This window comes from Palaemon carinicauda, chromosome 6 (genome assembly GCF_036898095.1).
Source record: "Palaemon carinicauda isolate YSFRI2023 chromosome 6, ASM3689809v2, whole genome shotgun sequence".
NCBI classification, from domain to species: Eukaryota; Metazoa; Arthropoda; class Malacostraca; order Decapoda; family Palaemonidae; genus Palaemon; species Palaemon carinicauda.
In genome coordinates, this window is record NC_090730.1 from 22,562,979 (window position 1) to 22,625,165 (window position 62,187).

General features: G+C 37.4%; 3 protein-coding genes across 10 annotated transcripts; all 3 read right to left on the reverse strand.

Annotated features, from left to right (window-relative positions):
• Positions 1-15,065: 15,065 nt before the first annotated feature.
• LOC137642502 (uncharacterized) lies at positions 15,066-26,787 on the reverse strand. Of its 5 annotated transcripts, none has more exons than XM_068375117.1 (6): positions 26,741-26,787; positions 24,955-25,065; positions 20,428-21,147; positions 19,913-20,056; positions 16,186-16,368; positions 15,066-15,764 (listed from the first exon to the last, which is right to left on the reverse strand). In XM_068375117.1, the coding sequence occupies exons 2-6, from the start codon at positions 24,967-24,969 to the stop codon at positions 15,237-15,239; spliced, it is 1,590 nt and encodes a 529-aa protein (XP_068231218.1). In that variant the 5' UTR covers positions 24,970-25,065; positions 26,741-26,787; the 3' UTR covers positions 15,066-15,236. The 5 variants fall into 5 exon arrangements, with proteins under 5 accessions (XP_068231218.1, XP_068231216.1, XP_068231215.1 ...); XM_068375115.1 differs by lacking the exon at positions 26,741-26,787 and adding an exon at positions 26,233-26,486; XM_068375114.1 differs by lacking the exon at positions 26,741-26,787 and adding an exon at positions 26,130-26,486.
• A 2,411-nt stretch (positions 26,788-29,198) lies between these two features.
• On the reverse strand, positions 29,199-57,789 carry LOC137642503 (uncharacterized). Of its 4 annotated transcripts, none has more exons than XM_068375121.1 (6): positions 57,611-57,789; positions 44,093-44,187; positions 41,972-42,691; positions 41,308-41,451; positions 38,135-38,317; positions 29,199-31,042 (listed from the first exon to the last, which is right to left on the reverse strand). In XM_068375121.1, the coding sequence occupies exons 1-6, from the start codon at positions 57,618-57,620 to the stop codon at positions 30,494-30,496; spliced, it is 1,701 nt and encodes a 566-aa protein (XP_068231222.1). In that variant the 5' UTR covers positions 57,621-57,789; the 3' UTR covers positions 29,199-30,493. The 4 variants fall into 4 exon arrangements, with proteins under 4 accessions (XP_068231222.1, XP_068231220.1, XP_068231223.1 ...); XM_068375119.1 differs by having other exon boundaries at positions 57,602-57,789; XM_068375122.1 differs by lacking the exon at positions 57,611-57,789 and adding an exon at positions 50,075-50,096.
• LOC137642315 (piggyBac transposable element-derived protein 4-like) lies at positions 32,550-34,889 on the reverse strand. The gene is made up of 2 exons (XM_068374820.1): positions 34,664-34,889; positions 32,550-34,414 (listed from the first exon to the last, which is right to left on the reverse strand). Exons 1-2 carry the CDS (start codon positions 34,887-34,889, stop codon positions 32,550-32,552), a joined length of 2,091 nt encoding a protein of 696 aa, XP_068230921.1.
• Positions 57,790-62,187: the final 4,398 nt, after the last annotated feature.

Genomic DNA, 62,187 nt, shown 5'->3' on the forward strand with positions numbered 1-62,187 from the left:
CCCATTACTTTTCATACTATATAGACATGACATATAGTTTGGCCTAGAAAACAAGCTTGTTGCATATGCAGATGATGCTACTCTCTGCATCAATTCCATCCCCTGAATGTAGTGCATGGTGCAAATTGTGGGGTATGAAGTTGAATCCTAACAAAACTCAAAGTATGATGGTAAGTAGGTCAAGGACAGTGGCTCCTCAACATCCGAATCTCAGTATTGATAATGTTTCTTTAAATTTTTATGACTCTTTTAAAATTTCAGGTGTGATTCTCGACAGCAAATTTACTTTTGAGAAATACACTAGGTCTGTGTCTTTTTCAATTGCACAAAAAATTGGCTTATTGATAAAGTCTTTTAAGCTTTTCGATGATCAATCTATTCTGAAGAAGTGTTTAATTCTTTCATTCTACTTTGTTTTGAGTATTGTTCTCCTGTTTGGTCTTCAGCTGCTGATTCTCATCTTAATTTGTTGGACAGAAACTTACGGTCTACTAAATTTCTTATTCCTGATCTAGATATTATTCTTTGGCACCGTCGTTGCATAAGATTTTTCATAACTTTGACCATCCTTTACATTCAGATCTCCCTGGACAATTCTCTCCTGTTCGTAATAATAGGCAGGCAGTTAATTCTAATAGCCAGGCCTTTTCCATCTTGAGGCTCAGTACTACACAGTATTCTAGAAGTTTTATTCCAGCTGTTACCAAGTTGTGGAATGATCTTTCTAATCGGGTAGTTGAATCAGTAGAACTTCAAAAGTTCAAAGTTGGAGCAAATGTTTTTATGTTGACCAGGCTGACATGAGTCTTTTTATAGTTTATATGTGACATATCTGTTTTTGACGTTGTTAATAGTTTATATATGACATATCTGTTTTTGACGTTGTTAATAGTTTATATATGACATATCTATTTTGACATTGTTACTGTTTTTAGAATGATTTATTGTTAATTTGTTATCATATATTTATTTCCTAATTTCCTTTCCTCATTGGGCTATTTTTCCCTATTGAAGCCCTTGGGCTTATAGCATCTTGCTTTTCCAACTAGGGTTGTAGCTTGGATAATAATAATAATAATAATAATAATAATAATAATAATAATAATAATAATATATGAAATATGTGTATATATATACAAAGAGAGTTTTTTATATACACTGTATATATATACACACACATATATATATATATATATATATATATATATATATATATATATATATATACATATATATATTTATATATATATATATATATATATATATATATATATATATATATATATATATATATATATATATATATATGTATATGTATATAAAATCATCAAGTCCACTTCAGGACAAAGGCCTTCCACTTACATCTGTTTATATGTGTATACCTGTGTGTGTGTATATATATATATATATATATATGTCTTACTTATAACTGTAATCGAACAGTTTAACATGTTTTTTCAAAAAGGCCCATAAAAGAAACACAGGAAATATGAATAAATCACACTATATTTCGGTCAATAAACATCGACTCTCTTCAGGATGTAAGGTAAAAATGAGGAATACAGTGGAGAATGACGGTTTATATATGAAAGCAAAAGGGTGTGTTCAATTGTTCTATAGTTGTTATAATTGCTGGAAGGATTAGCCAAATTTAATTACATCCAGGAGCGTCTTCTTATTGTTGAGCCGCTTGGAGGAAGTCTTGACCTCTGATGCATGTCTGGTGGTCGGTCTCCGTGGATTATATTCTTAATGATAGGGTTGAGAAGAGTATTGTCCACTGTGTCAGCTTTCCATTGGCCCCCAGATAGGTTCATTGTGTTTGATTGATTTATGATGGCTGATTCCAGGATTTTCCTTCTGTACGGACAGGTACTCTTAAAAAGCAAAGACGACTCACTCCAGTTAATCTGGTGCCCTAAATCCCTATGGTGAACGCAAATCCGAGTTTTCATAGCCATATCTAACAGATCTTTTGTGTTCGGATAATCTTTGAGATAGCGAACGGCCCGTTTGCCCAACGTACACTTTTTCACAATCCCCACATGGTAAGCTTTATAAACGCCGGATTCTATATCTCTTTTATTTTGATAAATATTAATAAGGGCGCTTCCTATGGTCTTTGGATATGAAAAAACAAAGGGGTTCTCAGATTTGATATGATTTGTTATATTTTTAATACCTTCTATATAAGAAGATAATCCACGGAGACAGTCCACCAGACTTGCATCTTAATTTTTTCATTAAACAAAACCGATAATATCATCATCACAAAATCGGATAAAGACGGAAAAATAGTCATTCTTGATAAAGAGACGTATGTCAACAAAGTTCAACAACTCTTGAACGATGACACTACATATGAAAAGCTAACAAAAGATCCCCGTAACTCTATTGCTCCGGAGTTTTTCAAATCCGTAAGAAAAATCGGAAATAATAAAAAAGACATCGAGGTCTTAGAAAAATTCAAAGTCATGAACCCTTCGTTGCCATATTTTTACGGGCTCCCAAAAACTCACAAGGACGGTATTCCCTTACGCCCAATCGTCTCATGTAAAGGGGCATTTATATATAATATATCAAAATGGTTAGCAGACTTGCTGTCTCCCTTTCTGGGGAGCTTTTCTTCAGCTCACATTAAGCATGCAGAGGACTTCATCCAGAAATTCAATAGATTAAATATCCCGGTAAACAATGTAAAACTCTTGAGTCTTGACGTAGAATCCCTATTTACAAAGGTCCCGATCAACGATGTATTAGGTTTCTTGAGGGAAAAATTAATCCTTTATGAAGATCACTTCCCCCTCGGTATTGAAAAAACAATTAAGTTAATTAAACTAAGCGTGTCAAATAACGTTTTCTCTTTCAATGGAAATTTTTACAAACAGAAATTTGGTTGTAGTATGGGCAGCCCGTTATCTCCAATTTTAGCCAACCTCTACATGGAATACTTTGAAACAGAAATTTTAACAACAATTAAACCTACGAACATGGTTTGGCAACGCTATGTTGATGACATTTTCACATATTGGGATGATAGCTGGGGAGATTTCAATATATTTTTCAATAATCTAAATTCCCTAATCCCTAGCATAAAATTTAAAACTGAATGGGAAAAAGATGGAAAATTAGCTTTTTTGGACATACTAATTATAAGGGAATCGACGGGGTATAATTTCACTGTGTATAGAAAACCAACTTTCTCTATTTCCTACATTCATTTCTTTAGTTATCACGACATTTCTGTAAAAATTGGAGTAGCTTGCAATCTATTTCTTAGAGGTTTGAGAATCTGTTCCCCAGCCTATCTAAATAAAGAATTTGAAATCATTCGTAAACAACTCGGCCAGCTATTCTACCCGACGTATGTCATAGAAAAGGCCATCAACAAAGCCAACACGATATATTATAAAGATCATGATGTTACTAACCAAAGAGATTTTAAAAATAAGATAAAACTCCCATATATAGAAGAACCCCTTTGTTTTTTCATATCCAGAGACCATAGGAAGCGCCCTTATTAATGTTTATCAAAATAAAAGAGATATAGAATCCGGCGTTTATAAAGTACCATGTGGGGATTGTGAAAAAGTGTACGTTGGGCAAACCGGCCGTTCCCTATCTCAAAGATTATCCGAACACAAAAGATCTGTTAGATATGGCTATGAAAACTCGGATTTTCGTTCACCTTAGGGATTTAGGGCACCAGATTAACTGGAGTGAGTCGTCTTTGCTTTTTAAGAGTACCTGTCCGTACAGAAGGAAAATCCTGGAATCAGCCATCATAAATCAATCAAACACAATGAACCTATCTGGGGGCCAATGGAAAGCTGACACAGCGGACAATACTCTTCTCAACCCTATCATTAAGAAGATTATCCACGGAGACCGACCACCAGAATGCATCAGAGGTCAAGACTTCCTCCAAGCGGCTCAACAATAAGAAGACGCGCCTGGATGTAATTAAATTTGGCTAATCCTTCCAGCAATTATAACAACTATAGAACAATTGAACACACCCTTTTGCTTTCATATATAAACCATCACTCTCCAGTGTATTCCTCATTTTTCTTTACATTCTGAAGAGGGTCGATGTTTATTGACCTAAATATAGTGTGATTTATTCATATTTCCTGTGTTTCTTTTATGGGCCTTTTTGAAAAAAACATATATATATATATATATATATATATATATATATATATATATATATATATATATATATATATATATATGTATGTATGTATGTATATATATCACTCATTAAGTCCACCGCTGTACAAAGGCCTCAGACATGTTTTTCCACCTACACCTGTTTATGGTCTTTCTATGCTAGGCTAAAACAGCAAATTTTCTTACCTCGTCAATCGATCGTTTTCTCTTCCTTTCACAGCTTCGTTTCTAATCTCTAGGGACCCATTCTGTTATTCTTAAGAGTATATGTTATATATAGTGCCATAGCCTCTTTTCATGGCTTTCAATGTTTTTTTTTTCTGTTTTGATACTTTCTTATATCACTATTGTATAGCATTGTATAGAAATCCTCTGTAATTTTCATCACTCCATCTCTATTGTGGATAATATTTCCATGTTCATCCTTTAAAGACATCTGTTGGCGCCCTGTTCCAAGTCTTCTTTTCATCAATGTGATGCTTCTTCCTTTCTTTAGTGCTTTCTCAAATTTCGTCTGACTGTGTTTTCAAATATCTTGGATTTTTAGTTTATTTACTGTTTTGGATAGTTCTGCTAATTGTTCCATCGCTCTTGAATTTTACCCTCATTTCCAATCTTTTCTTTATTAGTATTTTTAGTCTTTTCAGATAGTTTTTCTTAATCTCGTTTAGGAACTTCTCCACCTATGTCTTGTGCTGATTCTAAGACAAATTTTGTTAAAATACTGTTCATTTCTTTAATTGCTTCTATTTCATCATGTAGCTGAGAGTACCCATTTTGTATGGCTTAACTAAACTCATCAGACTTTTCTCTTATTACAGGAGTGTTTATTTAATTTCTTGAAATTATTTTTCTCTCTCTCTTTCCTTAGATCTAACCATGTTTTGCTTCTCAGTATTTTATGATCGCTTAACTTTAACTTGTTTAACACTTACGTCCATAACTAAATGGACTTTTTCACTAAAGATAAGATCTATTTCATTCTTTTCGTTTCTCCATTTGGGCTTCTCCGTATCCATTTTCCATGTCCCGTTTTATAAAAGGTGTTCGTGATTTTAAGATCATATATATATATATATATATATATATATATATATATATATATATATATATATATATATATATATATATATATATATATATATATATATATATATATATATATATGTATATATATATATATATATATATATATATATATATATATTTATATATATATATATATATATATATATATATATATATATATATATATATATATATATATATATATATATATATATATATATATATATATTAATGTAACAGGTTTCTCGTAAAGTAAAATATATAAAGTCTTTTATAAATTCAAACAAATTTGAGGGAACTCGTTGACGCAGTAACCCCTAGAACCTGTATGTTTTACGTTTTCTTTAACTTCGTCCGGTCACACTTGAAAGAAAATAGATCAGAAACTTTTCTAGGGGGAAGCATTACTAATTAATGTTCATCTACATTAGAATTGTGATTGCATGTTTTAATAAAATTTGCGCCCTTGTAAGTGATACGGATAGTAAAGATTATATATATATATATATATATATATATATATATATATATATATATATATATATATATATATATATATATATATATATATATATATATATATATACAGTGAAATGTACAAAAGTACGGTGATACGTACGACTTACTTTATCAAGACTGGATTTCTTTACTTCTCTTACCCTTAAATTGACCTGATTTGGTGTGTCCAATGTTCTAGTTTGGATATATTTTAATGCACTAAAGCGTCTGAATCTAGATATGTTTCAAGTCATCTCCAAAGGTTCGAAGGTGTCTGATGGCAGCGGAAAAAATTTGTATTTAAGAAATGTTGGCCAAATGACTTGGCCGGGGAGGGGGTTGAAGCTATTCAGTTTCAAAATGCAACTGGGGAGAGGGGCCCCAAGTTGCTCAGTGAAATAAATGTAGGAGGGTGGACAGCAAAGTGGAAGACAGAAGTGGGGAAGGAGGTAAAGTAGAGCTCTAAGAAAAAGTGGAGGCAGATAGGGACCAAAGGTTTGGTGCAAAGTACATTAAGTTATGATGACAGTGCAACTGACATGAATAACCCCCTACAAGGTACCACTATTAGGGTTCACTGTGTAGCCAGATTCACAAAGTAGACGCAATTCCTCTGTTATTTCCAATCTGTTTTGCTCATATCTGGTTGTCGTCTTATTTCTGTAGCTTAGTTGTTCTACAGGCCTGATTGTGACACACTGATGCTTCCACTAGACACTTGATATCTTTTGAAGTCTCAGTTACAAAGTCCAAAGTTGTGGTTTAACTTATCGAGAGACTATTGACTGCTCGTGTCTAGATCTTGTCTTATGTCACAATTTAATATAAACAAGGTAGAAGTATTCCTTTAGTTTAATAGTTAACAAAAATAGCATCGAGGAAGTGTTATTATTATTGTTAAATGTTGGTTTGTTTGTCCTATGAAAACGCACCCAACGTTCGTTTACGCTGGTAAGTGTAGTGTTTGTCCAATGAGAACGCACCCAGGTTTGTTGACATTATCGAAATAGTTGATTTATTGAAAAATATGTTTATTTGAAAGGTTGATATGTTATTATGATTGGGTCATTACAATTATAAAGAGTAATCCATGTGAATTGTGATTATATTGTGAAAACTGTATTAATTTCCCGAGTGGATGGGAGCCGGGACTTCCCCTCTCCCGTTTTCGTCACATATTTGTATTTCTTTTACCTTTGGGGAAGCTTTAAAGAGAATAAAAGTGAGAAATTGATGATTTACTGGTTAAATGGATTTGTCTTGTCTGTATCACAATGTTATCTATTTTTTTTATGTGAAGTTTTCTACAAAAAGGAACCATGGGACCTGCGTGCTCCCCCAAGCCCTTGTTTGAATCTGTAGTAGACAGTAGAGAGGAAATAAAGAGAAAACGGAAAGGTCGTTTCCTTTCTCCCGTAGTTTAATTTTGAGTATTACGAGAAAATTGAGGAGGCTATGCCTCAAACTGAGGGGCTAATGGCCCACACACAACATGGTGCCCAGACCAGGGAATCAGATGAGAGCGAGGCTGAATTTACTGGATTCCCCAACGTAAATCAACTTAGGAGAGCAGTGCTGCAGAGAGAGAAGGCAACAATATGGCTGCGTTGTGCCTCAGAAGATTTGACCAGAGCCATGGCCGGTAATCCGACCTGGCATGAAATTACAAGTCTCGTAAAAGACTACGATAATAAGAAGGCCGACTGGGAAGAAATAATTCAGCGAGACCAGAATTCTATAGAGGATGTTGATGAGCTCCAGAGAAGAATACTTGAAGACCACCATTTTCTGAAAGAGGTAAGAAAAATCCGTACTGAAGCAGCAGCTACCTTAGAGAGGCTGGGCAAGGACAGAAACTTGGTTGCTAATAGGTCCAGTGAAGATATTAATTCAGGCAGTGAAGTCGGTAATGAGGGTTTTAGTGTGCAATTGCCTAAACTCCAGCTAGTGAAATTTGGCGGGAAAATAACAGAGTGGCGGCCATTTTGGGACCAATTTATGGCACTTGTGGACGATCAGCCTATGCCTCTTGTTTCCAAATTTATGTATCTTCAATCTGTTTTAGAGGGTGAGGCTAGGGGTGTACTACAGGGCCTCACCCAAACAACAGCTAATTACAAGATAGCCTGTGAGTTGTTAGAAGAAAGGTATGGCGATCCAGAAAACATTATATCAGCTCACCTTCAAGCCCTAATGCAACTTAGCTCATCTAGGAGCGCAAGGACTGAAATTCACACGTCCTCTTTGCGGAAATTACAGGATGAGTTAGTAGGCCATGTGCGCAGTTTGGAGGCCCTTGGAGTTGGAGGTGAACAGTACGGGCGGATCTTGGTGCCTATGATCCTTGCTCTGTTACCTCATGACATAAGGTTGGACTGGTCGCGTAGTGGACGGAAAAGAGGAGATCTCGACGGATTGCTGAAGTTCTTGCAACGAGAAGTGGAAGGCAGAGAGAGGGCAGAGGCTATCAAGAGACTAAGCCTTGGAAAATCCGAGGAACCCAGTGTAGAACGACGGACTAAAAAGCACACTCCCAGTTCAGCCTCTGCCCTTCAAACTTCATCAGAAGAAAGTGGTTCGAAGACGTTTTGCGCATTCTGTGGAAAGCTGCATCCCAGTGAAAGGTGTTTAGGTATAACTAAGCTCCCCCTTGCAGAAAGAGAAGAAGCCGTGCGTAATCGGCGTTTGTGTTTTAAGTGTTTATCTAAAAGCCATTATGCCAAGGCCTGTTGGGCTAAGTGTTCAAAGTGCAAGACTGGGAATCACAACTCCCTTGTATGTCGGAGATCTGAAACGAAACCCTCCGTAACAGCTAGTGAAAATAACCCTGTAGTAGAGGGAGTGCAAGAGGGGTCAAATTCTGTGACCCATGTGGGGGTAGCACCTTGTGAGGTGAAAAACGAGGTTAATTCAAGGTGTTGTGTATTGCAGACGGCCCAAGTCAGGGTAGTAGGCCATCAGGGTATCACATTTGCTACTGTAATGTTTGATACAGGGTCAGATCGGTCTTACATTTCAAGGGAACTGGTCAAACGGGTCAAGCCTAAGTGGCTGACTTCTGAGTATTTATCATTTTCTGCCTTTGGTGGAGGGAAAGCCTCTAAGGCAGATTTGTGTAGTATTTATGAAATAATGAGTGTAGGGGCAAATGATCACAAATATAGTTTTAAGGTTGCTGAGATTGATGTAATTTGTCCTCCGTTATCTAGGTCCAAAGTGGACCCTAAGTGTTTAGAACCTTTTTCTCACCTTAAGTTGACCGATGAGTATGGATCCCATCGAAATTTACATATTGATATGTTGATAGGCCTTGATTTATATTGGAAGATGATGATCCCCAACCAGGTTATGTATAATGACGGGCTTGTGGCCCAGGAGACAATTTTTGGTTGGATTTTGTCCGGATCCTTTAATAGGTCTGAAGGTAATATTGGTGTAAGTGTACAATTGTTAGCAATTGAGAATGTACAAGAGTGTAGTTTGAGTCAATTTTGGGATCTAGAGTCTGTTGGCATAAAACCCAACGAACTACATTCTGAGGCGATGAACCCTGACCCAGTCTTGGTTCAATTTGAGAATTTGGTAAGTTTTAAAGATGGTCGCTATGAAGTGGGCCTACCATGGAAATCTGAGAATATGAAATTAGATTTGATCAATAATGAACATCATGCTTTGAGAAGATTGGAAGGTCTCTATAATAGGTTAGGTAAAAACCCCTGTCTGCAGGAAAAGTATTTTAAGGTGTTTAATGAGTATGAAAAGGAGGGTATTATTGAAGAAATTCCTTCCCATCAACGGGAAGGTGGGTATCCTATATTTTATTTGCCTCATCGGCCTGTGGTACGGGAAGGGAGCCTAACCACCAAGGTGAGGCCTGTTTTTGATGGATCTGCACGTGGCAGTAATGGAGTGTCTCTGAATGATTGTTTAGAAAGTGGTCCTTCACTCAACCCTGATTTAGTTGAGGTGTTGTTAAGATTTAGAAGGTGGAGGGTGGCCTTAACAGCTGATATTACAAAGGCTTTTCTTCAAATAAAGGTAAGAAGGGAGGACCGTGATGTTCATAGGTTTTTGTTGAAAGAGGGGAACAATGTTAAACATTTCAGATTTATAAGAATGCCCTTTGGTAATAAGAGTAGTCCATTTTTATTAAATGCCACCTTAAAATTTCATTTAAAGAAATACCCTCTCACAGAGGTGGTTTCTGAACTGTATGAGAATCTTTATGTAGATGATTGGCTATCTGGGGCTGATAGTCCCGCAGAAGCAAGTTTAAGATTTGAAGAAGCCTATGGTATCCTGCAGGAGGCTGGTATGTCATTGTCAAAGTGTACTTCTAATTGTAAGACTTTAACTATAACTGAAGGTTCTAGTGAAGAGAGTGTCAAGGTTCTAGGCCTCCACTGGGTATCCTCCCCTGACTGTTTTACCTTTAAGGTTGAGAACCTGGACCCCTTTGGAGATATTGTTTGTACCAAAAGAAATGTGCTAAGCCTCATAGCTCGGTGTTTTGATCCCTTGGGGCTCATATGTCCGTTTGTTATGCATGCAAAAATACTGTTTCAAGAAATCTGGAGATTAGGTTTAGATTGGGATGAGCTATTACCCGAGGCTATGCAAGGCAGAGTTAAATTATGGGTTGTAGGATTTTCTGTGCTTGAGTCATTTAGAGTAGATCGGTACTCGTTTTCTGAGTCACCCTTTAAGGAAATTCCTAATGTTCAATTCCATGCATTTAGTGATGCTTCAGAAAAGGGTTATGGTGCTTGTGTTTATGTGAGAGTGCCTGAGGGGGATAAATTCAAGGTATCGCTGGTTGTTGCAAGAGGCAAGGTAGCCCCTATAAAAAGGGTTTCCCTTCCTAGGCTTGAATTACTCGGAGCCCTGTTATGTGCTAGACTCGTTGTGTTTGTGACGTCCGCCTTGCAGCTGGGTAAAGAGGTTTCTGTTCAATGTTGGACGGATTCCACAGTAGCCCTAGCTTGGATAAAGGGGGACCCCAATAGATGGAAAACCTTTGTGGCTAACAGGGTTGTTGATTTTCAACATTTGACACCTCCTTCATGTTGGCAGCATTGTCCAGGCAAGGACAACCCAGCGGATCTTGTATCTCGAGGTGTTTTTGCTGAGCAGCTTTTGCAGTCTGATATTTGGCTGAAGGGTCCTCCTTGGCTCTGTTCCTCCCCGCTCCCTCATCAGGAAGGCAGGGGGGCGGACATTCCTTCAGAAGAGATATGTGATACTGACACAGTTTGTGTTGCAGTTGAAAATGAGCCGCCCTTATTTGAATTCACCCGATGGAGTTCCTTTACAAAGGCCCTTAATGTAGTAGGTTGGGTACTGAGATTTGTTGGGAATTGCAGACCTTCGTCCCGCAAATTAAGTGGACCTTTAACCTATGGAGAATTGACGAAGGCTAAGGTACAACTGCTGTACTTTGTGCAACGAGAGGCCTTTGCAAAGGAAGTAAATGCTCTGAGTAGATCTCTCCCCCTCCCAAGGGGTTCTTCCTTGATTAAACTTGATCCTTACCTAGATGAGGATGGGCTACTGAGAATAAAAGGGCGCTTAGAGAATGCAGACTTGAGTTTTGAGAGTAAGCACCCTATAATAATTCCTGGTACCCACATTGCTTTACTGTTAGTTCCTTTCCAGCATAGGTTGCTCAAGCATGCTGGTGTTGCTACACTTGTATCCACGTTACGAAACAGTTACTGGATCATTCGCCTTCGTCAGATTGCAAAGAAGGTTTGTCGAGAATGTGTGGCTTGTCGGCGTTGTGATGCCTCTGCTTGTTCCCAGCCTGTGGGGCCACTTCCCGAGTTGAGAGTTAAGTCGGCTCCTCCATTCACGGTTACAGGTCTGGATTTTGCTGGTCCTTTATTTTGTATTGATTTTCCATCCAAGAAATTGTATATACTTCTTTTTACCTGTGCTGTCATTCGAGCTGTTCATTTAGAGCTCACCGAGTCTCTTTCGGTTGTTGATTGTAATTTGGCCATTAGACGGTTTGTAGCTAGACGGGGTGTTCCAACAGTGTTCTACTCTGACAATGCTAGAACCTTTGTGAGTGTCTCCAACCTGTTAAGAGAACATTATGGCTCGTTGACGCCCCAATGGAAGTTTATTGTACCTAATGCTCCTTGGTGGGGAGGCTGGTGGGAACGCCTCATTAGATCTGTGAAAGTTGCACTGAGGAAAACATTGGGCACTAATTCTTTGTCCAAGAGTGAATTAGAGACTACACTTCATGAGGTGGAAGCTTGTATTAATTCTAGACCCTTGACATTTGTAGGTGAGGAACCTGATATCGCAAATCCTCTTACCCCTTCCCATTTCCTAATTGGCCGTTCTGCAGGTTTTCAGTTAGAGTTAGTAGATGATCCAGACTGTGGTGTATCCTCAAAGGATTTGTGTGTAAGAGAAGCTGTGCGTCTGGGTCAGTTAGACAAATTTTGGAGAATATGGCAGACTGAGTATCTTAGAAACCTGCCTTGTATGGTGAAGGGGTTCAAGCCAAATTGTAACCTAAAAGAGGGTTCTGTTGTACTAGTAAAGGATGAACGGGTGCCAAGGTTAAGGTGGCCTCTTGGAGTTATTACTAAGTTGTATCCTGGAAAGGATGGGGTTGTTAGAAGTGTTGAGGTTAAAACCAAGCGTGGATTTATATCCAGACCTGTGCAAAATTTGTATAATCTAGAAATAACAGATTTGAAGGGTGAAATGGGTAGTAATTCCCGGGAGGAGAGACTTGAGAATCTTAGACAGGAGCCTGTAGAATCACCCTTAGTGTCTAATGTTGGTAAGTCCCGAAAGGGAAGACCTATTAAGGTTCCTATTAAACTTGACTTGTAGATTGAGGTAATAAGATAGCCTTGGAAGGCTCTGATGATGATAGGAGTGTTGAGACACTCCTATGGTGGGGAGGATGTTAAATGTTGGTTTGTTTGTCCTATGAAAACGCACCCAACGTTCGTTTACGCTGGTAAGTGTAGTGTTTGTCCAATGAGAACGCACCCAGGTTTGTTGACATTATCGAAATAGTTGATTTATTGAAAAATATGTTTATTTGAAAGGTTGATATGTTATTATGATTGGGTCATTACAATTATAAAGAGTAATCCATGTGAATTGTGATTATATTGTGAAAACTGTATTAATTTCCCGAGTGGATGGGAGCCGGGACTTCCCCTCTCCCGTTTTCGTCACATATTTGTATTTCTTTTACCTTTGGGGAAGCTTTAAAGAGAATAAAAGTGAGAAATTGATGATTTACTGGTTAAATGGATTTGTCTTGTCTGTATCACAATGTTATCTATTTTTTTTATGTGAACTTTTCTACAAAAAGGAACCATGGGACCTGCGTGCTCCCCCAAGCCCTTGTTTGAATCTGTAGTAGACAGTAGAGAGGAAATAAAGAGAAAACGGAAAGGTCGTTTCCTTTCTCCCGTAGTTTAATTTTGAGTATTACGAGAAAATTGAGGAGGCTATGCCTCAAACTGAGGGGCTAATGGCCCACACACAACAATTATTATTATTAATTATTAAGCTACAACCCTAGTCGGAAAACCAGGATGCTATAAGCCCATGGGCCCCAACAGGGAAAATAGTCCAGTGAGGAAAGGAGACAAGGAAAAATAAAATATTTCAAGAACCTTCACAACATTGAAATAAATATTTCATATATAAACTTTGAATAATTTAACAAACCAAGAGGAAGAGAAATTAGGTTGAATAGTGTGCTCGAGTGTACCCTCAAGCAAGAGAACTCTAACCCAAGACAATGGAAGACCATGGTACAGAGGCTATGGCACTGCCCAAGACTAGAGAACAATGGTTTAATTTTGGAGTGTCCTTCTCCTAGAAGAGCTGCTTATCATAGCTAAAGAGTCTCTTCTACCCTTACCAAAGGAAAGTAGCCACTGACCAATTACAGTGCAGTAGTAAACCCTTTGGGTGAAGAAGAATTGTTTGGTAATCTCAGTGTTGTCAGGTGTATGAGGACAGAGGGGAATCTATAAAGAATATGCCAGACTATTCGGTGTATGAGTAGGCAAAGGGAAAGAACAGTAACCCGCGAGAAGGATCCAATGTAGTACTGTTTGGCCAGCCAAAAGGACCCCAAAACTCTCTAGCGGTAGTATCTCAACGGGTGGCTGATGCCCTGGCCAACAAAACTACATAAAACTACCATCATACTCGCTTCTCACCGAAAGGATAGCCCCACTGCCAGTGACAGTAGAAAATGCCACCTTGCAGTTGAACAATTAAATCAAAGGTTAGGCAAATAACTGTGATTGATGACTGCAAGGGCATCGTAAATCACATTGTGGAGGATTAATTTTATTTTAATTTATTTTTTTTGTTTTGCCAAATCGAGAGAGAGACAGAGAGAGAGAGAGAGAGAGAGAGAGAGAGTGAGAGTTGTTTTAGTATTGTTAAATAGAGACATTTTATTTGCTTTAGCTTTGTCATTAATGAGAGAGAGAGAGAGAGAGAGAGAGAGAGAGAGAGAGAGAGAGAGAGAGAGAGAGAGAGAGAGAGAGAGAGAGAGTGTTTATTTACTTAAGTTTTGCCAAACCGCAAGAGAGAGAAAGTGTTTATTTGCTTAGTTTTGTGAGAGAGAGAGAGAGAGAGAGAGAGAGAGAGAGAGAGAGAGAGAGAGAGAGAGAGAGAGAGAGAGAGAGAGAAAGAAAGAGTCTTTATTTGCTTTAGTTTTGTCAGAGAGAGAGAATTTAATTTGCTTTAGTTTTGCTAGATCGCGCGTGCGAGAGAGTATGTGTGGTTGTGTGTGCGTATGTTTGTGTATCCGCGGTGCGCGCCGAAGAACAAGGGTAATTAGCGAATGATTGGTTGTTGTTAGAAAGACTGTCGGTATATTTGAGGTTGTTTGTTTAAATTTTTTAGCTAGGATAGGGCGGTGATGAATGTCAATGATTTGTGTTCTGTTTTGGTTGCGTTAATATAGTTTTAAGGCTATGTCTTGTTTTAATTTTTCTTCTGTCCAAGAGTCCAGTTTAAAGTAAAGTAAGGGGAAAGTTTGTGTTGTGGGATATTTTGGAAGTAAGAGTGATCAAGGGTGTGGGGGTTTGTGTTTTGTTTACATCCCGCCACAACATGAAACATTATCTTTTGTTAGAAATTAAGCTGTAACTCGTAAGTCCTTGTGTATTTCTTATCAAAATACATCACTCGTGAGATTTTTTAAATACCTTTAAATTTTTTTAGTAATTGAATAAATACTGTATATAGCTATCCTTGTAAAGTATCCACAGACTATTAATAGATGAAAGAGGGGATTTTATGTAAAAATATACAACAGAATATCAGTTGCATTATAATTTTAATTACATTCGCATATCAATTACTGCCTATTTAGTACAATTGACCCCCACCAATATGTCAACACCATTAAGCTAATATCACAACACAATGGTTATATTTGTATCAGAGTAACTGTGAACATATTTATTTTTCCATACAAAAGTTGAATTGATTCAGAGAGAAAACACAATACCGCAATCCATTATTCGGCATTTTTTCATGTCGGGATATGTGACAATTGCATCTCTGAGGACCTCCAATCCCTCCTCCACCTTCCCATAGCATCCGAACAGTCTCATGACTGGATTGTCTCTGAGGCAGATTCCAAATATTGTCGCCGTGGCTTTACTTGCTATGCTTCCAAGCTGGCCCGCCACCCAAGGCTTCTTATATTCTTCCTTCTTGTCTTCTTCCCAGTTTACGTGAGGGATGATGGTCTTCCCACCAGATCCGTTTTTGTTCTCGTAGTCGCCAAAGACTGCTACCTCTCTATCGTCGCCCGTATTCCTGACACCTAGGCATTTGGTGTTGGCATAGGTCGGCCCCATCTCACCAGTGCACATGAGGGAAAATTGTCGGGCCTTATTTGTATCGGCAGGAGAGAGGCGGATTAAGAGTCGCCCTAGATAGTTACTGCCTATTCCCAGTTCCAGGAATGTTAATTCAGGAGGAGTGTTAATCGATTTCATTAGGCCATCGTACTGTAATCAGAATATTTCAATCAAAGATTGTATTTTCACATTATCAAGGACTTAAGATGTTTATAATTCGTAAACTTTTGCTCTTTCAGCTGAAAACTAGTAATTGCTCATTTAGCTTTACTGGTTTATAAGATCATTGGAAAATATAATTTGAAAAGGCCCATCAATCAGGAAGATAGTAACTAGAAAACATAATAAAAAATAAAATAATTCAATTCACCATTTAATCACCATTATAACACTTTTTTCAACTACTGAGCAGCACAAGAGGCTTAAAAGAATAATTTGAATCCATACCATCTGACTGCTGTCCCATTTAGCAAATATAAATTCTCTTTACCACACAACCCTGTGCTGTGATAAGGCCAGAATCAAATAAATGAAACTAATAGGAAAAGAAATATTATGCATTGGCACTCACATCAACAACATGAAATTCGTCAGTAGGTGGGACATGCCCAAGATGGTGGAGGCAGAATTGGTTGTCTCCTTCGACGGTGATCTGTGCATATTTTTTCTTCCCTTGGTGTAACTTGACAGCAAAGACCCTCCCTTTCTGAAGGACATTCCACACCGGTTTCCTCATCTTCTTCAAGTATGTAATCTGAAAACATATTTCATCAGAGGAACATTTCATTTTGAACTTTCAATGACTTGCAAAATAATCCAGTATAAGAAATATTAGGACAATTCATTTGTCCTGCTAAATGGTCAGTCACTTTAAACCAGGAATCTATTATGCAAGTTACCTTAGAGTTTTAAAGTAAAGGGAAAAGTCTATGATAGAATTAATAGAGACAAAATGTCGAGTTTGAAAGTGATTGCAAGAGTAGAAAGAAGAAAAAATGTTCGGTTATGAGGTGAAAGGAAACCAATAAGAGGAAGCAAAAAAATTCAGTATAGAAGGCCAGTGATCTGTGAAGACATGGCAACAGTGTGGGGGCCCATTTAAAACCAGGTGCCTTCCCCTATCTGCCATATTTTGATGTCAGGAGTATGGTGATACGCTAGCTAAGGATATTTCTGATATAAATGAAAAAAAAGTTCTATGCCAGATGGAAATATTAGAAAATGCATGTCATGGAACATTAAATGAGACTAAATAACTCAAAGAAAATTATAGATGTTTCTTTGTACCGATTACTAATTAAATTTGTTAAAAGAAAACATATTAGAAAATAATGATGATGGTAAAGTGATAGAAGAGCTAAGTCATTATAAGTAAAGCAAGACAGGTAGCAGGGTGTGAGCAAAGAAAAGAATAACACACTTGAAAAATCTGTGAATCTGTGAAAGGTAAGGTGAAATGTATGAAGGGATTGTCGAGTCATGGAATTGAAATGTTGTGTTAAAAACAAAGGGCGTAAGCGTTAAAATGAACTCCGCGTAAGCTGTGAAAATGAACTCAGCGTAAGCTCTTGACATGAACTTCATTAGAACCTGAGGCTGACTTAATTTGTTCCAGTAGGTCATTCGAGGCTTGATTTAACTTTCTCTATGAGAATTAATGTTAATTACATTAGTCTGTTAAAAAAAATAACAAACATTTTCTCGTAAAGTTTACACTAATTATATGCATGAAGTCATATAAATAAGAAATAATAAATAGATTAAATGAATTCTGATTTAACTATACTTAAAAAGCTGTTGGTTGGAATGAAAGGTAAGGAGGATGTTATTGTTTGGCAGGGGAGCTCCCTTCCATAATGATATTGGGTAGGTGTCCTTCTGACATTGTTTCACGTATCTTCTTTGCTGCTTATATTTGAGAATCACCGGATCGCTGTGTTGCTTGAAATATATCCCAAGAAGTTTGTTTTGCCTTCCTTTTGGAATGCCAAGGAACATCTCATTCCATTGTCATTTAAAATGTTATTTACATAGTTTGCTACAGCCTCATCTGAGTGAAGTCTGGTAAAAAAAGGAAAAGACATATGTACTTTCACACTGTGCATCCCCCTCCTCTGACGTAGAATGTTCCTCAGTGGCAATCTGTAGCTGTTCCTTTGGAAGATTTGAGTTCTTTTGTGGTGACCTCTGTGCTATGAACCCCCCTCCCCCTAACTCCTTCCTTCTTTTCACTGATATCCAAACTCATAGACTTCCCCAAATATTCAATGTTCTTGACTATAGGCTCAGGTTCAAATCTTTTGAAGTTACTCTTAGGTACAGAGTCTTGCTATATCTTCCTCCATGGAGAGCTCATTGTCTTGGAAATCATTTTACACTAAGGATTTTCTCTGAAGCTTAAGCAGTAAAGAATGTTAAAATGGGCATTTAAGAGGTCTTTGATCGTTACTCTTTACCAAAGGTGACTTCGAAGGACCTTCAAAAAAGCTGTTTAGGTACCGGTCCAGCTTCTCGAAATTGGAAATCACTTGCTGTCCCAGAGTCTGGATCAAAGGAGTCATATTGGAAGGCAAGGACTTAAAATGTTATAAAACAACTCTTCTGGCAAGTTCAGCAACACTTCTTCCTAGCTTGTAGGATGAGCAAAAGCACTGTCCATGAGGGAGTGGGGGTATAGATGGTAATAGTTTTTCCTGATGGTACTTCTTTATATACTGGGCCCAAGCACCTCCTGAATATATTCAATTATAAGTTGTCTAGTTAACCAGGCTGTACTGGTGACCCTCCAAAGAATGCTTAGATTCTTCTTTAGGATTTTCATGTGGTTACATAAATAAAGGCTTCATATTAAAGTACACACTCGTATTCCCAGAGACCACCAGAGTTAGCCTATCTTTCACTGACTTATGCCCTGACAAGATATTCTCCTCCAGGGTTATATAGGTCTTCTTTGGCATTTTTCCATAAGAGGCTTGCATTCGTCACTATTAAAAACCTCTTGGGAGGAATTCATCCCTTTGCCTCAATGAACTCTAAGAATTCTCTGGCAGCCATCACCATACATTACTGCACTATGTTTGCCCATTCCCTTCTCAAATTGCTTGACCCAGTTTTGATTGGCATGGAAAGCCTCACTGCCTGAATCAGGACTTATTCCAGGGCCATCGTTAACAATGTCTGTATGCAGCTTCTCATCTTACATATTATGGCTTAATAAATATTATTACCCCCTAACTAGTTCTTGTTTATACACATCATTAATCATCTTGTCACTATTTAGTAAGGCCTATAACTCCTATGGTTACATCAGCATCTTTAATTGCCTCTTTATTTTTCAGTATGGTGAATATTGTCGATATATGTATACCATACTGCTTGGCTAGAACAGAGACACACGCTGTACTGACTTTGGAATTACCGTTCGGTGTACAGTATTTCCTTTTTCAATACAATCTGTTTCTCATAACTTCTCTTTTTGTCTTAGCACTACCCATACCCGTTTTAGGCCCCATTGTGTTGTTCATTTCAACAACTAAATCAGAATACTACAAATTAATAATAATAATTAAGAACAAGGTTTTGTGTGCACTACGAAACAGCTCTGCTTAAACTAGGTTTATAGTACTGTAGTTACCTTTGTCTGAGTGGTATTATGTCACTGGCAATTTGTCTCAACCAGTACAAGTACAAGCAAGTCACGATTTTTGCCCATTCATCAAAAAAAAAAAATTTTGATATCTGCAATGAAAAATTTATTTCTTCAAACTAAGGAAAAGTCGAGCTCCAAACTTCCACTGTATGTGTGCAATTAATGGACTGTAAGAAGAATTGACACGGTGAAAAGTATGGAGTGAGCCAGATTCGTAAAGGGTCAGTGTAGGCAAACTAATGGATCAGAGTAACTTGGGCTGGTTTCATCATATACATGAATAAAATCAGGCTAGAGAAAAGAGTATAATTCAGAAGTGCTTGGAGAATTGAGGAGAGAAAGGAACAGAAAGGGTTGGATAGATCCCACAAAAGATGCAGTGAACATAAGGATTGGATTGGATTATAAAATCTAGGCCATAGGCCAGGCACTGTCACTAGCAAGTTTATTCAGCACGTGGAAAAAGTAAGGGCTTTAACATCCAGGAAGTCCCAAAGACCCCAGATTAGATACAAGCTACAGGAGTTTGGGTTTTACCTAATTAGCCTTCTGTGCTGATGTGGGAAGCAACTAGATTTGTGAAAGCTTTACTGCACAATTCTGTGGTTTTACTCTCTATAACAAATGAAACGAACAGAAGTTATCTTACTGATAGATATTTCGGAACATTCTCTTCAATGGCCGTGGCAACCAACTCCATAAGGAAATCATGATATTTGACTCTAAGTTCTCTGGCCCCAGAAGTCAAGATGCCTTTCATGCCTGTAAGTTTGTCTGCGACTTTCTTCGTTCCCTGTCAGAGAAGAGTTGTAGAAAGGATATTTATTAGTTTTTTTTTTTCTCTCTTTTTTCATTTGCAAAGACTTGTTCCCTTCCCGAATCTTTATGTTTGACCATGGTTTAAGTAACTTATTATGTTGGCCATGCAAAAAAAAAAAAATAAATAAATAAAAAAGCTCCTAGACAACGTATTTGCTCCTTTTTTGACAAATAATTTGTATTCATCACCTAATGAGCGAGGCTTTCATATAGGTTAGAAATATCTTGAATACCTTACTTATATTATAACATCGGTATTGATAAGATATCTCTTTCGAAACAAACTACTGGACGCTTTGTTACTCTATATAATACACATGATATAAACTTGACTTTTAAACTTACCTCTTCAATTGCATCGCATCTTTTTTTTTTCTTGGCCAAAAATGTCTCGATGTCCTCCACAATATCATTCGTTGTCGAAACCATTCCTTCCGTTTCCTGCATGATGGGGTCGACCTGGGAGAAGCAGGAGGCCTCTTCCATCCTGTCCTTTATATCTCCAATGATCCCCTTCTGCATATCAATTGATGCTATTTGCAGTTCCAACATGCAGGTTACTTTGTCCAGAACATTTATGTGTAACTTGGCACTATTCTCAATTTCCATGAGAACCGGATTTAACTCATTCTTGATGGTAGTTATTACATCTGATAACGATTCTCTGACGATCCTGTTTCTTTGGATGGATGCCCTGAGATGACCCACGGCCTTGTTGCAATTGTCGTAGCTCTCTTTGTAAATTTTCATGTTGTCAGCCTTGTACGCCTTCAGCAAAGTAGGGATCCTACTGCCTGTCAGGTTTACAGGATTGGACAGCAAAGAACTCTCAAGCTCCTTCACGTATTTCAGAACGCTCAAAAGGGCACTGTTCGTGGCCAGGTCCTTCGCAGAGTGGACGTTGAAGACCTTCCGGCAGAAGGGGCAGATCTTCCGATTAATTGTGATGAGGTACTCAGCGCATTGATTGCATATACAGTGAGAGCAAGGGAGGACCCTTGGGCAGTGACGATTTTCGTTGAAAAACTCATTGCAGATTTCACACTCCTTTGACGAGCTGGAATTCTGGAATAATAATAAAAAAAAACACCCAACAAGATTACAGCCATCAAAATTTGTATAAGGATTTCAATAACTTAGTCTTTTCATTTATATTTTTTTCATAATTCATTCAAGATGTTACAGTTGCAACGTTATAACCAGAAAAGAGTCTTGATAGTAAATGTTCATTACTTGTCTAATGTAAGGGAAAGATTCTATTAGATTTTATTCCCATCCTTTTTCCACGTTTTACTAATTCTCTTTATTAGCTATCTGGTAAGAGTTAAATTTCTCAACAACACTGGTGTTCTACTCCCTTTAGAAATTTAGTATTTCATCCCCCCTTTTTCCACAGGCCTACAGAAGCCTGTAATTTACCTATAATACGGCTGCTCTCTGATCTCATGATTGATTCCTTGGCGAAAATAAGACATAGATCCAAAACAGTAGTTGAAAACCAGAAGATTGACACATTTCATGGCCAACCTCTCTATTTGGAAAAACGAGTGTAATAGGTAGTAGGTTGGCCAGGGCACAATCTACCCGTTGAGATACTACCACTAGAGAGTTGATGGGTTCTTTCACTGGCCAGACAGTACAGCATTGGATCCCTCTCTCTGGTTACGGCTCATTTTTTCTTTGCCTACACAGAAGAATGGCCTATTTTTTCCACTTTCTGCTCTTTCTACGTACACCTGATAACACAGAGATTACCATACAATTTTGGTTCAAATGGTTTACTACTGCACTGTAATTGTTCAGTGGCTACTTTGCTCTTGGTAAGGGTAGAAGAGATTCTTTAGCTATGATAAGCAGCACTTTCAGGGGGACACTCCAAAATCAAACCATTGTTCTCTAGTCTTGGGTAGTGCCATAGCCTTTGTACCATGGTCTTCCACTGTCTTCAGCTGGAGTTCTTTCTCTTGCTTGAGAATACACTCGGGCACATTGTTCTATCTTATCTCTCTATTGTTTTCTATTTTAAGATTTCATAGTTTATATATGAAAGTCCTATTTCAATATTGTTACTTTTCTTCAAATATTTTATTTCAACTGTCTGGCTACTTTTCCCTTTTGGAGCCCTTGGAGTTATTGCATCCTGCATTTCCAGCTAGGGTTGTAGCTTGACTAATAATAGCAATATACACAGGCACAAAAAGAGTTGTTTATTTGATTTAAAAAAAAATGTTGCTGTAACGCCTTGAATAGGAATACAAAGAGCATATTAGAAGATTTGAAGCAAGTAAAGAGTTATGAATGCAGACTAAATAAAAAGAAAATGGTAATCACCCTTAAGCAAAGAAGAAAAAAACACCTATTTTAGTGAGATGTGTGTGCTTGATGTGACTGACAGATCCGTTTCACATTGGGTTGAATGGTGGACAAACATACTTTCATTTCTTCCTCAAGAGTTTTCAGCCTTTCCCTTTTGTTAGTTTTAATGTTTGCTAGAGCAGAAAACCTCAACTCACATTGGTAAAAAGTAGAGAACTGGATTAACATTACCAGAGGTTTTTTGGCAACATGAGGATACCCCAGAATTCGTCAAGAGTCAGCTGCATGTGCAATAACTTTAGATCACGATCATGACGCAATTCCACTAACTGCTCTTCTTCCATGAGGGTAAGCTGAGATTGGGTAGATATAGATGCAACAAATGGGGTTCTTATCCAGTCATAGTTTTCAGTGCATATATCTGGGAAATAGTGCTGAAGTTGTTTTTCCAGTACTGCAAGATGCTCAGAAATAATGGGTATTATCTCACCACTGTTTGCTGTTACTGCAACATGTAAGAACATGTCCAAATTGCCTTCTTTTACTTTGCCACCCCACAGTTGCAGTTTTTCTTTCAGCACTTTAATTTTCAGTGGAAGATAAAACATTTTCTGATTTTCCTTGCATGCTGGCATTTACCTTGTTTAAAAGTTCAAAGATGTCAGCTAAGTAAGACAATTTTGCACACCAAGTGTCATCTGCCAGTAAATCACAGAATTCCTCTTGTTGTTCAAGAGTGAAAAAAGTAAGCATCTCTTCCTTCAGTTCGCATACTCGTGACAATACTTTCCCTCTGGACAGCCATCGTGCTTCCTTATGTAGAAGAAGGTTCAAATGTTTTGCCTCAAGCTCTTCGCACAGCTTATTAAACGGACGAGACTTCAGCGGTCGACTTTTTATAAAGTTCACCATTTTTACAACTTTTTCCAGTACAGATTTTAAATCATTGCTAATTGTCTTTGCAACCAGCGGTTCACGATGAAGAAAGCAATGTGATGTTATCACACTGCTGTTTTCTCTCTTCACTAATGACACGAATCCTATAATTGAGCCAATCATGGCATGTGCCCCATCTGTACAAATCCCAACACACGATTGCCAGGTCAAACCAACTGATTTTAAGTACTCACTTAATGTAGAGAAAATATCATTGCCTGTTGTAGTTTCCTTGAGTTCTTTACAACAAAAGAATTGGTTCACTATTTTAACATCATGAATGTGCCGAACGAATACCAGTAATTGAGCCATACCTCCAATGTCTGTGGACTCCTCTACCTGAAGTGCAAACATTTCACTTTCCTTCACAGATGTACATACAGTTTCCTCTATGTCTGCTGACATATCATGAATCCGTCTGCTAATGGTACTATCCGAAGTGGGAATTTTCCTCACTTCTTTTTCAGCTTCACTTCCAAACATTGTTTCTACTATGGCACTACATGCAGGTAGAATCAGAGTCTCTGCTATTGTATGAGGTTTCATGCTTTTATCGGCAACTTTGACTTTCTTAGAAAGCATCGCACTCTGTTGTTTTTGCTCACTTAAAAGTCCTTGCTTGTTAGCAAGATGATTATGTTACAGAGTTAAATGCCTTTTTAATTTACTTGGTACCTTTGCTTCATTAGCTAATTTATCACCACAAATAACACATAAAGGCATGGGAGTAACTTCATCACCACACCAGAAGAATCCAAAACTGAAATAATTATCCAAGTAGGAGCGATTTTTCTTGCCTTTTTTTGAAGTTGATTTACTTGTTGTTGGAATGGCCAAATCCTTTTCACTCACAAACCCACTTTTGTCCCTTTCTTCACCCTCACCACTAACTTCGTGTCTTCTCTTCTTAATGACAAACTTATCCATCGTAGGGTATGTTAGAAGCATGATACTGTTCGAAACAACTGTAATATAACCCCAGAAACAGCAAAGAACTTATGCCTTGAGGTATTATGCCTCACTGACTCTGGAGTTTAAAACTGGGGTTATACAAAGCCGACGAGAACCGAACACGTATCGGACGGGCAACGAGTATAAACAAAGAAAATGTGAGCATGAACAGAGTCGACTGTTACACTTTATTATTACTATTTTTGTTTTTGTTGTTATTGTTGTTGTTGTTATATTATTATCATTATTTATTATTACTATTACTAATATTATTAGCAATAGTAGTAGTATTAGTAGTAATTGTTGTTGTTGTTGTTGTTGTTGTATTGTACAAGTATAGAAAAGGAAATATCAACCTCTATTTGCGAGAAATGTTTGAGCATATAACTTCCTACCTACACTGATAATTATATGAAGAATTTTGAAAACTTTTTTTTTTTTCAAATGTTTATTAAGAAGAGATAGGCAAGACAAAACTCATGACAATTTTTCGGCAATCCTAGGCGCTGTCTATGGCACCCAGTTTGAGAATCACTGGTTTAACTAGTTCTACCATATATGCACATGGATGTTGAATGGCCTCTCAAGCCCCAGCGCTTTCTATTACAGCCCGATTCCATAAATCAATTTAAATAGATCAAATGTAAAGCAAACGCAGGTTCTACTCACCATGGCAACTGCCATTTAACAACGGCTAACAAAACAGTTCGTTAGGTTAGGCGAGGTTTAATTGTGGCGAAGAGAAGCGCGGTGACTCGGTGAGAAAATGCCCCCTTTTTACTGCAATGGAAATAAATCAACAACCATTACGTAAATTTAATCCAGCACATTAGGTTCCTATCATAATCTTATCATCGTGTTTTGATGTCAAAGATATCCTCTATCGTTTCTCCATCTCTAACACAAAATTGCTTTCCTTGTTTCAATTGATTTTTTACCAGCATGGTAAGATATATATATATATATATATATATATATATATATATATATATATATATATATATATATATATATATATATATATATATATATATATATATATATATACACACACACACACACACCTTTGATACTGACACACAAGGCAACATGACATTCTGAAGAAATTCCACTTATGAATCAAGTCTCTCTTCTCTCTCTCTCTCTCTCTCTCTCTCTCTCTCTCTCTCTCTCTCTCTCTCTCTCTCTCTCTCTCTCTCTCAAAATATTTCAATAAGTCAATCGCTCTAAGTAAGTTTTTAATATTAACACGATGAATGTCAATTAGAATATAGACGGATTTATTCACCATTCACGACACTGTGATAGTGATCAACTCTATTGAACTAAAACGACACTGGTTTTGGTGACCAGTTATTCTTTTTTTTTTTTATTTCATTTAGAGTTTAATCGTAAATTCCCTAATATTTACTTACCAAATGCAATATACGAAAGACTCACTAATTCTGGAGTATTTTGGAACCAACTTGCTCCTTGTAAAGAGGGATAGATATGAATTATGAATACTGAAAATTAGAAGAATATTTCCTACCGTACTACCGTTGCCAGATGTACGAGAATACGCCTTTTTTATGCCACAAAACATACCGTTAATTCCAACGAAACAAAAAGTTTTTATTCTTGGAAATACAAATTACCCACGAAATATCTTATTCAAAATAGTTGATATCTTATTCAGATTAGTTCATACGATGTATTAAATAAATCGTCTTCAAAAATGAAGTATCTCGTTAGTTGTGACGACAAAGTTAACATGTAGGTAGGCTACGCGTACAACAGAAGCAAAGTTGTTTTTGCAAATTAATCAATAACAGTAAGAAGAATCAAATTTACCACATACTTACCCTGCTAGCCGATAGCTGAACACAAACCTTTCTGCACGAAGTATAACGATAAGGTTTAGATAATATTTGAAATGAATGCACAACTTCTAAACTTTTAAGTTACCGGAAATGCAAATTGACGAGATGTTTTACACTATAGGACTATTGACGTCGAATATACGAGTCTCTCTTTAATGCTGCTACAATCTGTGGAGCCTCTTACTTTCAGTACACAATTTAGTACACAATTAACACAATTCACTTTCCTTCAAGAATGCACTTCATGAGGTGTGGCTATGAGTACTGTCATGTTGTTGTTTAACATTGATATAATCCCACCAGTTGTGATAAGCAAATCATTATCAGCTGTGTAATGTAGATAATTTCGACTGGCAATTGGAGTCGGTATCATAAGACACTATTGTCATAATTTTTTAGTATATTTTGAAACATCGATGCTTGTCTATCTGCTGGACTGGGGTTCGATGCTCGACCTCGGTAGTTTCTTGTATAATGTGACTAGATTTTTGCGGGACATTTCATATATATATATATATATATATATATATATATATATATATATATATATATATATATATATATATATATATATATATATATATACACACTACCATCGTATCTTCTGTGACTTGCTCCGCCATTTCTTCAACCGAGACAATAGCAGCTGCAAAGAGCTGCACTTTATACCCTTTACAATCTGTAATCTTTTCATTCACTTCATAGTATATCGTAGCAGTCGGAGAAGACGATAGAAGTTACCAGATAATGAAATGGCAAAATTAAACAAAATATCAATGGGGAAAGTTTTGATTTTGTTGAACATAAAAGTGGGACTAACGTTAACAAAGCGGGACATTTTGCTAACTTCAACAAAAAAAAAAAAAAAAAAAAAAAAAAAAAAAAAAAAACAAACGTTGCGTCTGCCATATTTATATTGTGGTTATATTAGTGACGTCACTGGAAAGCCTTTCGATATAAGTTACTTCCGTACGAACTGAATCTTCTGAGCACAACGGAAACTTATGTAAAAGAATTTTGATTAAAACGAAATGATTTCCTGATGATTAGAATTTTTTGTCAATAAAAATTCCTGCGAGCCATACAGGCCTATATTCAGGAGATTTAAGAATATAGGCCTAGTCAGGAACTTTCAGAGTACTATAGGCCTATAGTCAGGATAGTTAAAAGCATAGACTTAGAGTCAGGAAATTTAAGAGGAACATAGCCTATAGTCAGGAGATTTAAGAGCAATATAGGCCTATAGTCAGGAGATTTAAGAGCAATATAGGCCTATAGTCAGGAGATTTGAGAGCAACATAGCCTATAGTCAGGAGATTAAAGAGCAATATAGGCCTATAGTCAGGAGATTTAAGAGCAACATAGCCTATAGTCAGGAGATTTAAGAGCAATATAGGCTTATAGTCGGGAGATTTATGAGCAACATAGCCTATAGTCAAGAGATTTAACAGCAAATATAGGCCTATAGTCAGGTGATTTAAGAGCAACATAGCCTATAGTCAGGAGATTTAAGAGCAATATAGGCCTATAGTCAGGAGATTTAATATAGGCCTAGTCAGTAAATGTAAGAGTAATATAGGCCTATAGTCAGGATATTTAAAAGCATAGACTTATAGTCAGGAGATTTAAGAGCAATATAGGCCTATAGTCAGGAGATTTATGAGCAACATAGCCTATAGTCAAGAGATTTAACAGCAAATATAGGCCTATAGTCAGGTGATTTAAGAGCAACATAGCCTGTAGTCAGGAGATTTAAGAGCAACATAGCCTATAGTCAGGAGATTTAAGAGCAATATAGGCCTATAGTCAGGAGATTTAATATAGGCCTAGTCAGTAAATGTAAGAGTAATATAGGCCTATAGTCAGGATATTTAAAAGCATAGACTTATAGTCAGGAGATTTAAGAGCAATATAGGCCTATAGTCAGGAGATTTATGAGCAACATAGCCTATAGTCAAGAGATTTAACAGCAAATATAGGCCTATAGTCAGGTGATTTAAGAGCAACATAGCCTGTAGTCAGGAGATTTAAGAGCAACATAGCCTATAGTCAGGAGATTTAAGAGCAATATAGGCCTATAGTCAGGAGATTTAATATAGGCCTAGTCAGTAAATGTAAGAGTAATATAGGCCTATAGTCAGGATATTTAAAAGCATAGACTTATAGTCAGGAGATTTAAGAGCAATATAGGCCTATAGTCAGGAGATTTAAGAGCAACATAGGTCTATAGTTAGGAGATTTAAGAGCAATATAGGCGTATAGTAAGGAGATTTAATATAAGCCTAGTCAGGAAATTTAAGAGTAATATAGGCCTATAGTCAGGATATTTAAAAGCATAGACTGATAGTCAGGAGATTTGAAAGCAACATAGCCTATTGCCAGGAGATTTAAGAACAACATATCCTATGGTAAGGAGATTTAAGAGCAACATAGGCCTATACTCAGGAGATGTAAGAACAGTATAGACCTATAGGCAGGAGATTTAAGAACAGCATATACTTATAGTCAGGAGATTTAAGAGCAATATAAGCCTATAGTCAGGTGATTTAAGATCAAATGAGGCCTATAGTCAGGAGATTTAAGAGCAACATAGCCTATAGTCAGATTTAAGAGCAGCATAGGTCTATAGTCAGATTTAAGAGCAGCATAGGTCTATAGTCAGAAGATTTAAGGGCCATAATCAGGAGATTTAAGAGCAACATCGGAATATAGTCAAGATTGAAGGGTCAATATTGCAATTCATTTCTGCTCGCATCCCATTCCTATGGTATGTTGCCACTTTCCACTCTCTCATTCTATACAGGAGGTTGTTAGATTACAACCAATGCTGCCCGTTAGAGTTTAGATATCAGTTATGCTCACCCACCCAGGGACTGACCACGCCCACTGATAAAAAAATACATTTTTTTCTATCTTTTATGAAAATACAATTAAATTTTATTTCTTTCTTCTATCAAGAAATACTCATTTACAAATTATAATTTACACTTTTGCATATACATTATATCTATTATAATATAAAAAAACAAATTGCAATTTTATTATTCTTCTAAATATGTTTTCAAGTTAGAAACATACTGATCTGAGAAAATATTTTTAAACATGATTCTTATATCCAATAATAATCATGTTGAAAATACATTTCGGTCAGGCTGTAGGAAATCAAATAAAAACAATATAGCAGTTACCTTACTTGATTGTTTAGAAAATATATTGTATTTTATTATAAACAAATAACATTGTGTAGTTTAAACATTACATTGTTATCACATATGGCATTATATTAACCCACATGAGCATTTCAGCATCTTCTAAAATGTTCTTCTTTGAACAAAGTAAGGAATTAATTTAGAAATTCCATATTGATATATAAAAATAGAATTCACTCATTGCACAATAACTACCTTAGTGCCATAGCCTCTGTACCATGGTCTTCCTCTGCCTTGGGTTAGAGTTCTCTTGCTTGAGGGTACACTTGGGCACACTATTCTATCTAATTTCTCTTTTTCTTGTTTTGATAAAGTATTTATAGTTTACATAGGAATTATTTATTTTAACGTTGTTACTGTCCTTAGAATATTTTATTTTTCTTTCTTTCCTTTCCTCACTGGGCTATTTTCCCTGTTGGGGCCCCTGGGCTTATAGCATTTTGCTTTTCCAACTTGGGTTATAGCGTAGCAATTAATAATAATAATAATAATAATAATAATAATAGTTACTTTATAAATTTCATTTTTATTTATTCAAATAGTCACTCACTTCCTACATAAATGATAAATATCGTTACTTAAAGTAAGCTGACAAGGTATTCATATGACTTGGAATGAACATGAAAAAAAAAATGTTACTTTAAAACCATCTGCCTTTCTGAAACCATAATTTGCATTTTTCTGAAATCAAATTCGAAAAGAAAAACTATAACTTCTTAACTTTAAATTAATTTTCTTTTTCCTTAGACCAAATTATATAAACAAATTATAACAGTGTATTCTTAAATTGATTCGTTTCTTTTCTTAAACAAAATTTTATACTAAAAATATAAATTAAACTTTAAACTCATTTGCTTTTTTCTGAGACCAAATTTTAGACAAAAAACTTTGTTTAACTTTAAATTAATTTTCTTTTTCTTAAACCAAATTATTAACAAAAGATTATAAGTGTAAACTTAAATTCCTTTTTCTCACCTAAACCAAATTTTATACTGAAAATATAAATTGAACTTTAAACTTATTTGCCTTTTCCTGAAACCAAATTTTCAATTTTACATCGGCAACATTATGGCACAACACAACTGTCACGGGGGGGGGGGGGGGGGGGGATCTACTTAAATTCTAAAGAAAATTAAACTACTCGACATCATCCTTCAATGAAAAGACAACACCACAATCAACAATCTGACATCTCCTGATGTCGATCCCTTTGTCAACTACATTCGTCAGTATCTCCAAGCCCTTCTCGACCTTCCCGAAGCAACCGGGCATGTACGCGCCCGGGTTATTCCTGAAGAAGATGCCGAACATGGCTGCCGTGTCCTCCGTCGTCAGGCCCCCGACCAACCCCTCCACCCAGGGCTTCACGTACTCCTCCTTGTGATCTTCGTCTTTCCAATCAACGTCAGCAATGATGCCTTTCCCGCCGGAACCATCGTTTTCCTCGTAGTCGCCGAAGACGGCGAACTCCGCCCTTTCGTCGCCCTTGTTGCACATCCTCAGGCCGTTGGTGTTGGCGTAGGACGGGCCCGTCTCGCCGGTGCACAGGAGGGAAAACTGTCGGGCCTTCGTCAGGTCGGGAGGGGAGAGGCGGATTATAATGCGGCCCAGGTACTCGTTTCCTGTTTGCATTTCCAAGAAGGTCAACTCTGGATGCTTGTCCATTCCTTTCCTCAAGTCATCGTACTGTTAATGCAAAAACAATAATAAAAAATACCGTATATTCTGAAAATGAAAGGTAAGAAAGTAAGGCCGGGAGCACACTAGCGACTCTGTGGCGCCACAATGCCACTGCATCGTATGGCGGGGATGTGGTCTCCCATAGGTTTCCATTGTTTTCTAGTTTTGCCGCGCAAACTAGCGACTGTGGCTCTCTGTCGCTCATTCCCGCCACAGGCGTGGCGTGGCTTTGAAAACAATGGAAACCTATGGGAGACCACATCCCTGCCATACGATGCTGTGGCTTTGTGGCGCCACAGAGTCGCTAGTGTGCTCCCAGCCTAAGAAATTTTAAAGTAAAATGTAGTTAAGACATTTTTATTATTATTATTATTATTATTACTGGCTAAGCTACAACCCTCGTTGGAAAAGCAGGATGCTATAAGCCAAGGGGCTCCAAAAGGGAAAATAGCCCAGTGAGGAAAGGAAACAACAACAAAATGAAATATTCTAGGAACAGTAACAACATTAAAATAAATATTTCCTATATAAACTATAAAAACTTTAACAAAACAAGAGGAAGAGAAATTAGATAGAATAGTGTGCCCGAGTGTACCCTTAAGCAAGGGAACTCTTAATTTGCCGAAAAAAAGAATCGAGGAAGACCCCGCTGGGACCTATTAGAAGAAAAAGGACTATACTATAAAGCAGTGTGTCTTTGTGATAAATAGGTAGATGGTACAGTGTGCAAAGAGTTCTTCGCCAATAGTTAGCAGATGAAAATACTATTAAATTCTGCATTGTGAAACTCCCACCACAAAGTCACTTAACTCTTGTTCACGGACGTGGGGTATATAATTATTAACACGGACGTGGGGTATGTTTTACCCCGTTTTAAAAACAAAAAATAAAAATAGTTATAAACAAAATTTATTGATTCTGAAAATATAAACAGAAAGTACATATTCTCTAGTGTATTTTATTCAACCATTTTAATGACTAGCAATTGAAACTACATATTTCATGGCCAACTTAAAAAAAGTATAAAAAAATACTAAAATTTTTACTTGTGTTGCTAAAATAGAGTGATTAAAATCTAATATTCTTGTAAATGACTTGATTCCTGACCCACACACTCTCAGGGTATAGGGGTATCTCAGCTATGGGTATCACAGCCTCCTGGCAGGCACACACACTGGATGGGAGACCATAAAATAATAACTATAAATTCTTTGGTGAAAATAAATGAAGTTTCTGCAAAAAAAAAATTTTCGTAAAGGTATTCCTGTCTGTGAACACTAAATGATCAAGAAATGTTATGTTTATGTTTTGACAGTCAAAAGACCATATTTGAACAAAAAAAAAAATCTTTTACAATTATTTACCATTGAAAATGGTAATGAGCAATACTGGCATTTTTAGTGTACAGTACAAACAATTCATATTCTCGGTGATGGACTATGCATGCCCTACGCTTACCAGTATGTAGTTCTAGTACTAGTTGTAGTAGTAGTAACTAAAGTTCTTACCTGTATTAGTGTGGGCAGTCCACGCACCAAGTGTAGATGTGTTGAGGACACACAGGGCGTGTACAGCCTAGACACCTGTGTCGTGTCTTCCTGTCTTTGGCCCTGTCACACAGTGAGCACCGCACCATGGGAGCCCTGCTGTCCGCCATCACTGTGAGACCTGCTTGATCATCCCTGACAGGTAAAGGAATGTTGCAGACTGTGTTGATCACAGTTTTGATGGTTCTGCGAATCCTTGTGTTGAACATCCTCTTTCCTGCCCATGCTTTGATAAGGGCCTCTGCCATATTTTGCATATAGAAGCATCTCTCAATTGGTTTAAAACCTATTGTCTGCTGATTTTCCTTGTATATTATCCACGAGTTGATTACACAGGAATTTATCATCCCATAGAAAATACTCATGGGCCACCTGCTTGTCTTGCGTGAAACTGAGTATATTGCACACATTTGATCGAATGCATCTACTCCACCTTTCGTCTCATTATAAAAACAAATGATCTCGGGCATGCCATTGGGCATTATGGTTGGCTGTGTGTGCATTGATGATAATAGATACACCAACTTCTTTTTCGTTCTTGAAGTGTCCTTGCAGTATGACACCAACATCATGTCATTCACGAATAAGAATGCACTAGAACCTACCATCCTAGTTCTTTTTTCTTTCATTTCCTGGGGAATTTCTTTCTTGTTTGCCTTCACAGTGCCACCTAGGGTCATGCCGCAGTTGTGTAGAAGATCAGTGACCAAGGGCACAGAACTAAACCAATTGTCGGTGGTTACGTTTCTGTTTCTATTGTGGTAGGGTTCTGTAAGATCCTTTGTGATCTTATGACCAACGTTTATGCCACCCCGGGCCTGAGGTTGTGTGTCTTCTTTCCCCAGGTAGGGTATTGCTCTCAGCATGTACTTGCTTTTACTGTCACATATAAGGAAAAGTTTGATCCCATATTTTGCTGGTTTGCTAGGAATATACATGCGGAATGGGCAGTTTCCATGGAATGCCAGCAGCTGTTCATCCACTGTAACTGTTTCACTTGGGACGTACATTTTCCCACAGTTGTCAATAAATATGTCCCAGATAACACGAATAGCTGCAAACTTGTCCGTTGTCTGTCTCTGAGCTCTCGTGTCTCTGTCATCAAATCTCAAACAGCTGAGAAGGAAGCAGAAGCGGTCCTCTGACATGGCTGCACGATAAACTGGTGGGCCGGTCTTGGGGCTAAACATTTCCCTAGTTGTCAGGTGGTTATCCCTCTGGTCACCACTGAAGATCAATAGTCCCAAAAGTGCACGTATCTCATCCGGTTCTGTTAGGGATAACCCGCCTCTCCAGTTAGTATACTTGGCTGCCCGCTGAGGAATTATTTTGTTGGTCCATTGCACTATCTCGTCGATAATATTATCTCCAAAGAACAAGCTCAAGGCTTTTTCTGGGGTGTCTGCACTCCTTGCCTCCGATGTTGGTCCTGAGGTGATAGGACCAACAATGTTTCGTGCTGGTGTCCTTACTCTACTGGATGACTGTGGTCGACAATTCCACCTATAGCCAGACTTGGATGTCACTGTACTGGTTCCGAAGTCATGCATTCTTGTAGCCTTGTCTTCTTCATTAGAATTGCTCCTTCGTCTTCCCCTGGCAACAGGAGGAGGCACAGCAGGGTCAGCAGAGGGAGGAGGAGGCACAGCAGGGTCAGCAGAGGGAGTAGGAGGCACAGAAGGGTCAGCAGAGGGAGGAGGAGGCACAGCAGGGTCAGCAGAGGAAGCAGGAGGCACAGCAGGGTCTGCAGAGGGAAAAGGAGGCACAGCAGGGTCAGCAGAGGGAGCAGGAGGCACAGCAGGGTCAGCATAGGACAAAGCTTGTGTAGCACCTCCTCAAGCAGCATTACCACGGCGTCTCTTACTCACCCTACTTACAGCAGGGGTAGCAGTAGAGGTACCAGGGGTAGGAGAGGCTGGGTGGTGGACAAAATGGTGCATTGAGGCTAGGGAGGGGGATGGTAGAGAGTCGTCCAGGGGTTGGTGGGGAGTGGAGGGAGGGTGAGGCCTGACGTCTATTTGGCTGGCAACACGTGGCTTGCAAGGTGTTGATATAGTTAGTTTTCTCTTTCGGGCCCTACTTTGAAAACATTGTTCATCCATAAACTCCTCACTATCATCATCACTGCTAGGTGGTTGTTCATAATCTTTGTCCATATCTGAGTCATCTTCCACCTCATATTCAACATGATCAATCTCACTTCCATCATCACTTTCAAATATTGCACTCACATCTGTTAAGCCTGAATGGTTTATTATTTCATCTAATTCTGCCTGAGAATAAAAAACTTTCTTTTTTCCATCCATCTTTCACAGTTTATTATGAGTCTTTATCTACTTAGTCTATCTAGTCACTGCTATACTATGATGACTCTGAAAAGAGATTATTCAATGCCTGAAAACATGAAAACATGAAAATACAAAAAGAACTAAAAACATTCAAAACACATCAACACTGCACTGGGGCAAAATATACCGAAAAGTTTTTATTGTTTATCACTGCAATTGGGAACAATATACCCACACATATTAGTATTTTAACACTGCACTGGGGTATAATATTCCCACACATATTAGTATGTTAAGACTGCTGTGGGGTATAATATTCCCACACATATTAGTATGTTAACACTGCTGTGGGGTAAAATGTACCCAAACTCCCCCCCACACACCCCCACAAGTGATTAATCACAGAGACACTACCTCCCTCTAATAGACCTGACAGGAAACTGAAGCTACATGGCTGTTAAGCTTGCTAAGTGGCCAGACCACTCAGCAAGGATAAAAGAAAAATGGCGTGGGTAAAATATACCCCACGTCCGTGAACAAGGGTTAATGAACCTATACAGCAGCGTGTCAAACAGGACAGTCTAAAATCAAACCATTGTTCTCTAGTCTTGGATAGTTCCATAATCTCTGTACCATGGTCTTCCACTGTCTTGGGTGAGAGTTCTCTTGCTTGAGGGTACACTCGGGCACACTATTCTATCTCATTTCTCGTCCTCTTGCTTTGTTTAAGTTTGTATAGTCTATATAGGACATAATTTATTTTAACGCTGTTACTGTTCTTAAAATATTTAATTTTCCTTATTTCCTATCCTCACTAGGTATTTTCCCTGGACCCTGCTTTTCAAACTAGGGTTGTAGCTTAGCAAGAAGTAATAATAATAATAATAATAATAATAATAATAATACTGTCAAACGCACACTGCACCACTCAACACATCTTGTGCATTTTCTAAACATCGGTGCTCGTCCGCTTTGATCCCACTTTCAACAACCTGTCAACCACTTTCCATGTGTTCTTCTTCCCTTCTCAGGTCTTTATACTACATGACAAAATCTATCTATATTTATCCTTTCTTACACTAATTTTTTTTTCAACCTTATATATATATATATATATATATATATATATATATATATATATATATATATATATATATATATACATACATATATATATATATATATATATATATATATATATATATATATATATATATATATATATAGATATATATATATATACCAGAAACATCGACCCCACATAAAATTGGGAAAAGATACAGACAAAGGAGATATATATATATCTATATATATATAGTGTAAAGTGAATATTTTATTCATGTATTTCATTTGTATATTTACGAGGTGTATAGCCAGCTCGTAAGGTGAGCTCCTCTCATGTAGGTATAAGAAATTGTAAGTAAATTGCGTAAGTTTTACGTCGTTCATTTCATTGTATTTTTCATTCGTCAGTATATGTAAATTTACGTTATTTTTAAGGATGAACTTTTTATATCACGGATTTTGTTACAAAGTCTTATGCAATCTTGAATAAGTGTGTTGTACAAATTATATAAGGTAAGTACAAGGGCTTATTTAATTTTATTATAGGTATAACTCTGAGAGATTATGCAAGTGTTATATTTCCACTTGTTTGGAATATTCTTGAAAAACCCAGAGTTAGTTTTATCTTTTTTTTTAATGTTTCGAGGAGGAAGGTGGGCGGAGCTAGCTAAGAGAGAGTCGCCTCACTGGTGCGTTAGAATGCGTTTGAGACCTGATCGTTGGCAACCATACGCCGCTAGGCTCAGCCCCCAAACTTTTAGACCCACTCATCTAGAAGGATCTAGAATTTTCAAGTCAATATATATACACCTTCAGGAATGTATAAGAGCCAAGTTCGCATCTCTCTCTCAAGTACCTCGAGTGTGTGTCCTCTCCAAATTGAATAAGGTTATACCCAACATATATTGTGTGTAGCGTTTTAAAACGTTACTGAAACTTTGAAGGTGATTTAAAATTTGTTATTGTACATGCTGGTATTATATAAATCTTTGTAAATGGCCCTGTGAGATTTATGCGATAACATGAAGTGTATTTGTATTGCTATCTGGTTAAAACTTCGTGTGACCTAAAAACTTATAAGCTTATCAATTACTTTTATGTAAATTTCAATAATAGTTTAATCAACAGAGTGCTAAAGGTTAACCATTTTCATTAATTATCAAGATTAAATATTTGTGTAAAATTTAATTTCCAGTGAAACAAGTGATCATAAAATTTTCAGTGTAATATTTTCTCATCTAAGTCTAACTTTTGGTCAGATTTAATATTTCGGGCGATTTATTTTTGGTGTAAATTCTTTCAAAGTGTTGTATTTTTCTAATAGAATATATTTATTTTTGTTAAATGTGTATTATTTCAATCATCAGTGTTTCTTACAGAACTCTCTCGTATCCCTGTTCAAGAATTGAAGTAAGAGGTTGTTTTGAATACAGTAGTTCTTAATAATAATTACCGAGTTCGTTTTGAGTGTAGGTAAGAGACCTTTGGATATTCAGTGTTTTCATGTATTGCCATCTAAGAGTTATATAATTTTCTCAGAGCTCAGATATATATATATATATATATATATATATATATATATATATATATATATATATATATATATATATATATAATAATGTTTGTGTTGTTACATCAGAGACTGATGATCCAGAAACCTCGCACTATCTATATAAAAAGACAAAGATACATATTACAACTGTTGTTCAAGGGTTAAATATGGGGGCCACATTAACGGTTAAACCCATTAATAAAGAAATAATATATCAGTGATTCACATGTATTTATATTAGTGACAAATAAGACTGGTAGATGCACGGATATAGATAGTTATATTTGCCACTCCGCAAACAGAAAATAGCAGATCTGTCCTTGTGCAAACAGAAAATAGCAGATTTACCACTGCAAACAGACAGCAACAGATCTGCCACTGCAAATGGAAAATAGCAGATTTACCACTGCAAAGAGAAAACAGCAGACTTGCCCTTCTGCAAACAGAAAATAGCAGATTTACTACTGTAAACAGAAAACAACAGGACTCGCTGCTCTATTTCATTATCTACAACTGCTTGGCACAAGGCGGTCTAGAATGTGTTTGGAATCCGAACAATCCAGCTAACTTTCTCTAGAAAGAAACCAAATTATCTTTTCACAAATACTTGACCACCTTAAACAAAAAATATTGCCTTGTTACTTACGTCAACAATGTGAAAACTATGGATTGGCGGGACATCTCTAAGATGGTGAAGGCAGAACTCGTTGTCACCTTTGATGGTTATCTGAGCATATCTTTTTCTTCCTTGGTAAGACTTGGTGGCAAATGCCCGCCCCCTCTGAAGAACATTCCAAACGGGTTTCCTCATCACCTTTAGGTATTCGATCTGAAAATAGTTTTTATCAGAGGAACATTTAATTTTGAACTTACTGTGAAGTTAAAAGAAATAACACTTGAATTGATGCACTTAATTAGTGATTGGTCAATACGTTTACTGTATTTGTATAGGAGAATACTACACATGAACTGTTAACTGTATATCACATCTGCCTCTGTTTACGAAGACATGAGCCTTCTTAATCATTCCTTCAGAAGTTTTACATCATCCAGAGATACCTTTTAACGCTTGGTCAGGACCCAATTAGAACCCTGGTCAACCACTCAGTTACTATTACCACTTTGCCAAAGCTGTTCTACCTCTTTATGAATGGATTGGTGCAAGAGGAGGAACTAAAATAAATGTAAATAAAAAATATGGTCTAATATAGTGAGTCTGGAATGGACGTTTATTCATTGAAGTTACATAAGCAGAAAAAAATATCACCAGAGTTGCCAACGTCTCTCTGCTCTGGGCTTCCAGGTCTGTGGCGACTACTTAGTCTTAAGGTCCTCGAAACAGTTAGTTGAACATTGAAACACTGTCCACAATTGCCAACCTCACTGAGATGAAACAGGCACTCCTAGGTGTCCTTCAGTTTGTAGGAACAAAGGTCTGCCATTTTGCAGGCACTCCTCTACGTGTTCTTCAGTTTGTAGGAACAAAGGTCTGCTATTTTGCAGGCACCCCTAGGTGTTCTTCAGTTTATAGGAACAAAGGTCTGCCATTTTGCAGGCACTTCTCTATGTGTTCTTCAGTTTGTAGGAACAAAGGTCTGCCATTTCGCAGACACTTCTAGGTGTTCTTCAGTTTGTATTAACAAACGTCTGCCATTTTGCCAGAGTGACCATGCACCCAGGTCATGAGCAGCACTGCTACTCATGATCCAAGAACTAAAACATCCAATAAACGAGAAATTACAGTTTACTGGAGAAATAGGGACCTTCCTCAACATATACACTCCCAATATAAAATGCAGCTGAATTTACTTCTTTCAAAAAAGTTTTTAAAAATTTATATTTTCAGAAAAGTATCTGGTGATGTTCAACAACTGGTATCTAATCTTCTAAGCTTCCTAACTATTCATTTCAATGATTTCTGCAACTATTAGGTTCTACAGCAATCCTTTAGATGTAGAGCTAAGCTTTCAACACACAACGTGGGGATTTTGCATAATTTTATGACACCAGATCCCATAAATTTGATTACCGGTTAATAAATCAGTTACCTTGTAAACGATGATGACTTGGCAGGTTTTCTTTATTGTATTGTGTGTGGGTTGGACTATGGATGGGCCCCTTTAGTTTTTCCTTAACCTATTTGTCAGTAATTCTTGTGAAATTAATTTTGTTTGGCTAGTGCTCTAATACATTAAGGCAATCTTATTATTTTACTATGAAAATCTAGCCCCTGCATAAGTTTCATACTCCATATGCCCCTTGAAAGGAAATTTCAGTATATCATCTCTGTTAAATCGAGTATTAACGGCTCACTGAGAAGCCACAGTCAAGGTTACAAAAAGAAAAAAAAGAAAAAGAATCTGTGAATTGCCAACATAGTTAGAGAACAAAAGTTTATCTCTGAATCGAAGTAAAAGTAAATAAATCCAAGAGCAACATTATGTAAACACCTTGTGGCGACAAAGAATTGTAATGGTGTTCAAGGTTGGTCAGACTCTAAGTAGGCCTATGTCATCAAGCGAATGGTTTTTGATAAATTGAAATTGGTGAATAAAAAGTGTGCTTAGCTATGGTAAGTAGTTCTTCTAGGAGAGGGACACGCCAAATCAAACCATTGTTCTCTAGACGTAGGTAGTGCCATAGCCTCTGTACCATGGTCTACCACTATCTTGGGTTAGAGTTCCCTTGCTTGAGAGTACACTCGAGCTTACTATTCTATCTTATTTCTCTTCCTCTTGTTTTGTTGGAGTTTTTTATAGTTTATATAGGAGAGATTTATATTAATGTTACTCTTCTTAAAATATTTTATTTTCCTTTCCCCACTGGGCTATTTCCCTGTTGGAGCCCCTGGGCTTATAATCCTGCTTTTCCAACTAGGTCTGTAGCTTAGTAATAATAACAATACAATTAGGTTTGGTAGCCTGAACTGCCTGAGGAGATGAGTTTTCACCCCACAATTTATGTAACAGTAAGTACACAAGCTATGAGGTAGTAGGTTGGCCGGGGCACCAGCCACCCATTGAGATACTACTGCTAGAGAGTTATGAGGTCCTTTGACTGGCCAGACAGTAATACATTGGATACTTTTCTCTGGTTACGGTTCATTTTCCCTTTGCCTACACATACATTCTCCTTTGTCCTCATACACTTGACAACACTGAGATTACCAAACAATTCTTCTTCTCTCAAGGGGTTAACTACTGCATTGTAATTGTTCAGTGGCTACTTTCCTCTTGGTAAGGATAGAAGAGACTATTTAGCTACGGTAAGCAGCTCTTCTAGGAGAAGGACACCCCAAAATCAAACCATTGATCTCTAGTCTTGGGGAGTGCCATAGCTTCTGTACCTTGATCTGCCACTGTCAAGGGTTAGAGTTCTCTTGCTTGAGGGTACACTCGGGCACACTATTCTATCTTATATCTCTTCCTCTTGTTTTGTTTAAATTTTCATAGTTTATATATGAAATATTTATTTTAATATTGTTACTGCTCTTAAAATATATTAGTTTTCCTTGTTTCCTTTCAAAAGACACCATAACTCTCTAGCGGTAGTATCTCAACGGGTATCTGTTGGAGACCCTGGGCTTATAGCAACCTGCTTTTCCAACTAGGGTTGTAGCTTAGCAAGTAATAATAATATGTTATAAAAGCAAACGGTTTTTGACAAATTAGAATTGGTGAATAAAAAGTGTGCTCATTATACAACTGGGTTTGGTAGCCTGAGGTGCCGAAGGAGGGGAATTTTCACACAGCAAGTACACAGGCTATGAAATATGCAACAATCGGCAAAAGAATTAGTTGGGCAATAAAGAAAACTTACCTCCAGACATTTAGGGACATCATCTTCGGTTGCCATGGCAACCATTTCGGAAGAAAGGTCAAGCTCTCCATCTTCTTGTCCTTCGCCAATAGGAGTCCCAATGTCTTTCAAGGTAGCGAGTTTTTCTGATATTTTCTTTGTTCTCTGTAAGAAAAGAATTGTAGAAAAGGAACTCATTAAATTTTCTTATCGGTTAAATTCCGTCTCCAATGATTTGCTTTAAATTGTATTGTTTTCGAGTGATATCTTCTGAAATAGAGATAAGTTAGAAAATATGCTTTTGGTGAAATTGCAGCCATAATGCTTTTGGCCAGAAACACCTATCTGTATGAAAATTTTTTTTCATACTAAATATTTTATCGTCTAATGGATATGACTTGTATGCAAGCTAAGAGTCAAAATTTCATGAATTCTTCAAGAAAATTAACTGAATGGATTCAAAACTCCCTTTAAATATAGTCACATTGAAGAAATTACATTATTTGATTACTCCATCTGTTAGACCACACTGACCGTCCAAAATCAAAGAAAAACAATGAAATAAGATAACTATTTTATTACTCTAGCTGTATGACAATACTGGAGTATGATAATAGGCTAGATTCCACTTGCCTTACACTATTTCAGTCTTCGAACATAATTCAAATTGAACCCTAAAACTTACCTTTTCTATTGCATCTCGGGTCTTCTGGTTCTTGATCAAAAATTTTTTAAGATCTCCCATAATTTCGTTTGTCCTGGAAATCATATCATCTGTTTCATCCAAGATGGGGTCGATATGGGAGAAATCGGGTGCCCCCTCCATCTTGTCTCCAACATCTCCGATGATCTCCTTCTGACTGGACACCGCCTTCGTCTGACTATGCAATTTGTAGATTTCTTCGTCCAGAAACCTTATGTGGGTCTCGGCCCTCCGCTCAATTTCCGCCAGCACCGGATATATGTCTTTCTGTATTGTCTTTGTGACATTCTCCAATGACTCTTTGACGCTCAAATTTTGCTGGAGTGACCTCTTGATGTAAGAAGCAGCCTTGTTGCAGCGATCAGCATTCTCGGTATATACCTCCATGTTATTTGCTTTGCACATCTTCAGCATGGTAGAGGTACGCTTACCTTTCAGGCTGGCGGGTGCAGCCTTCAGGGCAAGCTCCAGTTCATTCACATATTTCAGAGCATTCAAGAGACTGTTGTTCGTGCCAAGGTCATTCGCGGAATTGACGTTGAAGAGCTTCCTGCAGAAAGGGCACTTCATGTTATTGCTTCCAATGAGCTTTTCGATGCACAGAGTGCAAAAGCAGTGAGAACAGGGGAGGACCTTGGGGCAGTGGTCCCCTTCGTTGAACTCCTCATTGCAAATCTCACACTCCTTCGACACATTTGAATTCTGGGAAAAGTACACCAGAAGTTTTATTTCAATAATTTTGAAGACATGAAATTACCTCCAGCAAGTCCCATGCCCAATAGTAATGAGTGTGAAACACCAGGTATTGAGACACATTATTATTATTATTATTATTATTATTATTATTATTATTATTATTATTATTACTTGGAAAAATAGGATACTATAAGCCCAGGGGCTCCCATAGGGAAAATAGCCCAGTGAGGAAAGGAAAAACGGAAAAACAGAATATTTCAAGAACAGTAACATTAAAATAAATATCTTCTATATATACAATAAAACCTTTAACAAAACAAGAGGAAGAGAAATAAGATAGTGTGCCCGAGTGTACCCTCAAGCAAGAGAACTTTAACCAAAGACAGTAGAAGGCCATGGTACACAGGCTATGGCACTAACCAAGACTAGAGAACACCGGTTAGATCTTGGAATGTCCTTCACCTAGAAGAGCTACTTACCATAGCTAAAGTAAATTTTACTCTTACCAAGAGGAATGTAGCCACTGAATAATTACAGTGCAGTAGTTAACCCGTTGAAAGAAGAAGAATTGTTTGGTAATCTCAGTGTTGTCAGGTGTATAAGGACAGAGGAGAATGTGTAAAGAATAGGCCAGACTATTCGGTGTATGTGTATTGTGTAGGTGGTTTTCGAGTATTGTTCTTCTGTCAGGTCTTCAGCTGCCGATTCTCATCTTAATATGTTGGACAGGAACTTACAGTCTATTAAATTTTCTTATTCCTGATCAAGGTGATCCCTGCATAAGAATTTTCAAAACAGACCATCGTTTGCATTCAGATCTTCCCAGACAGTACAATCTTGGTAGTAATACTAGGTATGCAGTTAATTTAACCGTGACTCCGTGAGGCTCAATACCACAGAGAGTTCTAGAAGTTTTATTCCAGCTGTGAACAAGTTGTGAAATGAGCTTCCTGGTCAGGCAGTTGATTCTCTTTTCATTGTTTATATATAATAGATATATTTTAACGTTGTTATTGATCTACAATTTTTTTTACATTAAATAGTCATTACTTCTCATATAGTTTATTTCCTTTCCTCACCGGGGTATTTTTCCTGTTGGAGCCCTTGGGCTTACAATCTCCTACTTTTCCAACTAGGATTGTAGCTTAGCTAATAATAATAATAATAATTACACTGGTTTAGGCACAGTCTAGGTATACATAGACCGTGTAGAACGATTATGAAGCTCCAATACTCACTATCTAGGTACACCTAGACCGTGGGTATAGGAAGTATGAAACTCCATTATAATTACGAAGTTCCTACGTCCCCTCCATAATGGTTCTATCAATCTCCCTCTTTAATCTGTAGCTCAGCTATTACTTCATCAATTCAGCACAACTGCAGAACGAATCAAGTATTACTCACCATTAAAAAAGTCTTTTTACTCCGAATGGCCGTAAGCAACTCCGCCAATGGACGCCGTAAACTTGGTCCGTCGGGTAAAAAGATGTTTTTGGTGGCTGGAAAAGAAAGATCGGTCTAATATGAGACAACTTTAGCAGACATTTACACCACTCTCTTTTCTCTCTCCACTCTGGTTAAAACTATTTGCTTGGTAATGACTTTAAGTCTTATCAAATTGCCTGATAAAATATAGCAGCATTAATAGATAAGACCTCTCTCTCTCTCTCTCTCTCTCTCTCTCTCTCTCTCTCTCTCTCTCTCTCGTTTGGAAAATTATTGGATGTTGAATAAACTTTTTGACCAATTTCGTTCACACTATTCATAAGCCAAGAAGACTTAAGTTATATCTCCTGTTTGAAAGAACTGTTATTCTGATTTTAAAATAGGAAAACAAACTAATTTATTTAGGTATATATTTATAAATAACACACACACACACACACACACACACATATATATATATATATATATATATATATATATATATATATATATATATATATATATATATATATATATACACTTTCTGAGTTGAAAAACCTTAACGTGGTGAAAGGGTTTGCATTTCTCCAAAATCAGCAAAGCTGTACTAGTCAGGGTCATTCGTACTAGGTTGGTTTGTTGTGAGTGATCAGACGATAATCCCCCACCAGCACTATTCTGAACAGGCCAGATTAGTGATGAAAACTGGCCAAATTCTAGACATAAATAGCCATGTCTAAGGCCTTTGTCCTGCAGTGGACTAAAATACTGGACGCCGTAAAAATTTAATCAACGGTGCTTTTGTCAATGACATGGCTTTAAGGTTCGACCTACAGAAGGGCCTAATGTCAACACTGAAGAAGAAGAAGAAGAAGAAGAAGAAGAATGGGATGATAGCGGTGACAGTGGAAGCAGTTATTTTTAGTGAATTGAATTTATGATTTTACATCACATAACAAGGCTACAATTATATCAGTTTAGTCAGATCGGTGTCCGAGGAATATTGGGAGTTAAATGGCAGGACAGGATTAGAACGAAGCTATAAGAGATATTGATTACATGAGTGCCATATGTGGATAAGACTATTGCGAAAGGTAGATGGACATGGTTTGGGCCTGCTCTTTGCACTCTTCCAATTTCAAGAGGGTTAGTTCACCAAACTTTCAAATGGGCTCCACAGGGCACAAGAAGAGTTGAAAGACACAGGCCTACATGACGTGAAGTAGATGATGAATGGAGAAGTATTGGTTTAAAAGTTCAAGACAGAGACGACCAAACTTTCAACTGGGCCCCACAGGGCACAAGAAGAGTTGGAAGACACAGGTCTACATGACGTGAAGTAGATGATGAATGGAGAAGTATTGGTTTAAAAGTTCAAGACAGAGACGACCAAACTTTCAACTGGGCCCCACAGGACACAAGAAGAGTTGGAAGACACAGGCCTACATGACGTGAAGTAGATGATGAATGGAGAAGTATTGGTTTAAAAGTTCAAGACAGAGACGACCAAACTTTCAACTGGGCCCCACAGGACACAAGAAGAGTTGGAAGACACAGGCCTATATGACGTGAAGTAGATGATGAATGGAGAAGTATTGGTTTAAAAGTTCAAGACAGAGACGACCAAACTATCAACTGGGCTCCACAGGGCACAAGAAGAGTTGGAAGACACAGGCCTATATGACGTGAAGTAGATGATGAATGGAGAAGTATTGGTTTAGAAGTTCAAGACAGAGACGACCAAACTTTCAACTGGGCCCCACAGGACACAAGAAGAGTTGGAAGACACAGGCCTACATGACGTGAAGTAGATGATGAATGGAGAAGTATTGGTTTAGAAGTTCAAGACAGAGACGACCAAACTTTCAACTGGGCTCCACAGGGCACAAGAAGAGTTGGAAGACACAGGCCTACATGACGTGAAGTAGACGATGAATGGAGAAGTATTGGTTTAAAAGTTCAAGACAGAGACGACCAAACTTTCAACTGGGCCCCACAGGGCACAAGAAGAGTTGGAAGACACAGGCCTACATGACGTGAAGTAGCCGATGAATGGAGAAGTATTGGTTTAAAAGTTCAAGACACAGACGACCAAACTTTCAACTGGGCCCCACAGGGCACAAGAAGAGTTGGAAGACACAGGCCTACATGACGTGAAGTAGACGATGAATGGAGAAGTATTGGTTTAAAAGTTCAAGACACAGACGACCAAACTTTCAACTGGGCCCCACAGGGCACAAGAAGAGTTGGAAGACACAGGCCTACATGACGTGAAGTAGACGATGAATGGAGAAGTATTGGTTTAAAAGTTCAAGACACAGACGACCAAACTTTCAACTGGGCCCCACAGGGCACAAGAAGAGTTGGAAGACACAGGCCTACATGACGTGAAGTAGACGATGAATGGAGAAGTATTGGTTTAAAAGTTCAAGACACAGACGACCAAACTTTCAACTGGGCCCCACAGGGCACAAGAAGAGTTGGAAGACACAGGCCTACATGACGTGAAGTAGACGATGAATGGAGAAGTATTGGTTTAAAAGTTCAAGACACAGACGACCAAACTTTCAACTGGGCCCCACAGGACACAAGAAGAGTTGGAAGACACAGGCCTACATGACGTGAAGTAGACGATGAATGGAGAAGTATTGGTTTAAAAGTTCAAGACACAGACGACCAAACTTTCAACTGGGCCCCACAGGACACAAGAAGAGTTGGAAGACACAGGCCTACATGACGTGAAGTAGACGATGAATGGAGAAGTATTGGTTTAAAAGTTCAAGACACAGACGACCAAACTTTCAACTGGGCCCCACAGGACACAAGAAGAGTTGGAAGACACAGGCCTACATGACGTGAAGTAGACGATGAATGGAGAAGTATTGGTTTAAAAGTTCAAGACACAGACGACCAAACTTTCAACTGGGCCCCACAGGACACAAGAAGAGTTGGAAGACACAGGCCTACATGACGTGAAGTAGACGATGAATGGAGAAGTATTGGTTTAAAAGTTCAAGACACAGACGACCAAACTTTCAACTGGGCCCCACAGGACACAAGAAGAGTTGGAAGACACAGGCCTACATGACGTGAAGTAGACGATGAATGGAGAAGTATTGGTTTAAAAGTTCAAGACACAGACGACCAAACTTTCAACTGGGCCCCACAGGACACAAGAAGAGTTGAAAGACACAGGCCTACATGACGTGAAGTAGACGATGAATGGAGAAGTATTGGTTTAAAAGTTCAAGACACAGACGACCAAACTTTCAACTGGGCTCCACAGGGCACAAGAAGAGTTAGTTGGAAGACACAGGTCTACATGACGTGAAGTAGATGATGAATGGAGAAGCATTGATTTAAAAGCTCAAGATAGAGACGACTGCCGAAATCTAACGGAGGCCCTTTACGTCAGTGGGCGTAGGAGGAGATGATGATGATGATGATGATGAACAAGGTGTTAGGACCGGGGATAACCTTCTACGAGGTAAAATTTCAGCAAGATTGAAAATTTAAGCGAAGAGTACACACCACAGAAGGTGGCAGTGCTCTCTGTAGACCAATCACAGGTTGCTGATTCATCGCTTCTCATATAGATCAGTCGTTTGAAAAACACATAAAACATTTGATTATTGCTGTGTAGTGCCCTTTTATTAAATGTAAATCTAGCGCCTTACATCACTCGTTCAGAAAGCAAAAAATTAAAACCATTCGCTGCAAGTTTGAACTTCATTTTGAGACAACATTTGTTTTAACACTATTTGGTTTAACACAATATTTGTCGTTAGATCAGTTAAAAAAAAAATGAAACAAAATTGAAGTTCAGTTTTAACATATTTGTTCAGATATTACCTCGATTTGTTTTTAATAAAATGAAACATATAAAGGTTAATACTACACAGTACTCTTGAAGTTTTATTCCAGGTGTGACCAAGTTGTGGAATGATCTTCAGTAGAACTTCAAAAGTTCAAACTCGCAGCAAATGTTTTTATGTTGAACAAGCTTACTAAGTCCTTTTATAATTCATATATCAAATATCTGTTCATAATGTTGCTAAATTTTTATTTTTGTTTATTTTTCATTACTTCAAATATCGTTTGTTTATTTTCTTATTTCCTTTTCTCACTGGGCTATTTTCCGTGTTACTTTTCCAACTAGGGTTGTAGCTTGGCTAATAATAATAATAATAATAATAGATGACTACCAGAACGTCAGACAGGAAAGACCAACTTGTTATGCCCAAACACAGCAGTGACCTCCCCAGTAAACATCTTAAGACAGGTACACACATGCGAACCGAACCTTGTATTGTAACCAATTCTTGTAACAAAAACGCAAGTGTGGACGGTTCCTCGAACCCGAACCCGCGAGATTCGAGGCTCGGTTCGCCCTCCGTCCCGGCAATTGTCGGTTTTTGGGCCCCGAATCAAAGGGAGGTCTCTTTGCACGTTACGCAACGTGTGGACGGGACCTGTATTGCACGCGTATCAACAGAGGTGGCTGAACTTGACACCGACTATGAATAAGGCCGTCCATAGAAGAGTCCCTTATTTTGGTCAGTCAGTACGTATATGTGTACCATGGCTGATTGGAGTGAGGAAGAGGTCCTTCAGTTTATTAGTTATTACGAAGAAAAGACTTTACTGTGGTATGCAAAACACCCGAACCATTTTAACAAAATACGTCGCAATGATGCATGGATAGATATAGCACAAAAAACGGGAAAATCGATGGTGGAATGCAAGAGGAAGATGACTTGCTTGTTAGCGTCTATGAGAAGGGAGAAGGTTAAGATTAAGAAAAGCACTGGAACAGGGACAGACTGATGATCGCAGTGGATTTCAATGAAGTTAGGTGCTTAACGCGGTTACGGTTCGTCCTCAACATTTTGACACCTTGTAACCGTATATGTGTAACACAGTTACGCATACAAGGTTCGGTTCGCGTGTGTGTACCCACCTTTACACTCACTGAACCGGGCTGGGATCGATCTGCTGCCATGCGAATACTAGGCGAACACATTACCACTGTACTAGCGAGGAATAGACACCAGTTTAGGGCCGGTTCACACTGTACGTTTCGTTTTACGTTCCAGCAAAATGCCAGTGTGCAGTGTTACCAGATGGGTTAGTCTAAAAATCCCTAAAACTCATGATAAAAAATCCCCATTTCCACTAATATATATTTTTTTTAATATAGAAATTACTCACTATACTTCATGTAATTGTAAGTAAACTCATTGCAACAATATAAAGGTTTACTCATCTCAGTTTCTTCTTCATAGAAATATGTACAGAATATTGACACCAGTCATCCAAAATCCCCAAATCTATGATTAAATTCCCAAATGTAGAGATAAATCCCCATATGTGGCACCACTGCCCGTGTATTTACACTATAAGTTTCGTATCATCGGATGAGTCCAGTCTGGATATAGCTGTCACTGCGATATGACACCAAAAAAAATATCTCTCTCAAATAAAATTGGCAAAAGAAGTTGGAGGGATGAAATAGAGTCTTACCCGTACTTAAAAATGTCAATATTTCAATTCAGTTATTTAATTCAGAAAATTTAATATAAACTGCTTGCGGCCAATTCTAACGTTCGAGAGAAAAGGGGCATTTTCACCACGGGAGAGACTGGCTGTTTGCCTCGGGTTAATATTATTAAACTCAACGTGTTATGCAATCAAAATGTTATTATACAAATATTCACTAAACATTTCATTACACAAATTATATATATATATATATATATATATATATATATATATATATATATATATATATATATATATATATATATATATATATATATATATATATGTGTGTGTGTGTGTGTGTGTGTGTGTGTGTGTGTGTGTGTGTGTGTGTGTGTGTGTGGAGAGAGAGAGAGAGAGAGAGAGAGAGAGAGAGAGAGAGAGAGAGGTTCGGATACCTTAAATTTGTCAACCTCTTACCATTCATTACTGCCTAAGTAGCCGACATTTAACCACGTTACCAAAACTGTTTTTAATATTTCCAAGTCCTCCCCTAAACACAAATTAACCGAAACTGGGATACGTACAACTATACTCTATTTTTTATAGCGGTGCATATTTGCACTTGACTCACAGGGGTGCCCTTTTAGCTCGGAAAGGTTCCTGATACCTGATTGGTCGGAAGTATTTTTGTCCGAACACCTTCATTGTTCTCGAATGATTACCAAGTAATGTGAATCGAAACTTATTTATTAACCTATATTTCTCCATCATATATATGTTTTGTCAATAAACAATGTGAATGAATAAATATATTATAAAGAATCGTCTTGGTAAGTCTAAATTTAATAACACAATCGGCCGAAGTCAACGACAGCAGCTTGTTTTCGGATGCACGCTTTGTAATTTTGTAATTTTTCACATATTTTAACACAAATTGGGATAGATTACACTCAGCATAAGTTAAACATGTTATTATAAACTTTCTTTGAATACCAGAACTTACCAAAAACATGGAATTAATAAAACCCGATATTTGTGAAAACTTATGGGGAGGTGAAAGAACAGCCTGTAGCGACCTGGCGGAAAAACGATCCCTTCTGACTCGTAGACGCAGTTTGTTTTTTTCTTTCGTAATATAGTTCGGCCTATTCCTTTCAGTCTAAATAGTCTTACATTGTTTCTCTTCGTATTATTTTGCTTAGTATTTTCCCACATTCCTGTTCCTCACCGAATATCTATCTATTTTCCCCGATATCCCTTCTTTCATATAGGCCTATGTGATATCCGCACTACGATTCCTTATGTTTTGCACCTTACGTCAGTAAGTATGTAAATAATAATAACAACATAAATTTTATGCTGTGTAGCAAGTATAACCTATTCTGTAAACCTGATATTAAGCATAGTATTTTTTTTATTCCCGCCTCTACACTATTTTAATGAGACTAGCTTGCGCTTCCCTTCAAGCCATCACTTTCGACAGAGGATAAGAAATAAGGAATCGTAGTGCGGATATCCCATATATGAAAGAAGGGATATCGGGGAAAATAGATAGATATTAGGTGAGGAACAGGAATGCGGGAAAATACTAAGCAAAATAATACGAAGAGAGACAATGCAAGACTATTTAAACTGAAAGGAATAGGCCGAACTATATTACGAAAGAAAAAAAAAACTGCGTCTACGAGCCAGAAGGGATCGTTTTCCCGCCAGGCCGGTACAGGCTGTTCTTTCACCTCCCCATAAGTTTTCACAAATATCGGGTTTTATTAATTCCATGTTTTTGGTAAATTCTGGTATTCAAAGAAAGTTTATAATAACATGTTTAACTTATGCTGAGTGTAATTTATCCCAATTTGTGTTAAAATATGTGAAAAATTACAAAATTACAAAGCGTGCATCCGAAAACAAGCTGCTGTCGTTGACTTCAGCGGACTGTGTTATTGAATTTAGACTTACCAAGACGATTCTTTATAATATATTTATTCATTCACATTGTTTATTGACAAAACATATATATGATGGAGAAATATAGGTTAATAAATAAGTTTCGATTCATATTACTTGGTAATCATTCGAGAACAATGAATGTGTTCGGACAAAAATACTTCCGACCAATCAGGTATCAGGAACCTTTCCGAGCTAAAAGGGCACCCCTGTGAGTCAAGTGCAAATATGCACCGCTATAAAAAATAGACTATAGTCCTAGACCGTGCTTCACACTGAGGCTGAGCCGCGGGAAAGTGGGATACGTAATACATTTCGTACTTCGGAATTTCTTCCAAACGTATCCTAGCCGTATGAACGAAAGCCGTACGAAAGACGAACGAAGACCGAACCGTATAGTGTGAATACCTCCACTAGTTTCTATGCAATAATTTACGAACGAAAGCCGTACGAAGACGAGACCTTAACGAACTGCACAGCGTGAATCACTAATCAACCTTTAGGGGTGAGTGGCTAAAATGCTCAATGACATTTGTAAGTGTGGTGAAAAAAATGATGGGATAAGTGGACTGTATACTTAATGTTGTTACTCGGTCAAAAGCCTCTTTGCGTCTTCTAATTTATTACAGGGAGATATCTCTCACCCAATTAATTATCAACTAGAATAGCCGATGTTCAGTAGTACTACAGTCAAATCACACAATAGGACTACACTTTAAGTCCTTTCATCTACTGAGCAGTCCCTGCTGACGTGAACTCAGTTCGTAAGTTTCAATAAGATACGAGACACAAGTCTCTCTCTCTCTCTCTCTCTCTCTCTCTCTCTCTCTCTCTCTCTCTCAAGTTCTCACGGGTAGATTTTCCGACCTTAGAGGACCACAGTTTGTAGTCTCGTTTTCTATAAGTCACTTCGCAAATTCCCAAGGTATGAACACGTTAATACAAAATGTATATATATATATATATATATATATATATATATATATATATATATATATATATATATATATATATATAAATCAGATCAGTTTTACTCCCAAACTAGGACATTTAAACAAGAACATAAATAAAGGTTATCGAAACTCAATTGTTGAATTAAGCCAACTTGGTTTAATAACTAAAAGTTAAACATGACAAAGTGATTATGCAAAGACTAATCGAAGGGAAACGAATAAGGGTAAATCACCAATTCTAATCTCATACACACACACACCATCACCACCACCACGACACCTGATAAGTCGCCCATTCAGGTTTTATACGAGGAAAGGAGACAAGTTATGCAATTACAAAGTATGTAAGACTGCCTACAACATTTATATTAACACAAAAAACCTTGTAGAAAATTTAAAGATTAACAAAAAATAAACGCAAAACACACAGTACGTAATTTTAAAATTATTATTATTATTACTATTATTATTATTATTATTATTATTATTATTATTATTATTATCACTTGCTAAGCTACAATCTTAGTTGGAAAAGCAAGATGCTATAAGCCCAGGGGCTCCAACAGATAAAATAGTTCAGTGTGGAAAGGAAACAAAGAAAAAAAATATATTTTAAGAAGAGCAACAATATTAAGATAAATATCACTTTATAACCTATAAAAATTTTAACAAAACAAGAGGAAGAGAAATAAGATATAAGATAGAACAGTGTGCTCGAGTGTACCCTCAAGCAAGAGAACTCCAACCCAAGACAGTGGAAGACCATGGTACAGAGGCTATGGCACTACCCAAGATTAGAGAACAATGGTTTGATTTTGGAGTGTCCTTCTCCTAGAAGAGCTGCTTACCATAGCTAAAGAGTCTTTTCTACCCTTACAAAGAGGAAAGTGGTCACTAAACAATTACAACGCAGTAGTTAACCCCCTGGGTGAAGAAGAATTGTTTGGTAATTTCAGTGTTGTCAGGTGTATGAGGACAGAGGAGAATCTGTAAAGAATAGGCCAGACTATTCGTTGTGTGTATAGGCAAAATGGAAAATGAACCTTAACCAGAGAGAAGGATCTAATGTAGTACTGTCTGGCCAGTCAAAAGACCCCATAACTCCCTAGTGGTAGTATCTCAACGTAATATAATTAGCTGGTTGGTGTGTGTGACAAATTCATGGGTAGTGTCTCGCCCATACATCTATGGAGGAGCGCGAACTAGGTGAATCATAGGGCGAACACTGCCCCCCTTGTCTTCTAACCTTTGACCTCAACTAATGGATTCTCTGGCGAGATGTAAACAAGTTAGTAACACCTTCAACTACCACCACACGTTGTACAACACATTCGCTAGAAGTACATAATACGAATCTTATTGTTAAAACTGAAACATCTATTAACATTTTGTAAGAATATTGTACAGTGATTGACCATACGTAAAATGCGACATACTAAAACCATAGTCATACATGAAACAACATTAACGTAAGAGTGTCATTCTCTCGTAAGATGTGGTTCTTTAACTCTTATCATAATATGTAACAAAGAACATATTTTTACAAAATACGAAGACGTGCAAATTTCGGTTTCATGAATAAACACACAAACGCAATAACATAATTCCTGTTTTTTTAATTACCCGACAAACGAGATACTACCGCTAGAGAGTTATGGGGTCCTTTGACTGGCCAGACAGTACTACATTGGATCCTTCTCTCTGGTTACGGTTCACTTTCCCTTTACCTACACATCCACTGATTAGTCTGGCATATTCTTTACAGATTCTCCTCTGTCCTCATACACCTGACAACACTGAGATTACCTAACAATTCTTCTTCACTCAAGGGGTTAACTACTAAACTGTAATTGTTTAGTGGCTACTTTCCTCTTGGTAAGGGTAGAATGGACTCTTTAGCTATGGTAAGCACCTCTTCTAGGAGAAGGACCCTCCAAAATCAAACCATTGTTCTCTAGTCTTGGGTAGTGCCATAGCCTCTGTACCATGGTCTTCCACTATCTTGGGTTAGAGTTCTATTGCTTGAGGTACACTCGGCCACACTATTCTATCTAATTTTTCTTCCTCATGTTTTGTTAAAGTTTTTATAGTTTATATAAGAGATATGTATTTTAGTATACTAAAAATATTTATTTTGTTCCTTGTTTCCTTTCCTCACTGAGCTATTTTCCCTGTTGGAGCCCCTGGGCTTATAGCATTCTGCTTTCCCAACTAGGGTTGTAGCTTAGCAATTAATAATAATAATAATAATAATAATAATAATAAGAGGAAGATTATGGTTATACAGATGCATACACAAAAAATGTTGTTAAATCGTTGTGAGAGGAATTTCTCACAGTAAGCGTCTCATTGCTTCAAATAGTGGGTGACAGAGTCATAGTAAAAGAAATATATATATATATATATATATATATATATATATATATATATATATATATATATATATATATATATATATATATATATATATATATATAAAAGACAGTTGTTAATGTTTTACCTTTTCGGAAAAAAAATAAGTCGAGTCACGCATATTATTATTATTATTATTATTATTATTATTATTACTTGATAAGCTACAACCCTAGTTGGAAAAGCAGCATGCTATAAGCCCAGAGGCTCCAACAGAGAAAATAGCCCAGTGAAGAAAGGAAACAAGCATAAATGGAATATTTTAAAAACAGTAACATTAAAATAAATATTTCCTATGTAGCAGGAGCTCTCTGTTCATTAGCTTAAGTGCAATAAATAATTTATATAATTTATTTACACACGTCTCTGATCGGAAAAGCTGCAATGGTCTGAAATTGCATAAATGAGTGGCCACTTTCCTCTTGGTAAGGGTAGAAGAGACTCTTTAGCTATGGTAAGCAGCTCTTCTAGGAGAAGTACACTTCAAAATCAAATCATTGTTCTCTAGTCTTGGGTAATGCCATAGCCTCTGTACCATGGCCTTCCATTGTCTTGGGTTAGAGTTCTCTTGCTTGAGTACACTCGGGCGCACTATTTCATCTCTTTTCTCTTCCTCTTGTTTTGTTATAATTTTTGTAGTTTATTTAGGAAATATTTAATATAATATTGTTACTCTTCTTAATTTGTTTTTATTTTTCCTTGTTTCCTTTCCTCGCTGGGCTATTTTCCCTGCTGTGGCCCCTGGGCTTATAGCATGCTGCTTTTCCAACTAGGCTTGTAGCTTAGCAAGTAATAATAATAATAATAATAATAATAATAATAATAATAATAATAATAATAACAACAGAGCCCCTGGGCTTATAGCATGCTGCTTTTCCAACTAGGCTTGTAGCTTAGCAAGTAATAATAATAATAATAATAATAATAATAATAATAATACGTCAAATATCACTGACGAATAAATGGAGAATATAAAAATAATTAAGCTTAAACGACTGATAATAATGTAAGTACACCGTTAACCCATTTACAATAAATTTCAGCATGTAGAGGTATTAACCATTGCCTGGAACCATTTTAGTGATAGGCGAGTCAATCTTGCTGTAAAACAAACCACTTTATAGTAAATTTTATCGGGTTTTAAACGCATTTCGAAATTTGATCTGATATATTTTGAAAATTCGAAATGGCAACCCTGAATTATCTAGTCTTCGAACTTCAAAAGTTCAAAGTTCCAGCAAATGTTTTGATGTTGAAGAGGCTGACATCATGAGTCTTTTTATAGTATGTATGTATATATATATATATATATATATATATATATATATATATATATATATATATATATATATATATATATATATATATATATATATATATATATATATACATGACATATCTGTTTTGACGTTGTTACTGTTTTTAGAATAATTTATTGTTAATTTTTTCTCATCATTAATTTATTTCCTTTCCTCACTAGGCTATTTTTCCCTGTTTGAGCCCTTGGGCTTGTGGCCTCTTGCTTTTCCAACTAGGGTTGTGGCTCGGCTGGTAATAATAATAATAATAATAATAATAATAATAATAATAATAATAATAATAATAATATCAGTTAATTAAGTAAATTATTCATTGACGAGGACTGACCCGTGTTATCAAATATTTCCTTACAATTTCTCAACATGATTAAATTCTTCAATATTCACTGATGACGTTCAAAACCTCAGTACAGGAGGTATTTGAGGCAAAATGCAAGCAAAAGCAACTTTTAAAATGCAGGCAGAGAATCACAAACGACTGGGCTAAATCACTGTTACCAAGTGATTACTGTGTTTTCGTTGTCAGACATACGAAAAAGTAACTCATTTGGAGGAAAAAAAGACAACTTACAAAAGAACTAGTTTTTTTGCGTATCGGAATAATGATAAATAATCTACGGTATATCAATTAAAATACATAATCTCCGCCGAAACGCTGAAAAGAAATGTCTTATTTCAAAATGGCTGGTTGCAGACAAGAATACTGAACAAGCTTTCATTAGACACCCGAACAACTGATGTTAAAGCTTTCGAGAAGTTAAAAACGTTCTTGTTCTCTAAGTTCTTCGATAATGCGAGTTGATTATTAACACGGAATACGTTAAGTGATACTCTAAATACCTAAGAATTCACACGACAAACACTTGAGGGTTTTGTGCTCAAGGTTTCCATAAACATTAAACCATCAAGTCAGGAGGCTGCCGGACAACAAGTAGGCGAGATTCTTATTCCGTTCCTCGCCCCGATTGTTTATGTGACAAAGTCCCTCACGATAACAACTTTGCACAAAGTGGCACCGTATAGCACAAGTTCAGCTGACTGGTAATAAAAAAAAATGTCAACACAGAAGGTCACCTTAATCTATTCATAACGGAAGCGGATGCTTGTAACTGGATAAAAAGTTACCATGCAGCCATGCACATACATGTACGTACGAACACATGTCTGTCCTGAACTTCGTGCTCATTTACAACACACGAAGCGTTAGTTAACCCTTAAAGGATGAATAAGAGAGCTTTAATCACGGTGAACCTAGACTGAGTATTTGAAGGTTATAGTGTTGTCTCGCATTATTGAATATTAACAGGAAAAAACCTATACAAACAAATGCAGAATACTATGAAAGAAATAGATAAGCAAAAATCTTGGCTTACCGCCATTACATTTCAGCATCCTGACAGATAAGGCTGGAAATCTCTCTTGATAAGATTGTCTTAAGGTTTTAGGATCCCTTAACTTGTTGAATGAGGATTATGCTTTCCGCTGGCTCCCAGTGCTTGCAGAAATGCAGCTTACTGTGAGAGTGTGCGTTCGTAACTGTTTGTGAGTTCGTACAATGCTAATGGGATTCGGATCGTAGGGAGCCTCGTGTATTGGACGTGATTGCTCTCTCTCTCTCTCTCTCTCTCTCTCTCTCTCTCTCTCTCTCTCTCTCTCTCTCTGACTGGTGCATACTTGTTTACTTCTCTCTCTCTCTCTGACTGGTGCGTACTCGTTTACTCCCTGGGGTCTCTCTCTCTCTCTCTCTCTCTCTCTCTCTCTCTCTCTCTCTCTCTCTCTCTCTCTGACTGGTTCGTACTCGTTTACTTCCTGGGGTCTCTCTCTCTCTCTCTCTCTCTCTCTCTCTCTCTCTCTCTCTCTCTCTCTCTGACTGGTGCATACTCGTTTACTTCTTGGGGTCTCTCTCTCTCTCTCTCTCTCTCTCTCTCTCTCTCTCTCTCTCTCTCTCTGACTGGTGCATACTCGTTTACTTCCTGGGGTCTCTCTCTCTCTCTCTCTCTCTCTCTCTCTCTCTCTCTCTGACTGGTTCGTACTCGTTTACTTCCTGGGGTCTCTCTCTCTCTCTCTCTCTCTCTCTCTCTCTCTCTCTCTCTCTCTCTCTCTGACTGGTGCATACTCGTTTACTTCTTGGGGTCTCTCTCTCTCTCTCTCTCTCTCTCTCTCTCTGACTGGTGCATACTCGTTTACTTCCTGGGGTCTCTCTCTCTCTCTCTCTCTCTCTGACTGGTTCGTACTCGTTTACTTCCTGGGGTCTCTCTCTCTCTCTCTCTCTCTCTCTCTGACTGGTGCATACTCGTTTACTTCTTGGGGTCTCTCTCTCTCTCTCTCTCTCTCTCTCTCTCTCTCTCTCGTTTACTTCCTGGGGTCAATGCTAGTTCGCTTTATCCCTGTCATGATTACTGTAGAATATATTTTGTAAGATATAATTTATGCGTTACGTTCAAGTCATTTTAAGTTGATATAAATGAAGTATGAATTCTGAATGAAAAAAACTACTATGAATACAAAACTTTCAGCATTCGAGCAATATAAAAAATAACTTTATTAGCAAACATTGAATTACTGTTTGAATTTATACCGACCGTTTGTATTTCACGCAGAAAATATTCTTAATACGCAGTTAAAGATTAAAAAAAAAAAGTCTGGTTTCAGCTCAAGTATTATCAGTAGAACAAGGCCCCTCCCCTTATGTAGTGTTCAAACACAGCAGTAACCTCCCCAGCAAAGAGCTTAAACTTAACAGTCCAAGGCTGGGAATGGATAGATTTGCTGCCATGCCAGTGCATGGTGATAGTGTTAGTCTATTATGGGGTTAAAGTTTTTATAGTTTATGTATTGGGTTGGCCTGGGCACCAGCCACCCGTTGAGATACTACCTCTAGAGAGTTATGGGATCCTTTGACTGGCCAGACAGTACTAGATTGGATCCGTCTCTCTGGTCACAGTTCATTTTATTTTCTATTTGCCTACACACACATCGAATAGTCTGGCCTATTCTTTACATATTCTCCTCTGTCTTCATACGCCTGACAACACTAAAATTATCAAACAATTCTTCTTCACCCAAGGGTTTAACTACTGCACTGTAATTGGTCAGTGGCTACTTACCTCTTGGTAAGGGTAGAAGAGACTCTTTAGCTTTGGTCAGCAGCTCTTCTAGGAGAAAGACACTCCAAAATCAAACCATTGTTCTCTAGTTTTGGGTGGTGCCATAGCCTATGTACCATGGTCTTCCACTGTCTTGAGTTGGAGTTCTCTTGCTTGAGGGTACACTCGGACACACTATTCTATCTTATTTCTCTCCCTCCTGTTTCGTTAAAGTTTTTATAGTTTATATAGGAGGTATTTATTTTAATGTTACTGTTCTTGAAATATATATATATATATATATATATATATATATATATATATATATATATATATATATATACTGTATATATATATATTTGTTTCCTTTCCTTACTGGGCTATTTTGCCTGTTGAAGCCCCTTGGCTTATAGCATCCTGCTTTTCCAACTAAGGTTGTAACTTAGCAATTAATAATAATAATAATAATAATAATAATAATAATAATAGGAAATATTTGTTTAGGTGTTATTGCTGTTCTTAAAATATTTTATTTTTCCTTGCTTCCTCTCCTCACTGGGCTATTTTCCCGGTTGGAGGCCTTTGGCTTATGGCATCCTGCTTTTCCCAGTAGGGTTGTAGCTTAGCAAGTAATAATAATAATAATAATAATAATAATAATAATAATAATCCTATCCAGGACATATAATGACGACAGAGAGTAGATGAACATTAACAATAACAGAATGGTTCACTAGAGATTGCAAAAGTTGCAGGGGAAGGAAGGGAAAACGATGCATTGACGAACTAAGAAAGTCTGATGATGGTGACTATCAACATAGCTTATTGGAAACGTCCCTGTCTGGGAATGTGAGACTCGCTCAAGCTCGATAGTTTCTTGTAGTGTCTGCAATCTCACCATCCTTGTGATCTAGGAACTGAGGTTTTGTGGGAGCCTATAACTCTACCCGTTGAGTCATCAGTACCCATTGCCTGGCCATACCTGGTCCTTGCTTGTTGGAGAAGGTCCTCGGTTGCTGATCATATGTATATATGGACAGCCTCCTTGCTTCTGCCATTCATGAACAAATAGGTTGTAGACTCATCTTCTAGGTAAAGGACACTCCAGAATCAAACCATTGTTCTCTAGTCTTGGATAGTGCCATAGCCTCTTTACCATGGTCTTCCACTGTCTTGGGTTAGAGTTCTCTTGCTTGAGGGTACACTCGGCCACACTAATCTATCTTATTTCTCTTCCTCTTGTTTTGTTAAATATTTTATAGATTATATGGGAGATATTTATTTTAATGTTTTTACTCTTAAAATATTTTATTTTTCCTTGTTTCCTTTCCTCACTGGGCTATTTTCCCTTTTGGAGCCCCTGGGCTTATAGCATCTTGCTTTTCCAACTAGGGTTGTAGATTAGCTAATAATAATAATAATAATAATAATAATAGTAAAATAGATTTATCCCTTACATCTAGCATTTGAAGCTAGGAGCCGTTATTAAAGAGTTATACCATTAATAATTCAGATTTTTTATAGCAACTGTTTTAAAGAGTAATATCGGTGAACAGGATTCTCTTTTAGTAAAGTTTTTTTTTTATTCATACCATTAGTAATTTAGATTTTCTTTAGTTACTGTTTTCGAAATTTAAAGGGTTACACTATTAGTAAACAAGTGAGCAAGTCCTGAACGCGGACATGGTCCTCGTAGAGGACATACCTCCGCCAAGGTGACCTAGAGCGCCATATGTCCTAGAATCATGAATTGATGTGACTTCGACCTTCACATGACCTTGACCTTCACGTGACCTTCAAGTGACCTTGACCTTCACGTGACCTTGACCTTCACATGACCTTGGCTTCAAGTGACCTTGATCTTCAAATGTACTTGACCTTCACGTGACCTTGACCTTCAGGTGACCTTGACCTTCACGTGACCTTGACCTTCACGTGACCTTGACCTTCAAGTGACCTGCTTGACTTTTGACCTTCAAGTGATCTTTGTTCATTTGCCACTGATACTTAATATGACATTGATATAATGCACCAATATGACCTTGACCTTTGACCTTTATAAATTTGAACATCACCCATGGGTTGCGCCTGGACTAGGACTTCCCTGTTGGCTTATGCAAAAGTCAGTGCTTTATTTCTGTCTCTTGATATGGCCACTTATGTCATAGTGACACCAGTGACCCCTGTGACCTTGACCTTGGGGTGACCTTGACCAAAATTTAATCAGTTCTTCCATACACATTGGGGAACTACTTGGCCAAGTTTGAAGTGATTCCGTGTAGAAATGTGGCCTCTACGTTGTCCACAGACAAACAGACAAACAGAGAAACAAACAAACAAACAAACAAACAAACCGAACCGAAAACATAACCTCCTGGCGGAGGTAATAAATAAGATGTTCTTTTAGTAACTGTTTTTAAAGAGTTGGTAATTAGTTATCAATATTTCCTTTGGCCGAGAAATGTGAAAATTTGTAAGCTTCATCACGTCCGCTGGTTTGAACTTTGAAGCTATCACCAATCATCGAATGAAAAGTCTTTCGCTGATCTGCCTGCTTTTATTATTATTACTTGCTAAGCTACAACCCCTGTTGGAAAAGCAGGATGCTATAAGCCCAGAGGCCCCAACAGGGAAAATAGCCCAGTGAGGAAAGGAAACAAGGAAAATAGAATATTTTAAGACCAGTAACAACATTAAAATGAATAACTCCTGTATAAACTATAAAAACTTTGACAAAACAAGAGGAAGAGAAATAAGATATAAGATAGAACAATGTGCCCGAGTGTACCCTCAAGCAAGAGAACTCTAACCCAAGACAGTGGAAGACCGTGGTACAGAGGCTATGGCAATACCCAAGACTAGAGAACAATGGT

What these genes read in the sequence shown, in the direction of transcription:
- LOC137642502 (XM_068375117.1), bottom strand. An exon ending in ATGTTCCGAAATATCTATCA is followed by an intron (nt 16,369 to 19,912) that starts GTAAGATAACTT and finishes ATATGTTTTCAG; the next exon opens with ATTACATACTTGAAGAAGAT. An exon ending in ACGAATTTCATGTTGTTGAT is followed by an intron (nt 15,765 to 16,185) that starts GTGAGTGCCAAT and finishes TTCTGATTACAG; the next exon opens with TACGATGGCCTAATGAAATC.
- LOC137642315 (XM_068374820.1), bottom strand. Translation starts at nt 34,889, where the DNA reads ATGGATGGAAAAAAGAAAGTTTTTTATTCTCAGGCAGAATTAGATGAA. An exon ending in GGATGAACAATGTTTTCAAA is followed by an intron (nt 34,415 to 34,663) that starts GTAGGGCCCGAA and finishes CTGCTTGAGGAG; the next exon opens with GTGCTACACAAGCTTTGTCC.
- LOC137642503 (XM_068375119.1), bottom strand. An exon ending in GTAAAAAGACTTTTTTAATG is followed by an intron (nt 42,692 to 44,092) that starts GTGAGTAATACT and finishes TACTTTTCCCAG; the next exon opens with AATTCAAATGTGTCGAAGGA. An exon ending in ATAGTTTTCACATTGTTGAC is followed by an intron (nt 31,043 to 38,134) that starts GTAAGTAACAAG and finishes TTGCATTAACAG; the next exon opens with TACGATGACTTGAGGAAAGG.